The sequence below is a fragment of the Tenebrio molitor genome, chromosome 5, assembly GCF_963966145.1.
Source record: "Tenebrio molitor chromosome 5, icTenMoli1.1, whole genome shotgun sequence".
In the NCBI taxonomy this organism is placed as follows: Eukaryota; Metazoa; Arthropoda; class Insecta; order Coleoptera; family Tenebrionidae; genus Tenebrio; species Tenebrio molitor.
Window position 1 is genome coordinate 17,523,150 of NC_091050.1, and position 62,686 is coordinate 17,585,835.

Consider the following 62,686-nt stretch of genomic DNA (forward strand, 5'->3'; position numbering starts at 1 on the left):
CCAAGTATAACAGAGTAAAGTAAATTAACTAGCTGAGGCCATTGCAAAAACAAACAACAATATTAATACAGCAACATTTAAAACAAACAGAACGGGTAAATAACAACACAAATGACAAGTTAAAGGTTGCAAAAAAAAAAACAAGTAACAAATTTATAATGCAGTTATCACAGTCAGGGACGGATAAAATCCCTCTCCAAAACCGTATACCAGGTATTACTCATATTCACAACTCGAGTTATAACAATTCCAATTTTAATTAGTAACTACGCGGTCAAGGTACGCCAATAGGAGCTTAGAGCTGGAGGTAACAAACTCTCGATCGCGAGGGGACTCAGAAGAGTAACCTGAATCGGCTTGAGAGCAGCGACGTTTCTAGACACTCGGATTAATGAACGTCGGACTATTTTACCGACCAAGAAAGAGTGATAGAAGTGTTCGGGGCTGTAAGATGAGCATCCCAGAGCCGCATCGAGCAGGGCTTAGGTCCGCCTTCCCCAACCAACCGTTTACCGACAAACCACGAGTTCCCTAGAACCGCGACGGAGGTTCGCGTCAACATCCCAGAGCCGCATCGAGCAGGGCTTAGGTCCGCCTCCGCTAACGGCCCTAACTAACCGTGGCCTCCACAGAAATTTACTAGACAACCCCACGACTTCCTGAATGTCACCTAACTCCCATAGCGCCATACTTACAACATTTTTACTTTAACTCATCCGAAATCTAGCAGTACTTAGTAACAACACGAAGAAAACCTGAATTTAATTCAATAGAACAAAGCCTGACATTAAACGATGATAAAATTAACAAAACAAAGCGCAACATTAAAAAATGATCAAATAAAAGAGAACAAAACGCAAAGTTAAACAACGATAAAATAAAAACGCTTTAAATGACACAAATATCAGTAAGCAACATACATAACGAATACGATAATCGCTGACAATGCTAAACGAAAAATGGCGGATCAAGTGCCGTTAGAAATGATAGCGAAAGAAAAACAAAATGGACGCACGTGATTCGGACGACGGCTACTAATTTTCGAAATTAACGGATTGCCTGAAAATTACCTCTTCCGGGAGAAACTTAAGGGATAACACTTAAAATTAACAAATGGGCGCTTCTCAAAGAAACAGCATGCAACAAAATGAAATCTACAACATACCCTTACCACGTGGTCCTGGTCCCCAAAAAGAAAACAACGAACGTGGGATAAATTACCCGGGGTGGATTAAAACGTCGGATTCCTTACGGGGACATAAAATATCTACCCGGGACGGTAGTGTAATTGATTCACGGTTTAACTTACAAATGTTGAAGTATGGGTCGCTCTTCGCACGGTGTGTTCTTTTTAAAAAACCAAAGAGAAGTGAACTACTCTTTTGACCATCGCGCGCGAACCGCTTCACCCCCGCTCCCTCAGAGTTGCTAACTCTCATTTTAGTTCCTAGTTCAACCGCTAGTACTTTCGTTTTGGCGCGCTTTCGTGGCGGTACCGGCAATTAAAATTTTAAATTTTAAACTGGGTCACAACAGTATTAAGGCGATTCTTGACTAAAATAGAATAAATAGTTATTTAAATCTATTTCCAATCTTTCAAAATCTTAACACCAGTCATCAATTTCATTCCAGTGATATTCTTGACAACTTTTGAACCATAATTGGTTTCCGCAGAATCGTGTTGTTATAGTTAGTTATCATTGTTTTTTACATAATCTGAAAGTTGAACTTACACTCTTAATGCTGTAAATAAATAAAGACACCGACACCTACTGCGGTAATTCATTAATGACATTAATGTCTTCAAAATACTTCTGTCAAAAATATTACTTCAAAATGTATAGGCAATTGTGCGAAAAACGTTATGGGGTATATGGTTGTTAAGTGCCATAACAGAATCTCTCTCTTCTTCTTTCTCGATTCTGTTATAATGCACTTTCTAACTTATATCCTAATTTACTAGACTGGACATCGATATTGTAACGGTCCAGATAGGTTCGATAAATTAAGAATTTTAATTTTTAAAATAATTTTACCCAAATGTTTTAAATACTGTTCATTTGCGACGGTAATACTGGTCAGTAAATTTTTTTGATGCCTTTGTCGGCAAGAGTGGTAGCACATTCTTCAAGTGAAATCTGCCAATCTTTATTTGAAAATGCAGGTACGCGTCCGGTCCGAACACAACACAAAGATAACAGCTTTCCTGGGAAAAGAAACATTGCAAAATTTACTCGTTCGACAATTTGGGGAGTCCAGTTAAAATCAGGGGATAACTGAATTATTGAATTTGATGTTAGCAGGTTTCAAATTGAGAGAACCACCAAATCAATGTTCATTAGGTTAATTTACTTTTTTAGCATTCTCAAATTTGTGGCATATTTGTAATTAAAGGGCGAGAATTGCAAATTAGAAACACAGCGCTTTATCGTAGAAAATAACTAGAATCATTTGCACTTGTAAGTAACAAAGCAAAGTAGAAAGGGAGTCGGTAGAAAACACGGACAACACGGTAACGGTAAAACCAGGTAGTCATAGAAATCAGAGGTGTGAGTCGGAGAGAGAGCGATTGAAAATTACGAATTAATTAGAACAGTTTTGGGGAATCAAACCAATGTAGAACAATTTTTAGAAGTAGCAGATCAACGGAATTTAGTTGCATGACATGGCACTTGCGTAACAGCGTTTCTAACCCAATTTAGGTTTCACAATAATGTTAATTTGTTTCATTTTAAGTCTGTTTGTTTCATTTTAATTCTGTTTGTTTCATTCTAATTCTGTTTGTTTCATTTTAATTCTGTTTGTTTCATTTTAATTCTGTTTGTTTAATTTTAATTCTGTTTAATTCTTGGTGCTGATTTTTATTATTGTATAGAGTCAGTAATTCAGTGTGCCTGTTTAATTCTGTTTGTTCCATTTTTAATTATTGTGTTTGTTTTTTGATGTTGAGATTTATTATTGTATAGAGTCAGTTATTTGGTGTTCTTTTTCAGAGTTCTAATTCAACAACAAATTATGTACGTTCGGTCTGGTCCTAACAAAAGTCTAAATTTAAACATTTAAAATAATGGTGGAAAACGGTAACTGTAATTTCAAAAGGTCTAGAGAAATCGAAAAGGTGTCGCGATCGGCGTAAAGTAAAACCGAGCTGATTGGTTAAGTAGGGGTTGCGAAAGTGGGGTGCGTCAAAAATGATAAAACCGAATGCGGGACGGAAAAGGAGGCTTTTTTGATTCGCTCGGGGTTTGATCTCCAAACTAGCCGGAGGTACGTTCGGTATGGAAGAAATTAGAAATATCAAGGCTAGTGGGACCGCCATATGATGGTGGACTGTGGACTACTGCTAACCAAAAACACAGTACCTAGACGATCGCATAAAAAACGTTTTTCTTAATTTATTTTCGTTAATTTTTTTTATACGGTTAATTCTATTTAAATTATTATTTATAACGCGCTGCCGTTGGAAAATTAAAGTCTTAAAACATATCCAATATTTTTATTTTAATCTATGTTCATCATAAGAGGGTTGCCTTTATCTCAAAAACTAGAGTCAATTCGGCAGATATGATAGACTTTTCGTATGCACAAGATTAAAATTACCCAATATCTATTTTCAAACTCCACGCCGCAGAATCAGTGTTCTCCTGTATTATTTTTTATGTCTTGGAGTCTCGAATTCGGTAAGCAACCGCCAGTGTCTGTCGCACTCAATTAGCTGTGGTCCGGCGTAAGAGCACAAAATTAGGCTCGTCATCCCCAAAGGGGGCCAGCGACCAAACTAGGCCAGCTGACACGTGAAGAGAGGTACCCTTTGGCCCTGTTACAACCTTTTTCCCTTTTATTTTCGACCACCGGAGTAGACCAGGGTGATCTATGAGATTCCAGGGCATCGCGTCGGGGTCAATTTAATTGGGGAAACAAGTCAAATCTAAATCGGATCACATGGTTCGCATCTCAAACTCGTATAATGCTGTTCGCGTTAGAAAATTCTGAATTTGCCCAGCTTAGTCATTTATTTATGAGTCAAATCTCAATTCGCGAGTCGCAAATCAAATCTATCTGAGTCAAATGTCCACCAACTTCTGTGATTAAATTCATTTATTTATTTCGATCATTTGTTGGGACCAAACACCACCATACACGATTATTTGTTAAATAAAATTTAAGTGAAGTGTGCTCAATCGTTTTCATTTCATTTTTTGAAAAACCTTCCGAAGGTGCGGTCTCTCGTTAGAAACTAATTTTAAACAAACTGAAAAATAGCACATAACGTAGGATCCATAAATATTTCTTTTCTCATTATTTCTGTTTCGTATTTTTCCGCAAAAATTTCATTCGAGGGAATGCGGCAACCAACAATACACCAAATGAGGGAGGAAAGTTTCATCGAGGAAAAGTAAAGGAAGTCGAAACGTTTCAATATGATTGTTACAATAAAACTATTAACTTCGGGATTGACAGCTTGTAATAACCCAATATCACCAGTCTTCCGCCAAAATTCAAACATTTGAATTATCGAAAGAAACCCTCGAAATTGAACAAATTGACCAAGTCGTGATCGTCATCGAAACGGTAAAATCCCTACGTTGTGTGTTTTATACAAAATGGCGGAAAACTCACTCGAGATGCAAATGGTGGACCTGCAGGGTGGATAAACTTCGAAATAAAAATGCATAAGTCGGTGGGAGGATGCCTGTATTTATGTATTTTATGAATAGGTACACGAATAAATACATTCTCGTTTTCATTTAAAGTGTTGGTTGATCACTTAATAAATTGAACAATTCAGCGGTGCGACTTAGCATAACAAAAACAAGAAATACATAACAACACAATTTAGGGAGTCTCCCTATAGCAGAGGTGGCTCGTAGACCTGAATTAAAACAAAGCGGCAGCGTGAAACAAATGATGTGAAATTAAGAATAGGCACTGTAATTGGGATTAGTAAAACCCCAAAAATCATCCATAAACGATGGGGCACCGTAATCTGTTCAGTCGCTAAAGTTACACAACATGTGACATAAATTTGCACAACAATACTTAAGATTACAATAACTAACGGCTTAACTGAATATTACTTTCCTCTAACTCTTAGCTCTTTCAGGTAGCATGCGGTTTCCGATCGCGGATTTAACCTAGCTTTCGCTCCCCTGTCTATTAGTCTCTACCTTTGTCTCCGTGCTCGTCCAAGTTCCTGCGACACCTAACACGTTATGGGTGCAGTGCCCCTGGCTTGTGTTGTCCGAAACGCCATCGTGGAGACCACAGTTGATGAAGCAGAGGCCGTCCAACCGGGCCGATGAGAAGCTACACGGTCAGGGTCATACGTCATGGTAAAGCCCCGCGGAGACCACGACGGCAATTCCATGTCGGCCCCCTTGGTGTGCTCTCGTCTTTCATTTCCACGTGGTAAATCTGCCCCCGGTCGACAAATTATCTTCGGCCAAGCATATTCTCACGGTTTTCCTTGGGCAAATGGATGGCCGTTCCCTAAATGGACTCCCGTTTCCCGTTTACGCCGTTGACACAATATGGCCGGTTAACAGTTCATCCTTTCCTAACCATAACTTTGAAAAATGGATTCGACTAACGGATTCCGTCTACCGGACAATTTTACTGGGACGCCGTTCTTCCCGCGTCTTGTCGCTACCCAGAATTTCCCCACACTCCCAATTCTTACTTCGCCCGTGTTTTATCGGAATAGCAAAAGCGAAACATACCTGCTAGACACGTGTTGTTGATAAGATTATACTTCCTGGATTCAAACGCGCAAACCGTCAGCGACACACGAGGTCCACACCTGCAAGCGACAAACACGTGTCTCATCCGCGATTGTTTAAGCACCCTGGTTCTAATCCGATTGAGACAATACACTAAAAATGCACGACTTGAAATTCGTCACAGCAAAACACTCAATTTTCAACTAAGGCAATTAAAGTGACCGTTAGCAAAAACGACAGGATTATGAATACAGTGCATGCAAAAAAATTGGCCGCTTTAAATTTGGTCCCGTAGTACAGGGTTATTATAAATTATTGTATTCCAAGTAGGCGTAAAAACTGAATGTAAAATTTATGGTTACCGCTCCACATACAAAACATCAAAATAATGTGAACAAGCGAGCACACACCGTTCACACACAGGAGTTAAATTGGGTGCAAAACAACTCAATATTTTTGGATTCAATCGTTAATTTAAAAAAAGTGTCAGTTCACGTGTAAGTGGCAAAAGCATGGCCTGCTTCGACTACAATAATTTATAATAACCAAGTACTCTACAGTACTGGGTGGCTAAGTTAAATATGGCCAAGAGTGCTTTGTTACGCATGGAGCTTATAAGACCTTGAGCTCCCACTATTGTCAAATTTAACCTCCAATTTGTTATTATGTGTAATAATACGTTTTTATCATAAAGCTTTATCATAATACTTTTATCTGGCCAACGCCTGTCAATAGTACGATCGTACGATCATAATTATTTGTTTATTTATAATTTATGAAAACTTTTTAAATTACATTATATTTGTAGTTTTATTGTTATTTTTGCAGATTCATTGTAATATAATTTTGCATACTCGTAACATGTAGTTACGTCCTAGAGTTGCTTGTAAACCAATTTCTCCTTTCGGGAAATTTACTACCTTCATTCTACGGGGAATAAAATAAAATTTACGTTAACAACAACGACAACGAACAACAAAAAAATATCTTGGGGTTTCTTTGCTGAATAGAAAAATTTTAAACTGAAGAATACCTCTAAAATTAGAAATTAGTTAAAAATCTGAAACATACAAATTTACTGAAAAAGAAATTAAACTAAACATTGTTCTTGGATTGTGATGAAAAAATAAATTTCAGAATTGTGAGGCTTCTAATTATAGCAGTACATTTTGAATAATATAAAAATTAAGATATTGTTATGGTTTACTTAATTACACCATAGAATGGCAAGAAGTATCTTAAGTTAGCCATGTAAATGTTCTCAGTGTTGATAATTATTATCAGAACATTTTGCATTCCTAACCACTTAATCAGATTAACGATAACGACAATAACATACTTAAACTGCTTTAATATAGGTGGATATAACTGATTTTTTTTTAAATAGCATCACTGTCAGAAAATTACGAAAACTGTTACATTCGTATTGTGCACCTTTTTGATTTGGGCTCAAGCAATTCAAATCAAATCAAGAGAAATCGGTAAAGAGTAAACTACAACTTCACAACAAATAATAAAAAGAAAAATTGTAGGAGGACAAATCATCGGTGGACAAGTAGCAAACGAAGGTCAATTCCCTGTTGCTGCAGCCATTTACAAGAGTACTTCCGAAGGCACATATTTCTGTGGTGGTGCCCTCATAGACGATCAATGGATCTTAACAGCTGGTCAATGTGTTGATGGGTACCAATGTTTTAGTAAATTCGAATTGCTATATTTTTTGTACCTTCTACGACAGTCCTGTGTTGTTTACAATTCGTCTTGGATCGGCCAATTTGAATTCTAATAATAATCCAAATATGTTACTATTGTCCACGGAGACTTATTTTTTGCATCCTGACTACGATCCAACCATTCTGACCAACGATATCGGTCTCATTACTTCGAATGCAAATCATCATTCACAGGTATTGTAACATTTCGACATCCTTGACTTTTCCTCGATGATTTTTTTCCCTCATTTTGGTGTATTGTTGGTTGGCGCATTCCCCCGGATGAAATTTTTGCGGAAAAATACGAAACAAAAATAATGAGAAAAGAAATATTTATGGGTCCTACGTTCTGTTTTATTTTTTATTTTATTTAAGTAGGAGACGCCGTACCTTCGGAAGGTTTTTCAAAATAGAATTAAAACGATTGAGCACACTTCACTTAAATTTTATTTAACAAATAATCGAGTGTGTTTCAAACATCCATAAATTATTCGGTCAGAAGACCAATTATTATCAAATAAAAGCCTTCGACTTCGTCTCGTGCTCTTATTTGTTAATAATTGGTCTTCTGACCTCATTTATGGATGTTTACGTTCATTAGCAAAAAAATTGCCGATATTAAAATTTTGCAAGAAGGGTATACGGCTGATTATTTCCTGAATAGAATGAATTCAAAATATGTAATAATAAAAAAAAATCAGGTACCGACATTTTTTATCAGATTATTGCACATGTGCATTTTACAGAAATTTTATCGGGTTATTTTTTGTTTTCTCGTTTTGATTGGTCAATATCTGTCACGCAATTGGTTGCTAAACACATGAAGGAAATAATCAAAGGAATAAAGCATTTTTCTTACGATCTCACCCACAGGACAGTGTCGATTTTGATTATACAAAAGTTGGTATTTAAATCAGGATAATAACTGAATAAATCGACATTTAACATCTACGAACAAAGTAGTAGCATATTTATGGTAGTGTAGCGACCCAGAGATGTAGTGCGCTGAGCGGCCACCAGACTAGCGCCGTTGTCGCCTCCCCCAACCTTGATCATTTCCGCGATTTCCCTTCTACCCATCTCTCCCATCGTCAGACCCTATAAATTGCAGAACATCAAGCAGAAGAGCTAACACTATTCTTCTGCTCCGACCGGACAGCGCCCTAGGGACATCCACGCGGACAGTGAATAGCTCTGCCCCAGAAGCTCCCCTGGCGGACACGTCGGACGGACGATGACTCTTGGCTCCACCTAGACAGCGCCCTCGGGACATCTACCCGGACCTTGAGTAGCTACGCTCCGGAACGCTCCCCAGGTGGACGAGTCGGACGAAAGTCGTCCCCTCACCCCCCTTGTTGTTTGTTGTTTATTTATTTACTGAATAAAGCCTGTGTTTTCTCCACCGTGTTGCATCGGAATCGAACCCGTCCCAACAATCCCAACACGTATCATCGCAAGTGCCATCCAATTTGGGGCGGCGATACGAAGAAGTGTTATAGTAGTATTTTAAAATGACGGAAATCATCAAACGGTGATAAAGTCTCCAATACCATACAAAACCAGGACCGTACCGCCAGTTATGATTTACAGCTGGTTGTTTGGGGTAAACGACCATTGTCAATCAGGAATTATTACCCATCGAGGGTCGTCGTCATAAATTACTCACATTTTGGTACCAAAAATTATTATGTCCATTAATTTGGAATCGATGACTCCTTGATAATTTTTAATATCAGAAACGAGTTCTCTGTGGTATTTTCAATCGAGAGAGTCGATAAAAAAAATTAAGTATGTAATTATAATTTTGTAATTTTTTAGTGTCTTAACGCCATTTGGAGCGTCTGTTTGAAAAAATAAAAATTCATGTTGTAGTACTTTCAATCAAATTATTGACCGCAAAATTCAAATTTCTAGGATGATTAGAAATATGGTTTATTCAGAATATACTATACGATGGTCCAACCTGTATAATAGAAGTTAAATAACTCACTACGGAGTACACCAAGTGTTGCTTCTTGATACTCTGTCCACAACTTAACGCTAAGATTTATTTAAATAAGAAAAAATAAAAACTACCTACTACTCTGCGTACAAATATATTCATTGACTTGAACAAAATCTTCAAACAAACATAATTCAGACCAATAAAATTTTAAAAATATTTGAAAAAAGTTACCTTATCTTTGCCATGTAAACCATGTCAGTGTCGAATTTTATCAGAAGATTTCGCATTCTTAAGAACTTAACTTATTAATGATAACGACAATAAAAAGCTCAAGGTGCCTTACAAATGATGGATATAACTGAAAATCTTCCGAATAAACCAGTTAGTAACAACAAACGATGAAAGCTGTTATACTCGTGTTGTGCGCCTCTTTGATTTGGGTCCAAGCTGCTCAACTCAAATCAAGAATAAGTGGTAAAACGCGAATATAATTTGGAAACATATAATAGACATAAAAATTACAGAAGGACGAATCGTAGGTGGAGAGGTAGCAAACGCAGGACAATTCCCTTTTGCTGCAGCCATTTACATAGCTACTGCCGATAGCACATATTTCTGTGGAGGTACTCTTATAAACATGCAATGGGTCCTAACTGCTGGTCAGTGTGTTGATGGGTAATTATTTCTTAAAGATTGAATTAATTTATTTGATTTGTTTTTTCTGCGACAGAGCTTTGTTGTTTACCATTCGCCTTGGAAATAATAAGTTGAGTACTGACGATCCAAATATGTTACTATTGGCAACGGAAACTTATTTCTTGCATCCTGACTACGATCCGGTCACTTTGAGCCACGATATTGGTCTTATCAAATTGCGGATGAGCATACAATCCACTGGTATAATATTACAACATCTAAAAATAAGACAAACAATCAAAAATAATTTTAGTATACATCTATGCCGCGAGCATTACAAAAGGTGGTCACATCCCAGACGGTTCCAGCGTTATTACCCTTGGTTGGGGACAAACATCTGATGGTTAACAATTTAAAACATTTGATTTTTCAAATTTAATTTGTGTTTTGTGTTTAGAGGTCGCTGGATTATCTGATGACCTCCACTACGCCAATGTAGTCACTCTTACTCATGAAGAATGCTTGGCAGCTTTTGGCAGTCAAATTATCGAAGAAATGCTTTGTGTCGCGGGAAATTATAACGAGGGCACTTGTAGAGTATGTTTCTAGACTGAATCTATTCAACTTTTAATGCCAAAATTTCAGGGGGATCTGGGCAGTCCTTTGGTTGAATATTTAGGTCCCATGGTTTTTGTCGTCGGAGTTTCGAGTTTTATAAGCTCAAACGGTTGTGAAAGCGCAGATCCGTCAGGATTTACAAGGACACGTCCATATTATGATTGGTTAATCAACACTACACGTAACAATTAAAAAAAGAAAATTGCATGACACTTAAATTTGACATGGTTAAACTGCTAAATACATGGATTTTCAACAAAAGTATTTCTTTTTATTACTCGCTTTAAAATCATTAATACCACTCCTTAATTTCAATAAATTTGATTTAACCTTTAGATTGTCATTTTGAATTAATTTTATTCGATGGTCCTAATGTAGAGTAAATCGACGAGGCTATTAATTTGCTGAGCTAAAACAAATCTATAATACCGTGAGATCATTTAAAATTATAATTAATTTTGGCTATGACTTTAAAATTAGTTTGGCAACACCGTTGACATGTTGATTTGGTTTGTCAAAGTGGCGCTTTAAAATTCAATGCAGGATATGATACTGCCAGTTAACAGTTGCATCAAACACCTGGCTTGGATATAACTGTTACTCGCCGTTTCAAATTTTGTATTGAATTTTAAAGCGTCATTTTGACAATTCAAATCAAGATATCAACGGTGTTGCCAATATAATTTTAATAAAGTACCTATGTCATAGCCTCCATTAATTATATATTTAAATGATCTCACGGTAGGACAAAAAATTATTCGTTAATTAATTTTATTCAGAAATTTCTAAGTACCTCAACGTCTTTAAAAAACCTTTTGATTTGTGCTTGAAAGATTTGTATGACATCTTTGGTGATAATTCAAGAAGTAAAAAACCTGTGTAGGATATATCGCGTAAACGAGAAAATTTGTAATCAAGTTAGTTTAGCTAGGCTCATGTATGTAAACTTCCATCTTTTAACAAAAAGTTGTGCTTTGTACACATGTCGCATAAATAACTATTGTTGTATTATTCAGCGTAATTTATTACATTTTGGATAATATAACACGAACTTTAATTATTTAATAGCTTCAGAATTGTTGACAACATTGAACGACAAATGGTACAGTGGCGGCCATTAATTTGGAAACACCGGCCTAATCTAGTTTACTGGATATTTCTAATATTTGATAGTGTAAGCGTTATGTCATGAACTCATGTCACCCATGTCATCGTTGAGCGTATTCAACAGACTGTCACAGCCGAAATTGATATGTCAATAACATTGTCAAAGTGACAAAGAATTTACAATAGAAAAATCTTAGTGTTTCCAAATTAATGGCCGCCACTGTACCTTATCTTTTCTACACATCTCACCTCACTATATATTCTTATTATCAGATAATTTCGCATTTTTCATAACTTAAACAGATTATCGATAACGACAATACCATACACAAACTGGCTAAAAATGGATTGACATAGCTGAAAAATTACCGAACATACCAGTCAATAACAGATAGTCATGAAAGGTGTCACCGTAGTGTTGTGTGTCTCTGTAATTTGGGCTCAGGCAGCTCAAATTGCATCGAGACAAATCGGTAATAAATAAATTTTAAATTCGAAACATTTAATACAAAGATAAATTCAGGAGGGCGAATCATCGGTGGAGTAGAAGCAAATGCAGGTCAGTTCCCTTATGCTGCAGCTATTTACGTAAATACTGCTGATGGAACCTACTTCTGTAGCGGTGCTCTTCTGAACCGTCAATGGATCCTAACTGCTGGTCAATGTGTTGACGGGTAACGAATGATTTTTTGAAAACTAAAATATGCATCTATGTTATTATGTTTTTCATCTGAACAGTGCTTTGCTGTTCTCTATTCGTCTGGGATCGAATAGTTTGAAATCTAATGACCCTAATGCCTTAACAGTAGCTACCGACAACTACTTTTTGCATCCTGACTACGATCCGCTCACTTTGAATAATGATGTGGGTCTCATCAAACTGCGAATGGCCATTACACTTACCGGTATGACGATACTAAAATTATTTTAAACTAAAATCACAAAAAATAAACATTTTAGACTACATCAAGTCCATCACCATTTTGTCAAGCAATACAATTCCTCCTGCCGCTAATGTTATCACTATAGGTTGGGGACAAACATCTGATGGCAAGTACTGCACAAGCAATTTTACAGTTGGTCTTAATGAAATATATTTTGTGTTCAGAAGTCGCTGGACTAGTCGACGACCTCAACTACGTCTACCTGGTCACTCTTAGTAACGAGGAATGCAGACTTGCTTTTGGAAATCAAGTCAACGACAACATGGTCTGTGTTGATGGAAATTACAACGAAGGCACTTGCAGAGTAAGATGCTGAATCGCTTCTATCTATTCAGTTTCTACCATATAGATTTTAGGGTGACCTCGGCAGTCCTCTGATCCAATATGGTGGTTCCGTGACGTATCATGTCGGTATTTCGAGCTTCATAAGCTCAAATGGATGTGAAAGTACCGATCCCTCAGGATTTACAAGAACTGCTCCATATGTTGAATGGATAAACAACATTACCAGAAACAACTAAACGATGATGCTAACAAGAAATGTGAAGACGCCGTGATTGTAGTTGTAGAGTGAATAAACATTGAACGAAACATTTAGAATCTATTTTTTGCCACTGAAATGGTAGATGAATTCGCAAATGAAATCTAAGTGGTATATTAGTTTATGTAAACCACAAATCTATGTTTAGCTAAATGGTGCACGTATGAAAAAAATTATACCACATGAACCGTTGAATATCGCTTAAAAGCTTTCTAATGTATACAACATATAGGGACAAGAAGTATTTTTCCGCACAAACCATCTCAATGTCGATTTTATCTTCAGATAATTTCACATTCTTCAGAATTTAAACAGATTAATGATAACGATGATACAGCACTTAAATTACCTGTAATAGGTGGGCATAACTGAAAAATTGCCAAATAAACCAGTTAGCAACAGATAACGATGAAAACCGTGACACTTGTGTTGTGCGTCTCTTTGATTTGGGCTCAAGCAGCTGAAATTAAATCGAAACAAATCGGTAGAAGATAAATTATAAATCGGACTATTAATAGAAAACTACATTGCAGGGGGCCGACTCATTGGTGGAGTAGAAGCAAGCGTAGGTCAGTTTCCTTTTGCTGCAGCTATTTACAAAAGTACTGCTGATGGAACATTTTTCTGCACGGGTTCTCTCATAAACAACCAGTGGGTCATAACTGCTGGTCAGTGTGTAGATAGGTAATAGATATTTTCTTAAAGGTTGGTGTCTCTATTCATTTTTTCTCTGTGACAGTGCCTTGTTGTTTACCATTCGTGTTGGATCGAATAGTTTGAATTCTAATGATCCGAATGCCTTAAGATTGTCCACTGACACTTATTTCTTGCATCCTGACTACGACCCAACCACTTTGAGCAATGATCTAGGTCTTATTAAACTGCGTATGAAAATTACCCTCACCGGTATAACTACTCTTGAAAGTGATTTAAAACTAAAAACCAATAATCAAAAATTTTAGACTACATCAAGCCTATCAATTACGTGTTAGAGCACACGCTTCCTGATTCCGTTTCCGTTGTCACTATTGGCTGGGGACAAATATCTGACGGTAAGCAAATTAAAATCAGGTTTGCAATTACTTTTTATAACATATGGTTGTGTTCAGAGACCGCTGGACTAGTCGACGACCTCAACTACGTTTATTTGGTTACTCTTAGTAACGAGGAATGCAGACTTGCCTTTGGAAATCAAGTCAACGACAACATGGTCTGTGTTGATGGAAATTACAACGAAGGCACCTGTAAAGTACGTTGCAGATTACATTTATACAAATTTTCTATTACTGAAATTTTTTTAGGGGGATCTTGGCAGTCCTTTGATTCAATATGGTAGTATCAAGACGTACCTTGTAGGTGTTTCCAGTTTCATAAGCTCAAACGGATGTGAAAGTACTGATCCATCAGGATTTACAAGAACTGGTCCATATTCTGAATGGGTAACGAATGTTACTAGGAACAACTAAATGACGATTCCAACAAAAAATGTGAAGTTGACGTGGTTGTAATTGTACAATAAGTAAACTTTAAGTAAAAATGTTTAGTATTTATTGGGTATTTTATACATTTTATCGTATAAGAGAAACATATTTGAAACTAGCTTTAGTCTGCAGATTTGCTGACAAGATCAATATCAAGCTGACATTCGCTTTTAATTAGAGATTAAGAAATTAGAAAAATTCAAGTAAATAATCATGTCTTAGATCGTAAAGAAAAGTAAATAGCAATTAAAAATTAACTGTTGAGGTTTATGATTGGCCAGCGGGAGAATAAAAATAAGCGCGGAAAGCTCACTACATACAGATTTATTTTTATTCGTCTGCTTCTTGACGTCATATCGGGATTAAACATAATGGAGAACACAATCCGTAAGTTACTCTTTCTAACAAAATTTATTTGACGAAAATCAATTCATTGGTTAGAGATTTAGGCAGATTCAAACAGAGAACCAGACAGACAAATTGCTATTGTCATTGTCATAATATTTTTGAGGATTCTAAATATTCAAAATGCGAGATAGTAAAGTCTCAAAAAAGTGAAATCAGTGATTTATTGTTAATTGCCATTCTGATGTTTTGTAAACAACATGATGAACGATGGGAAAATAATAACTATCATGAAGATTTATTCACTCTGAAAAGTTAATTATGTTACGTTTTATTAGCCTCGTCCCTTATAGATAAATTAATTAATCTATACAGGATGTTTCAACTTTCCGACCCTGACGAACTTTAAATACAACCAGTAATACTTCTTTCATTTATAACTAGAACTAGCATTCTGTGACTACTGAATATTGAGTTGCATAAATTCGGCGAAGATCTCGGTTAGTTACGTGAAACACCTTATATAAATAAAAATGAAATGCTGTTCGTTGGTAAACGCATCACTTGAGAACGGCTGGACCGATTTGACAAATTTTTTTTTTTGAAATGTTCGTAATAGTCCGAATAAGGTTTTTAGGGAAAGAAAAATTGTAAAAGTTGCTCGAAAAATTGGAAAATTTGGGAAAAACTGAACGTGTTTTTTTCTATGGGATTTTTGTATGAACTCAAGACCATAACTCAGGATTCGAACGATGGATATGCGTAATTCTTGTTTTGTTCGTTATGGCCTTGGAAAAGTTTTCAGGAAAAATTACAAAGAAAAGCCGGAAAATTCGAACAAAGTGCAAAAATTAAATTTTTTTTATCCACTCTCGATATTGGATAAGTCTTAAGAGCTGCTCAAGACAAGTAACAAGTATTAATTGATAAAAAATGTTCAATTTATTATGTTATTTAACAGATATACCCAACTTATTACATTTTTAATACATAATACGATCTTTAAGTATTTAAGAGCTTTACAGTTATTTACAATACAGAGGTGCGTTATCTTCCCCGTGGACTTCATCTCAGTGTCAATTTTTATTATCGAAAGATTCCGCATTGTGCTTAAACAGATTAACGATAACGACGGTTAAACTCTAAAACCGCCTAAAACTGAGTGGATATGACGAAAAAAATGGAAAACAACAGTCACTAAGAGAAAATGATGAAAGCCGTTACACTTGTGTTTTGCGCCTCTCTGATTTGGGCCCAAGCAGCTCAAATTAAATCAAGACAAACCGGTAAAGAATAAATTGTTCAATTGAAACAGATAGTACAAACAAAAATTACAGGTGGACGAATCATCGGTGGAGAAGTAGCAAACGTAGCTCAATTTCCTTTTGCTGCAGCGATTTACAAAACTACCACCGACGGTACATATTTCTGCAGCGGTGCTCTTCTAAATACTCAATGGATCCTCACAGCTGGTCAATGTGTATATAGGTAATAATTCCTAAGACTTGGATTTTATCTATTTTGATTTGCTTCGTCTACTTTAGAGGTTTGTCGTTTACTATTCGACTTGGAGCGACTAATTTGAATTCTAATGATCCGAATGTAATAAGATTGTCTACGGACAATTATTTTTTGCATCCTGACTATGATCCAACCACTTTGATTAATGATGTTGGCCTTATTAAACTGCGTATAGCCATTACATACAACGGTAAAATATTTAAAGAAATATTCAACAATCAAAGCAAACAACACAATTTTTTAGATTACATCAAGCCTGTCAACATTTTGGCAAGTTCTACACTTCCGGATTCTGCCTCCGTTGTCACTGTTGGCTGGGGACAAACATCTGACGGTAGTCACTTTAAAAACAATACATTTTTATAACATTTAATTTATATTTTGTGTTTAGAGATTGCTGGACTAGTAGATGACCTCAATTACGTCTTTTTGGTCACTCTCAGTAATGAAGAATGTAGACTAGCCTTTGGAAATCAAGTCGACGATAATATGGTCTGTGTTGAAGGAAATTACAATGAAGGCACTTGCAGAGTAAGTTTGAAAGTTACGTCTATTCAATTCTTACCACTAGGCTTTCAGGGCGATCTTGGCAGTCCATTGATTCAATATGGAATTAGTTCCATAACCTACCATGTTGGTATTTCGAGTTTCATTAGCTCAAATGGTTGCGAGAGCACTGATCCCTCAGGATTTACCAGGACTGCTCCATATGTTGAATGGATAACCAACGTTACAACGAACAATTAGATCAAAACGAAGAAAGAGTGTAAAGTTATCGTAATAAAATAAATACATTGTACATATATTAGTTATTTATGCAACAAGTGAGTAAAGTAATACATTTTTTTACGAGAAGGAAAATTTGCCGCACGAGCGCAGCGAGTGCGCAAATCCGCCGAGTAAAAAAAAAGATACTTTGCTAACGAGTTGTATAAAAAAAAATGTTTGGCGCCCGTAAATTTAGATAACAATTTTTTCGACACTCAAAATTTGAAAATTTTCTCCTGTGTGAACCCGTGGACCTTTAAAACGGTCGTTTTACTCGCGTTTTAAATTGGCCCACTCAAGCCAAAAAAATCCCAATTTACATATGAACTAGTTAAAAAAACTACTAGTTAATTATGAATGAAAAATTTTATAATTGTGTTAAAAAATGACACGCTACGGCATTTTTTTAACGCAAAATGTGTGCAAAAATGAACCGCTATGGCACTTTTTTTAACGCTTCTTGACCGATTCAAAAATCACGTATTTTATGAATGTAAACGAATGAAAAAGCTTGCACTTTTTTAAAGGACGTTAATAGCTATTAAGACAACAAGTGTTTTATACAATACACAAAATGCGGAGGTTGCCGTGGGTACTATGGTAATAATATCAACAAATTTGGAAAAAAACAATTTTCATCGTTGAAATGTGCCAAAATGTTCCAGAAGAAATAAGAAAAAAGGGGCAATTTGTTACAAATGAAGTCTAAAAGTGCATACGAAAAGGTGTATGATTCGTTTCAAGGCCGGAACAATAAAAAAAAGCATCACGGAGGTAACGGAAGATGTCATTTTGGCTTTTCTTGATATGGGGTAAGCGTGTAGAACTTCATTAAAAGTTAATTCACACTACGGCAAGAATCATTTGAAGAAAATGTAAAGATTGCCATTTTCGATGGCCGGGCACTTGCATTGGATGAAACAGCAGAAGTTAAAGATTAAAGAAGAAGATGTTAGGAACAAGAGCACGAAGCTAATATGGCAATTCCAATTCAATAATTGTACTTTTCACTTTTGTGATAATTACTGTAAAAATGATGAATAAAATGTTACTTGAATGATGTGTGTGAGCGTATTTTATGACTCTATAAGATACGTTGCCATTGACGACGTGTCTTATAGAGACAAGCGTATTTTATGGGAAACATAAGGTGTGAGCTCAAATGCACCATGGAAACAGTATAAGATATTAGTGTTAGAAAAAACATAAAAAAGGGTCCGACCTTGCAAAAGGTCATGTAGTTCTGATTTTTTAATATGTTGTTTGGATCTCAGCCAAGAGTAAAACACCAAATTTGCAACTTCGAAAGACTTGTGCGCGGTAGCCAAAGAACAGCAAAATGTTTGCACTATTTTCAGTTTTTGCTCAATATATCCTAAGATATGAGTCTCACAGAAAAAGTTGTAGTTACCTTTTTTAAACTAGATTAAATTCGCTACAGTTTGAAGCCCAAGCGAACTTTGTGCATGCAGCAGTTTCCGAGATAGAGCTCTTCAAAAATTGGGTATTTTTTCCAAGAAGTGAAAATTTTTTGTTTACGTCTCTTATTTTATTAAATATCGTCAAAAATACTCGCCCCATGAGAAAAGTCATGGGCAATGAACTTGAAGTGTATTTATTTAGCTTTAAATTGCGATCTGACGGGCAGCTGCAGGTCCAATGCTTCTCTCAAAAGTGGCATATAACCGAAAACCTCGAAAGATGGAATTTGGGAAAAATAAATGAAAACAAGTTTTCAGCGCATCAAACATCACGTATAGGGCCTAAACCGGTCAAATAAGTTATTTTAACGTAATCTAGTATGTGTGGTTAACAATTTGAAGAGAGTCTGTGAAGTTGGTGGAGAAATACTGCCCTCAGCGCCAGACTTGTTCTGGTTCTGATTGTATGGAAAATCATCGAACACCCCAAGTATACTCGTTTGGAACGGGTTCATGGAGCAGTTGACAAGTGGTTTTGATTTTGATCGACCAAGAATTATTTTCCTCTCATTCATTGGCGCGCTTTAATTTGAGCTCCGGCGGGTACATGTCCTGGCATATACAAGTTTATCATGAACCCCATTTTTACGCACATGTGCCAATCCACCGTAGTTTTTCATAAACCACATCAGCAATCAAATCTGACCATAGGCCGGGCCAAAATTTATCGGATCGGCTAATTGTAAAATTTTGTTCTATGAATATCGTAAACTCAGTTGGATCCATCCGCTGTTCTAGAGCCATCATATATTGCAAATATAAGTGGGCACTCTTTGTGAAGAAATAGTGACCAACTGAATGAAAACAAGGTAGCATTTTATCGATAGTATACAGGTGAAGGTTCTTAATCACCCTGACGCTCTGCCTGGATGAATAGTTTTACGGGAGTAGACGTGTGAAAATATTGGTCCCACAGCTTTGATTACCTTCCAAATTATGCAATGCACTTTTGAACTTGGCTCTTAGGCTTTGGTAAGTCCTATTTTTCTTTACAAACAAGATGAGAGACCTCTCACTCTCACGTAGCTTATTCTCAGTTTCGGCTCTTTCTTTCCCAGTCAAGTCTACCTCATCCAAAATAATGCCAGCCAATATCAGATTAGTCAAAATGTGTGCTCGTATAGCTCGTGAATAGGCATGACCATTCAGCATCTTGTCCAGGCCTGTGATCTGTATAAATAAATAAATAATAAATAGCGCCTTCAAGCAACTCCCTGCCATTATTGCACCGATACAACCCATGAATGACATGAGGAGATGGAACTCTCCAAGCCTCACGACCACGCAGCTTAACTCAGAATGTTGGCCACCCTCAACAGTATCTCTGGCCTTAAAGAACAGTGGTTGATCAAGAGTAACGAAGCAGGTTTTTTGAAAATGACCTTTACTTCTCTCACTGGCTTCAAAAGGTGATATGAACACTGTATTGTAATCAGTAGGTGGGGTGCGGATAAATGAGAGGATAATAATTTTTGAGCCATAAAAATCAAGACCACTTGTCACCTGCTTAATGAACCGGTTCCAAAGGAGCATACTTGGGGTAGTTGATGATTTTCCATACAATCAGAACAAGTCTGGCGCTGAGGGCAGTATTTCTCCACCGACTTCACAGACTCCCCCCTTCAAGTTGTTAACCACACATACTAAATTACGTTAAAATAACTTATTTGATCGGTTTAGGCCCTATACGTGATGTTTGATCCGCTGAAAACTTGTTTTCATTTATTTTTCCCAAATTCCCTTTTTAGAGGTTTTCGGTTATATGCCACTTTTGAGAGAAGCATTGGACCTGCAGCTGCCCGTCAGATATCAATTTAAAGCTAAATAAATACACTTCAAGTTCATTGCCCTTGACTTTTCTCATGGGGCGAGTATTTTTGACGATATTTAATAAAAAAAGAGAAATAAACAAAAAATTTTCACTTCTTGGAAAAAATACCCAATTTTTGAAGAGCTCTATCTCGGAGACTGCTGGACGCACAAAGTTTTCTTAGGCCTAAAACTGAAGTGAATTTGATCTAGTTTAAAAAAGATAACTTCAACTTTTTCTGTTAGACTCATATCTTAAGAGATATTGAGCAAAAACTGAAAAAAGTGCGAAAATTTTGCTGTTCTTCGGCTACCACGCAGCGCGCACAAGTCTTTTGAAGTTGCAAATTTGGTTTTTTACTCTCGGCTGAGGTCCAAAGAACATATTAAAAAATCAGAACTACATGACCTTTTGCAAGGTCGAATGTTTATATTGACTAAAGCGGTTCTTTATAAATATTATAAAACACCAGTATTTCTGTTGAAATTTTAATAGAAATTGTATCACTTTTTCCTTTTTAGCAATTGCAACGATACTATTTTAGAAGTTTTCCAACAGATAACAATTATTTTAATCTATAAGTTCACAGGTCATTTTTGAGAGGGAAGTGTCTTTTTCGAACTAAACACTTAAATGTCTATATTATTTGATAAAATTGATGGATCACTATAAATATTGCCCAGTGTAGTGTTCCATCAATTTGAAACGAAAGTATAAATGTAGATATGAAAAAACTTGTCCTTCTTGCAACTTGTGCACTGTTAGTTCGTGGTTCACCCACTCTAACTCACTCCGGAAACCTCTTCAATGAAATAGGTAAAATGCAATTTTCCGCTTGTTCTTCTACCACGAATGATTTTCTAGGAGGACGTATTATTGGAGGAAACGTCGCTAGAGCAGGCCAGTTTCCATTTATAGCAGCCATTTACATCAATACTGCTAATGGTAACTACTTCTGCAGCGGGGCCTTGATCAACTCTGAATGGATTTTAACAGCTGGACAATGTGTAGATGGGTACCTTCTCCATCTTGTTTCAGTTCGTTCTACTAATTCTTAATTCTTAGTGCACTCTTGTTTACCATTCATCTTGGCATAACCAATCTAAAGGCAAATGATGGTACCGGCCTCAAATTATCTACAGATTTATTCTACCTACATCCAGATTACAACCCTGTAACTCTGGAAAACGACATCGGACTCATTAAACTACGCATGTCTATTACTTTTACAAGTGAAAACTCCACCAACATCACTTTACAAAAACAATAATTATAAAACTTTCTAGCCTATATAAAACCTGTAGACTTTTTGCCTGACAACGATCTTCCTGCTGCCTCTTCTGTTCTAACTCTCGGATGGGGACAAACCAGCGACGGTACTACCCCACACAGAATTTTAATACAAAACTAAATTAATCTCAATTGGATGTAGCCGGACTGGTGGATGATCTCAATTACGTTTACGTGGCTTCACTAAGCAACGAAGAGTGTAGATTGGCTTTTGGATCCCAAGTTACGGATAACGTTGTTTGTGTTGATGGTAACTACAATGAAGGTACTTGTAAAGTAAGTGAAGTAAAATTGTGGTACTCTATGGATTTAAACCATTTGGATCTGTATTAGGGTGACCTAGGTAGTCCCTTAATTCAATATGGAAGCCGTTCAGCTACGTACCATGTTGGTACTTCTAGTTTCATCAGTTCTAATGGTTGCGAAAGTACCGATCCCTCTGGATTTACAAGAACCAGCGTATACAAGGGTTGGATTAGAAACGTCACGACAAACAATTAAACATACCGAAGAAGGTGTTAAAAATGAATCACTATGGTCAAATCTGTTGTTAGGATTTTTTAATATAATTAAACATTTTAAAATCAGAAAATGTTTTACTTTTCTGTATTATGGTATTTTAATTTCCCTTTATTATTATTTACAGCTGACTGAAAAATAAAATAAAAGGAAAGGAAAGAGAAAAGAATAATAAAAGACTTTTAGAATACCTACCATAAACTTATTAAAGGATTATTTTTGAGTTTGCACTTTGTCAATGGACCATTATTTTTGGAATATTCTTATTTTGCATGATCCTGCCAATTTTTTTTATCTTTACAACTGCACTTATTTTCTTATGCATTTATGACCTACCTACATTATCACCTATCTAAATCGAAACGATAATTACGTCCAAAGGGTCTCTAATTAGCTCTCTTCAAAATTCTGTCGTAAATTTTTTAACTGGATAATGAATGTGGTGCCACCTACGAATTATTTTAATCTCTTAAAGTCACAAGGTCAAATGAGATTAGTGAAATGTGAAGTGAATTTATCTCAAGTGTGCTTGCCGAACAATAGAAATTTTATTTATTAAGTTATTTTTTATCCAGAACATAACTGTTGGTGTTATCCATAACAAGAGCTCGGATTCTATGCAAATTGCATATTTGTTTCTATGGCGTATATAGACAAAATTTTGGATTTTCTGGGCATATTAACAAATTTTGAATGAAATTACGTCATTTCAAAAATGCATATTTTGCATATTTGAAGCACCTAGAGCATATTTTGGCGAAAAATGCATACTAGTGCATATTTCTGCAATTTTCCAGATTTTTTTTTGTTTATTTATTGAATCCTTGCAAGTCTACATGGTGCAGATAGAGGGACATCAGAAAATATCCGCTTGCTTTAAAAACATAGGACTTCTTGGTAGAGCGTAGTTCCAGAGAAATAAGACCGTAAATTTAACAATGGAATGAATAAATTTTACATTCAGTTTTCACGCCTACTTCGACTACAATCATTTAGAATAACCCTGTATAATTTAAAATATATATTTTCAGTTTTGTTTTTATATTAATAAATTTTGAATAAATAGATTAATTCTGCGAAATTTGTCTTTTTTGTAAAAGTGATAAAGCGTATTGTAGTGTATTTATGCATATTTTGAGCATATTTGTGCATATTTCAGTGCATTTTTTAGTTAGAAAGCGTGCATATATATGCGCATATTTTCTTCATTTTTCAGTGCATATAATCCGAGCTTTATCCATAACATACTATTCTTGTGACATATTTTTGTAAAAATTAAGATAGCAAATAAAGGAATGATGTTTATAAAACAAAACAAGCAGGATATGCTTACTCAGTTTAAAAGTAGCAACAGATTTTGGAAAATAATGATAAGTCACTTCCTTCACCAGATCCTAAATCTAATCTAACTTTATAATGTTAGGATGAGTTTGTATTTCTGTACTTAGAATGATTTTGCATTAAAATCACATCCTCCTGACAAAATCGAAGTGGATAAATCCCAGATAAAAGCGATAAATGAAGACATTTTTCCCACATATGTATATATAAAGACAACGCAGGAACCAAATCACTTAACTCACAGTAACATTGTCAAAATGTTAAAATTGAATTTGTTTATTTTGTTTTTGCTATCATTTTTGATAACATCTGGTCATGGGAAGCCTCGACAACTTTTACAAAAACCAAGTACTGCAATGGTATGACCTAATATATTATTTGTTTTAATACTAACCATCTTTGAGGTGGACGAATCATCGGCGGAGAAATTGCAAGAGCTGCACAATTTCCGTTTTCTGCTTCCATCTACATCAGTACCGATGATGGTACCTACTTCTGTAGCGGGGCACTAATTGACAACGAATGGGTACTGACCTCTGGACAATGTGTCGATGGGTAATAAAAAAAAAACTTTATTTCAAATTTCATTTACTTACACTTTTTTTATTCTAGTGGTAAACTGTTTACTCTTCGTCTCGGATCGAACAGTTTAACAGCTAATGACGCCAGTCTCACCAGAGTATCTTCTGACAGTTATTTTCTCCATCCAGACTTCAACCCTGAAACTCTAGAGAATGACGTAGGTCTAATCAAATTACGCATGCCCATCACCTACTCAGGTAACACCACGTATTAACATTTTTGATTAACAGTACTTTTCTTTTCCTTTCACTTTTAGACTACATTCAGCCAATCAACTACATATCAGAAATATCACTTCCAGATGGTGCTCAAGTTACTACAACTGGATGGGGTCAAATTAGCGATGGTAAGATTTTGTGTCTGAGCAAAGCTTTTAAAACATTTTTTCAAAAATTTAGAGGCAGCTGGGTTGGTTGACGAACTGAATTACGTTCACTTAGTTACTCTCAGCAATGAAGAATGTAAATTAGCTTATGGGTCGCAAGTCACTGAAAATATGCTTTGCGTTGAAGGTAATTACAATGAAGGTACTTGTAAGGTAAATTAAGGAAATAGGTATATTTGGTATTTGAATTCATTTCTATTTTTAACAGGGAGATCTTGGTAGTCCATTGATTCTGTACGGAAGTAGAGGATACACTTATCATGTTGGTATCTCTAGTTTCATCAGTACCAATGGGTGCGAGAGTACTGACCCGTCAGGATTTACAAGGACTGCCCCCTACAGAGAGTGGATAAGAAATATCACCAGCAATAACTGAAAATAGTGTTGGTATAGATATAGAGGGAGTTATAATTTGAAACATATTTTCTATATTTTGTAATTTTCAGAATGTAAAATATTCTTGTCTATAATAATATTAATTCTTGCGAAATTGAAGTTACTCCACTAATGTTAAAACTTGTTGTAGCATATTATTTCTTTTTGAAGCTTTTGATTTTCAAAATAAATTTCTAGATAAGAAAATAGAAAAATTATTCAATGCTTTTAGACTTTTCTATCAGTTTCTCTTTTTTATTTCTGTTGCCATATATTTAATTGTTGAATACAGAATTTATAATATGTACATAAATGGTCAACAGACAGTGATGGGCTCAGTCCAACAGAAAATTTGGGAGAAATCATTAAATACATTTCATTAAGCTGATCAAGTATCAGATACCTGAGAAAAAAATGACGGGGAAAAGGGTTTTGCAAATGATTAATAAGGGGGCTCCATTTTTTTTTTCTTTTATGCACATATGTACATTTTGTTTAATTTCGGATATTACATTTACGTATATCGGGAGATTAAAATTATGTAATGGGTAAATTTTATCAGGGTCGGCAATGTTTGTAAAAATATATTGTCACCTGTATTACTAACCTATATATCCAAATTAAGCTTTATGGCTCAAGATGGTATAATGAAAAACACGATACGATAAATCCATTAACGTAAATCTTAATCCTTAGATTTATTGGAGTACAAAAATAATCATCATCAAACACTCAAAACATATGCGATAAACAGTAATAAAATTTAAAAATTCCATTGGTAGACTAAAACTTGCTTTAAACTTAAATTCATTTTACTAGTTTAATTTCATTTAAATAAAAATAACAAGCACCCATATCTCTTATTTAATCAGATCAGCGCTTAATCAAAATCAACACAATCAAGGGTAAATTTAATCATTTTTCTTTGTGATATTGCATAAATATCTGGCTGAAATCGATAAATAAATTGACAATTTCGTTTGATTATATACTTCTTATCAATTAAAATTATTTCTGAGAAAACATGTGTCGTAAACCAATAAAAATTACAACATCTGGATAACAAAGATAAATGCAATGAAAATCTCCTCCGAATCGCATATAAATCGAAGACAAACTCCAAGTCGTTACCACACTACGTCAAGATGAAAGTTCTAGTGTTGATTGCAGTGCTCGCTTCTTCGGTTTGTGCTCACCATTTGGGCAGGCTCAGAGCAGCTCCAGGTTGTGCTCAAATCCAAGATATCAAAATATGAAGGTGATGTTTTTCAGGAGGACGCATTATAGGAGGAGGCGATGCAAACGCCGTTGAGTTTCCTTTCGCCGCAGCTATCCAAACCCAAACCAGTACAGGACAATACTTCTGTGGGGGAGCTCTTGTCAACACCCTGTTCATTGTAACAAGCGGAAGTTGCGTTGATGGGTAACATTTTTTCTTAGTAGTAATTCAGCTTTCCAATAAGAGAATTGTAGAGCTACGCTGTTCTCTATTCGCTTGGGCATAACATCACTAGCTGAGGCTGGTCAAAGACTTGCTACTGATAAGTACGTGCTGCATCCATTGTACAATATTGACACTTTGGAAAATGACATAGGTGTTATCGAACTTCGTCTTCCTGTCAGCTTTACAGGTAATGGCATCTAAATTGTAACTATTACTATTTGAAAAAAATTCAAAACACGCAGACTATATTCAACCGATTGGTTTGCCGGGAAGAGATGTTCAAGACAATGCTGTAGCTATCGCCATAGGATGGGGTCAAATCAGTGACGGTAAGTTCCAAAACCAAACTCTTTTACAATTCTTTAATAACTCCTCTAAATAGCTGATGCCGGACTCACCAATCAACTGCAGACTGTTGAACTTGTTGCTTTGTCCAACGAGGAATGCAGACTTACCTTCGGCAACCAAATCGCAGACACTATGGTTTGTGTGGATGGTAATTACAACGAAGGAGCTTGCTTGGTAATATTTAGACTTTTTTATGCTTGTGAAAATTAATAGTGATTAATTGTAGGGAGATGTCGGAGGTCCCTTGATTCAGTATGTGAACGGTCATCAAGCGACAATCGTCGGAATTTCTAGTTTCATCAGTGGACATGGTTGTGAGAGCACTGACCCATCTGGGTACACAAGGGCTTTCCCATTCGTCGAATGGATCCAGAACAACACCAAAGTTCCTTCATAGTTTTAAAGAGATTGTAGAAAAGAAAACAATAAATTAAATTCTATTAAAATTTATATTTGGTTTATTTACCTTAAACCTCAACTGATTTTAAAACAAGATCCTAAAAGTAAAACCTGAACCTTATAAAAGTTGTAGAAAATTTGCCTTTTCGAAAAGTGTATTTTTATTTTTATGAACCAGTAAAAATTTGTAATTTAAAAAAGCTATACAGTACAAACAACCACAGCAATGTCTACTTAACTGAATACATTAATTTAAAATCCTTCGTACAATTAATTGTATGCTTGTATAAAATAATCTAATCAAGTACCATTTGAGCTGAATTATTGACGATTAATTTACTCAAATTTCCTGCACAGCAACTCAAATCGTGCAAATATGACATTCTTTTTGTCACTATTCAACACATTATCGTAAATTAATTGATAAATTCGAAGCTCTTATGATATCACTATCACTACTAAAAAATTTGATCTAAATGTGCAAAATATTCTAATATTTTATAGTTCCAAATTTGACGTTTTAAGTGTACTTATTTTATTTTTGCCTAAAATTTTTGGCAAATATTTATAGATCAGTTTTGAGTTGAAACCTCATAATTCTATACCGCTGGAATAATCTCCAAATTAATACTACAATAAATAGGATTATAAACAATAAAAATTATCAGTTACTGCTGTTCAATATTTCCAACGACTCTTAATTAGAAAATATCTATCTTTTTTAAAAATCATTCACTTTAATTTATTACAACTTACAACTAAAATTTTAATATATGACCGTGCCATATATCATATTTATCCCACTTATTTCAGAGGTGATGACTTACTTTACCGCCCGGCTGCGGTAAACGGAAATACTACACACCCATGTGATTACTCAAACTCGGCCTTGGCCTCGTTGTGTCAATTTTACATACGTGGATAATAATGTCTATGTTCCATTTGTGGTGTAAACCACTATTACAACACAAGAATGTTTTCTTCCTTGTGATCAAACATCTTTAAACGTTATTACTGTGGATGTTTAAGAATTTTGAACGAAGCACTTCTATAAAAAAAAATTAACATCTCTTTTGTATTTTATTATTTCTATTTAAGTACATACAGACAAAATTCGGACAAACAATTAATTGACAACAAATTTACACTTGTTAGGATATGATTTGCTTTAATATTTATTTGTAATTTTGTGTTTACTTGAATCCAGTCAAATTCTTGATCCAGGGAACATAATCGAACGTCCTTGTGTATCCTTTAGGATCAGGGCTCTCACAACCATTCTGACTGATAAAACTACCAATTCCGACATGCGCCACTTCTACACGGTTTATGTATTGAATCAATGGACCACCAGTATCTCCCTTAAAATACAAATTGCTCATAACAAATATTCACAAAGTGTAAAATTACAGTAAAAGTAGAACTTACGAAGCAAATTCCTTGATTGTAATTGCCCGTTGCACATAACATAGTGTCTACGATTTGATTCCCAAAAGTTATCCTGCATTCTTCATTAGATAGAGATGTGACTGACACATATTTGACGGCATTTTGAAGATCAGGATCCTCTAAATAAAAAAAATGTTCCTTAACAATTCAGTAAAAACCGAACCGAACTAGTCACCATCATTTATTTGTCCCCATCCCATCGTTACAAGATTTACGTTTACAGAAAGCGGGCTTCCTGGCAGCGCATGTACCGGCTTCACATAATCTTCAATCAGAAAAGTCTAAAATCGAATTTTTCTAAACAAATAATATTTACCAGTGAATGTTATGGGCATTCGAAATTCAATAAGACCAATGTCATTTTCCAAAGTGTCTGGATTATAATCTGGATGCAGGACGAAGCTGTCAGTGGTCAGTTTTAAAGTACCACTGTCGCTACCGTCCAGTTTGTGTGAACCAAGTTGAACTGTAAACAAGATGCCTCTAAGGAGGAAAAAGATTCAATGGAATTTTAATATTAATTGTGACAAATACCCATCGACACAGTGTCCAGCTGTGAGGACCCATTGGTTGGTCAAAAGCGCACCACTGCAGAAATAGGCTCCATCATTAGTGTGGATGTTGATGGATGCCAGGAAAGGAAATTGACCGGCGTATGCCACTTGACCCCCAATTATTCGCCCCCCTAAATATTTGTTGGATTTTTTTTTACTCCTGAACATTAAGATAAACTTACCGATTTCCTTCTTAGCTTTGACAGATTCATTCTAAAACGTTAGATAAAATTCCTTAGATTTTATTCTCTGTAGAAAGATTTTTGATATTACCTGTTGTAATGAGGCGGCACAAATTACAGTTACGCACCAGCACAAAACAATGGATGATAACATTTTGAATCAAAATATCCTAGTGTTTTGTCAGTTTTATATGGCTGCGAAGGCTGTAACTGGTCTTGTTATCTGATTATCATGATAGTTGCTAACGGAGATTCACATATGGCAACCTAGTGACCTAATGAGAAAGTACGAAAGAAGAGAATATTGTTAACTCAAAATGACTAATCAAAAAAATGTGTGACAGTAATGAAAGTAAAAAATATGTTAAAGACGAGTCGACTCTTTGAATATGAATAGGCAAAGAGAAAATAATTTTTGAGAATCATAATGATGATAAATAAACTATTCGACAAGAGATTATAAATGAAGACGTAATGAAGAGAAGGTTGGATTTATAAAATGATGAAATCAGGAAATAATGCAAAAATGATGAAACGATGGAACAATTGAAACACAAATAAAAAAGAAATTTCATCACTAGAAGTAGAACTTAGAAAACAATTTCTTTCATAATGATTGAGACTCTGTTAAAATATTTTTGCCGGGGGTAATTTTTCGAATAAAGTATGAGCTAAAGAATTTGCAAAAATAAAACAACTGAACTGGTATCAATCGAACATCAATTATTCGCCATCAGATATCCGATAGTCATACTTTTGTGTATCGAGTGGCAACAGTTTAAAAGATAAAACAAATAGTCTTTGTTTGCTGGAGAATTTTCTAGATCGCAGCATTTGGACAAGAAAATTGGGGAACAGTTTTAGAAATATTATTTTAAAAAACTTCATATTTTTTTCAATTTTTCCCAGTTAAAACGTAATTGTAAAACTTGACCCATCAATAATTTAGTGAACATGAATAAGATAATTGCATTTTACCCTAATGTGATGAAACTTTCAAATGCAACTCTCCTAGACCAGACCGTAGACTCAGCGACAGTACATGAAGCAAGTCAGTGACAGTAAGTTTTAGAATGGACTTGAAAAAATATTTTTACTTATTCATTTTATAATTACAAATTTTCGGTTGCACACAAAATGTTGTGTACACCGTGGCTGCGAAATCCTTTGACGACCTTGAGATTGTCTTGCCTCGGCCTAAACGGCCTCGGCGACAATTTTGCTCTCGGTACGTCAAAGAACAATTTCGCATCCTTGATATGCAAATAACTATTTTGTTCGACACTGTCAGAATTTGAGAATTCTCTCCTGCGTGAACGGATTTTGATAAATGTCACAACTTGTCAAAACGAAACGTCAAGCTAATTTTAAAGATTCTAAGCGATTTGAAGCCTTTAACTCGTCGAACAAAAAAATATGGTATTTTATTGAAAATAAAAATCCTAACTGTAACAAAAAATTCACAGCCAATTTGGTGAAACATTTATTTTAAATATTACAGTTAATGAAATTTAGTCAAATTCTTAATCCAGGCAACATAGTCGAACGTCCTGGTGTATCCTTTAGGATCAGTGCTCTCACAACCATTCTGACTGATAAAACTTGCAACTCCAACATGCATCACTTGTCCTCGACTGACATATTGTATCAATGGACCACCAGTATCTCCCTTGAATGAATAAATTATAAGCATCAATAAGAAAATGATAGTTGTTTAAGAACTTACAAAGCAAATTCCTTCATTGTAATTGCCTGCTGCACATGCCATAGTATCTAGGATTTGATTACCATAAAACAGTCTGCATTCAGCATTAGAGATCGTCGTGACTGACACATAATTGACCATATCTTGAAGACCAGGATCCTCTAAATTAAAACAAACATTTAGTAAAACATATGTCAATCTAGAAGACTAGTCACCATCGCCCACTTGTCCCCAACCCATAGTTACAAGAGGTGAATTGTCAGAAAGCGCAGCTGATGGTAACAAATTTACTGGTTTCACATAATCTACAATTAAAAAAAATCAGAATTATATTTTCCCCAAACTAATTAGATATACCAGTGAAAGTAACAGGCATGCGAAACTCGATAAGACCAATATCATTTTCCAAAGTATCTGGATTATAATCTGGATGTAGTACGAAGCTGTCAGTTGTCAGTTTCAGAGTACCACTGTCGCTACCGTCCAGTTGGTTTGAACCAAGCTGAATTGTAAACAAGATGCCCCTAAGGAGGAAAAAGATTCAATAGAATTTTAATATTAATTCTATCAAGTACCCATCGACACAGTGTCCAGCTGTGAGGACCCATTGGTTGGTCAAAAGCGCACCACTACAGAAATAGACTCCATCGTTAGTGTGGATGTTAATGGATGCCAGAAAAGGAAATTGACCGGCAAATGCCACTTGACCCCCAATTATGCGCCCTCCTGCAATCTCATTCAATTTTTTCTGTTATTCACTTGCGCCATCTACTTACCTATTTCTCTTTTAATTTTGACAGGGCCGTTCTAAAAAAAATAAATTATTACAATCCTCTAACTTATTGTTTATTAGTTATTACCTCCTGCAACGAAGCGGCCAAAACTGCAGAAATGCACCAACAAAAAACAATGGATAATAGCATTTTGAATCAAAATTAATATGTTACTGTTGGATCGATTTTATAAAGGTGTGGTGGTTGTAACTCGTCTCGTTATCTGTTATCATCATGATAGATGAAAGTTAAGCTTCACATATTTCAAATAATTACTGACAAAGGAAAAATACGAAAAGAAGAATGTTCTTAACTGAAGATTAAAGAAAAAAAATTGTCACAATCGTAAAGTTATAAACGTGATAATGATAAGTTAACTATCTGAAAACGAGTCAAATAAATAAATGAAGTAGGGATAGTGATAAGCTTCAGGCAACAAAATTCTGAAATGAAAAATAATGTATGATAATAGCATGACAGTGGTATACTTAATAAAACATTGAAATACAAATCAGAATAAGTTTGGTAAATAGGACCAGAAATAAGAAAATTATTTGTGTTATAGTAATGATGATTGGCATTTTGCTGACATATTATCTCTGGTTAAAATGTCTAGGTGGGAGATTTGCAAAGAGATCTACTGATTTAATATGGATATAGTGCAGTTCCAAGTTTGTTACAATATTTTTCTAAAGAGAAATAAGTAATGACAAGCACTGAATGAAATTTTTTGAGTCTACTTAGTGTAGCGATTTTCTTTTCCTAGGTTATAAATTTTAGTGGATGACGTTCATAATAACAATTATTTTATTAATGGTCATACAAGAACACATTTAATTGCGTTTTTCAAAAATTTCCAATTTTGTGCGTTAAGATTCTAGATATCGTAGACACAACACAAATAAAGACTTCTTTGCTATATTTGCATTAAAAAAAATAAAAATCTCGAGTAATTCTAAGATACAACAGCCATGACAAAAAAGATAAATCATTCCCTATGTAAATAATTTTGCAAAAAATTCCTTTTAGTAGTTTTCTTAATGAATCAAATAAAAATTTAGATTAAAAAAAAGATGTACATGTTTGTTATTAGTTATTTACGAACCGAGTACGAGAAGATATCTTTCGCGCACGAGCGACGAAGTAGCGAGTGTTTCAAAAACTTCAAACATGGGCCAAAAAAATAAGCCGGTTGATATTTTAAAAAATAAAGCCTTGTACTATTTGAAGGTCACCTGGTCTTATTATATGCTTTTATCACAACACCTGTTGCTAAAAAAAATTAATAATATGAATCGTTCAAAAAGTTATTTTTGACAAATGCATCAAAGTACTGCAAATGACATGACAAACATAAACATTATGTTATAAAATGTCTAGATAATCAACGAAATGATATGAAAGTATTCTGTAATTTAATAAATTCAGAAATAGAACACACTAGCAGAAAACTGGATGACTAGATCATAGAACAAAATATTTCTTGTTATTTCGTTATTTGTTTGTGATCAGCTAAAATTATATTTCCGGCAGCAAAGTCTGGTGTTAGTGATAAGATAAAACTTTAGTAAAGAGAAAGGTTTAGAAATCAGTTAAGTTAGTAACAATCAAACATCGATAGATCGCAATGAAACTTCTGCTATTCATAGTTTTGTGTTTTTCCACCATTTGGGGGGCAACAATCCAAAAGGTAAATTCTCGGTCTAAAATAATCTATCACCGTCATTGTCTGTATCACATTCTAGAGAAGACCATATCGATTGGACAAGAAAATTGGTAAACAAGTTTAGAATGACATTGTGGCACTTTTAAAATAAATTTTGATAGATGGACGCATAATTGGAGGCATCCCTGCTAAAGATACAGAATTTCCCCATGTGGTCTCCATCTGGACAACCACTCCTCTTGGCAGATACTTCTGTGGAGGAGCCGTCATTGACAGACAATGGATTTTGACTGCTGGCCATTGCGTCCAAGAGTAAAACCATCAAACACTATCATCTCAACTTGACCTTTGATTTTCAGTGCTGTATCATTTTCCATTCAATTGGGGTCAATTAACTTGTCAGGAACTGACCCACAGAGGGTGACAGTCACTGCCACGTCCTCGATAGTGCATCCAGATTTTGACGAAGAGACTTTAGTCAACAACATCGGGCTTATCAATCTTCCGGAAGCCTTGAAATATACTGGTAACACTTCAATACGCTTATGGTCCAGTGGAAATTAATAAAAAAGTTGCAGATTATATCAATGTGATCGCACTACCAACTGAGGCACTTCCGGACAATACTGTCTCAACGGCAATAGGCTGGGGCCAAGTCAATGATGGTAGGTTTAACACAACATTTAAAAAATATATTCTTGTGTCATTTGTACATTGAAGATGAGTCTGGTCCTGTCAACACTCTTCAAAAAGTGGAAGTAGTGACTCTATCCAACGAACACTGCAAATACACTTATGGTAGCCAAATTACTGACAATATGGTGTGCGCTTTAGGAGCTTACAATGAAGGAATCTGTATAGTAAGTACCCCAATGGTGCATTTTCCATTGCTGTAATTTCAATTGTTACAGGGCGATATTGGTACCCCCTTGATACAAGGCCAAGGTGAAGACTCGGTACATATTGGTATTGCCAGCTTCTTGAGCTCCAATGGATGTGAAAGCATAGACCCATCTGGGTTTACAAGAACTTTCGAGTATCTCGACTGGATAAAAAATGCTACTAATATAGCATAATAGGAATCTGCTGATTTGAATGTAATAAAGGGATTTATCAAATGAAACTTTTAAATATTTTTCTGACATTAAAAAATAACATTGTACAAAGGTAAAGCTGTAGTGACGCATAATAGTGCCGTTTAAAAGACATAACGTATATTTTTAGATCATTTGCTCATATATTACTTATTTTAAAAGCTGCAGTGTATTGTTTGTTGCAAGAGAATCACAAACAAGACAGAAATTTTAACTTTTTATTGTGCTAATAAAATAGATCTTGAAATGTGTTGCTGAGCTACTGTGATAAATTTAAGTACTCGATCATCCGCATAAAATTATATCATATAGATGGATCACGATAGCACATACATTTGTAATCTGAAGTCATAAATTAAAATTTATTATTTTCTTTTAATAATCAATTGACGTCTGTGGGATTAGCTAACAGGTTGAACAGCTGACAACATGACATTCGATAAGAAATATTTTTATCTTTAATTTTCTTGGCTAGATTTTACTCGCTACTAGTCAGCGCTTCGACGAGTTTCTTAACCTTTTGAAGGGAATAAACAAAAGTTTGGTTTTAAATGTAGATACATATTGACTTTCCATTGCTGAATGAAATGAAATAAAACAAAAGAAAGAAAGCTTCAGTTTCATATTTTTGAAATTGACATTCTGATTGAGCTTTTAGAGAATCTAATTTTTTGCTGTTTTTAAATTTTTCTTTGATTCCTCTGTTTTGAAGATTCACAAATTCTAAGAAAAATCTGAATTCTGAATGCTACGAACATATCAAAAACATTCAATATTTTTTTCTACAGCAGAAAAATGTTTTTTTTTTTTAATTTTCCACTAATAGGTAATATTGAAAGGAGTTTTGATAGTTGAAAAAATGCATTTCCGTGATGAACAGCCATTTTCACTACAAGTGAGCAAAGTAGTGCATTTAATCATGAGTAGGGAAGTTGGGCGTCTGAGCCGAAGGCGAGGACTCCAAGCGTACAACTGATTAAATGCACATTTGCTCATGCGTGTTGAATCTGATTTTTCCATGATCATCATAAAAAAGAGTCGCGGAATCAAAATTTCGAGCAGCATTTTTTTGTCACTTTTTTAATTTTGAGTTAATTGCAGTGAGTGTAATTAAATCATCGGTTTCACCTGCTGCCTACTCCTTATTATGCCGCAAATTACTATTTTTTAATGTAAATAAATCAAAATGACAAAAACATGATAAGAGTAAAAAATTAGGTTATATTAACGTAAACTGTGCATACCTATTATTATCTAGCTGCATCACTATTTTTCATAATTGTTAAAATCACTGAAACAATAACAGTTTTTCACAACAAAACGTGGATCAACAAAATTCGAAACAAAAGAGGTTATGTTGTTAGGCGTTGCGTGTTTGTGATTGGTTTACTGATTTTAGTTTAATCAGTGATCCCAACACACAGTGCATTTAGCATGAATTTTCCCAGAAGTTTACCCCAAGCAATTTCACGTTTTCTCGTCAATTGAAATCTAAATAACAGGTTTCAAATTTAAATAAATCAAAAATAAGACAAGCTTTAGTTACTAATATTCAGAAAGTATTTTAAGAACAGATTTAAGAAACTTTCAGTACAACATATTTGGTTCACAAATTCTCAAAACATTTACTTTGCTCACTAGTGAGAAAATATTATTTCATCAATTGCCATCTTTGCTTACTATTTTCAGTGAGCAAAAACCACTAAAATCCAATGATTATGGAAAAAAACAGTTTTTTTAAATTCTGTTTGTCCGTAACTATTATTCTCTAATTGTTGTACTTTTGACCATAAACTTGCTTAAGGAATAACGAATTTCTTTTTGAATGATATCCTCGCTTAACGTGAAAACGTCAACCAAATTTCAAGATGTCTGCAAAATTTATTTCAGGAAGCAAGTAGTTTATCCAGTTTTATCAATGGTGTTAAGTCAAAAGGAACCAACTCTCCGATAAGATAAATTTTCTAATTCCCAAAAATGTTCATTGCTCTAATAAGTCACAGTTCGTCAAAAATTCGTTCAACCAAGATGCGTTTTCTTCAATTCGTTCGTTATCTTGCATGTATTGTTTTGTCGGTGAATGCTGCAAAAAAACTTAACGGGAGTATCTTGGACGACATTCAGCAGAGAATAATCGGAGGCATTGGAGCTACATCTGCACGATTCCCATACTCAGCTGCAATTTATCAAACTACTCCTAGTGGAACATTCTTTTGTGGAGGAGCTCTAATAAACAACCAATGGGTTTTGACTGCCGGTCACTGCGTCGCAGAGTAAGTACAATATTCTTTTGTAACAATTAATTTGTTTTATCTTCTCCAGTGCTACAGAGTTTATTGTTCAAATCGGATCTGCCAAACTGAAAGACGCAGATCCTAATCGTGAACTCTTATCTACCAGTACATACGTCCTACATCCTGAATTTAATCCAGATACTTTAGAAAATGACATTGGACTTATCAAATTCCACATGCCTGTCACGTTTACAGGTAATGGTATCAGTTGTCTGAAGAACTCTTCTTGAAATATTTCCTACAGATTATATCAAACCGATTCCATTTGCATCTTCTGATATGTCAGTCGGTGAACCTGGAATCACCATGGGTTGGGGTCAAACGAGCGATGGTACTTCCTCTTCTTTCTCAAATCATCTTAACCAAAATTTTAATTTTCTTCTAGCAAATCCAGGTCTTACAGAAAACCTTCTTTATGTCTACGTTGTAAGTATAACTAATGAGGAATGTAGTTATTATTTCGGAGCTCAGATTAAAGACAGCATGCTTTGTGTCGATGGGAACTACAATCAAGGATTTTGCTGGGTAATGATAATATACAGAGTGGCGTTTTTATTTAGTTTTTTTTAACTCCAGGGTGATAGCGGTGGTCCTCTAGTACGACATGTATCAACTGGTGGTGAAGAACATGTCGGTATTGCAAGTTTCATCAGTCAGAATGGTTGTGAAAGCACAGATCCTTCGGGATACACAAGAACCTACTTTTATCACGACTGGATACAAAATGTTATTGATACAAACTAGTAATATTAGTAAATATTTTAAAAATTTGTCTTAAATTAATCAACTTGAAGAGTTGTTTTGTTTGCATCACAAAGGGATTATGAACCCACTCGCAAATTATATCAGAGATGTCAAAATTCAACTTCTCAAATTTTATCAAATTCATCAATACATTTTTAAGTGAGTCACCTGGAAATATAAGGAGCTGAACCTATCTCAACGTGCCATTATCACCGTTAAATTAATCTCTAGTATAATACAATTGTTTATATCACCTGACCTACTCAGCGGTACTTAATAAAAACACATCAATATCACTTGAGACCTGTATTGCACGTGGTGAATATTTGATTTGTAAAATATTCAGTTCATAGACAAGAATCTCTTAAACATGTGTGGTTTGTCAACTTTGGCTTTTATAGTACCTCCATTTAAAAAAAGGAAAGAAGAATCTTTATAAATAAACAATATAATAATATTGACGATTATTATCCCAAATGATTATTATAAAAATGCTACTATCATTTTATGGTGGAAATGGATAGTGGATAATAAATCGAATTCTTCCTTTGAAGAACTGCGTAGTATAAAGTTCAGTAATAACTGAGTTGTTAGAATTTTACTAATTATAATTGGAATATGGTGAGTAACACCAGGAAAAGTTTGATCCAAGGAATTAACTGGTTTTAAACAAGAAAAGCTCTAATTAAAGAAACTAACGAAACCTTACAAAGAACAATTTTTTAGAAGAAAGTTATAGGATAACAGAAGTAACAGCAAACCAGCTCGTCCTACAGAATAAAAACCTTCTATTGATTCGGTGAACAGAATAAGTGATGTAATGGTAAATTATGCGACAAGTGCGTAAACCACTACATTTTTATGAAGGAGAAGTTTGACACACGAGCCTTAGCCGAGTGCGGTAATCCCACGAGTTTGTAGAGTTTCATATTTTTCTAAGACTGTTGGCAGTAAAACACAAATTTTAAATTTGACGGCTCGTTTTTTAACATTTATTAAGTAATTTCTCTAAATAATATTTCATTTAATATTACGAATCCAAAATGGAGATAAGCAAGAAAATTGGACAAATAATAATCAGTTTCTGAGAAGCAACAAGCAACAAGTCGACATTGTCAACATTGTCAACGACAACGACAACATTAATTAACGCCACGCCACAAGGGCATCACGATGGATACAGAAATTTTCATGATTTTTTTAATACCTTGAAAAATTTATTAAAAATGGTTAATTGCACGTTCAAGAATAATTCAAAAGATTACGCTTTTCTAAAATATCCCTGATTTAAATTTAAATAAGAATTGTTTCACATTTTTTCAGTATAGTTTATTTTATGTTGGAATAAATCTACAACAAATTTAAATTATATGAATTGAACATTGCAACATACATTAAGAAGAAGAAAATGTGCGTAAGCAATTTTAAAAGTTCAAGAAAAAACATTTTTTCATAATTTTTCAAATTAAATATAAAAATTGTTTGGTTTATTATCATGCATGACGTTCAACAAAAATTGTCAAATTTCCATGGCATTCTTGATATTGCATTTTATTACTTAGTAAGTTAATTTTATCACCTTTGTTTTTTTTTAAATCTTATTCTTTTTCCCCATAATGGCAAAACTGTATTTGTGAATACAGAAAGATACGCTTGTTTGAAAATCACACAAAAAATGTATGGGTGCTATTTAAAAAACCAAAGTTGGTTGCCATAGCAGCGAAACAAAAAAAGATAGGAACAAACTAGAAAGACCAGATGATGCAGGATAATACACCAATCAACTTTTATATTAAACATTTTTTCATAAATTGTCAAATTAAAAAGTTACAGCCAATATTTGATACTTTTGTTCCACCCTGTATATTAGAAATGGATACAATACGAAACAAATCCAAAGTAATAGAGTTGACATTTAAATCTTTCCAAGAAAAGGATCATTTTTATCTCGAACATTATATTATATCTTCACTAAAACAATTCTGAACTGATCCTAACCGATTACAATAAAAATTACTACATCAGAGCGTGGACTTTGATTCAAGAATTCTGTGTTGCGTGCTTTATCACTCACATTCTTTAATAAGTTTTCAAGTGACTCACTTTGAAAAATAAGAAACAGAACCTATCAGAGTGAACCATTTATCATTGTAAAATTGATTTGTATCACCAAACAATAGATTTTATTACATGACCTACTCAGTAGACACATCAAAATCACTTAAGATCTGTCCTGCCTTGCACGTGGTCAGTATTTGATTTGAAAAGTGCTCACTTCCTGAGTAATAAGTTTAATAAATGTATTTCATTTTGATCTCCTCTAGTGTTATCTAACAAAAATTCCTCTTTTTTGAGTTCCACTTTTACCTGAAATGAAATTATCTCTTCTAGATCTTCATAAACAAACTATAAAATAACATTGACGATAATTATAGCAAACGATTATTATCATTAAAAAGCTACTGTCATTTTATAATGGGAAAGAATAATAATATTAATCCTTTCTCTGAAGTACCTCTCAAATAAAACATTCAAATCAAGATGTTAGCCGTATTAAGATGATAAGATAAGAACGTAAAGTTTTGGGTTAAGATGTATATAAGAAGAAACTCAAATTAAGTAAATTGTCTTAGATCAAAATGAAGTTTTCGCTGATAATCTCGGTGGGTCTGCTCCTGGTGGTATAAACATCAAAAGAAAATAATTCATTTGTGGTAATTATGCTTTGTTCTAGGCCAGCCATCCATCTACTCAAAAGCATATTGGTACGACTGCCATCCACTAAAATAAGTCTTGTTACAACTTTGCTTCCAGGGGGTCGGATTATCGGCGGAGAAGAAGCCAGAGCTGGGCAGTTTCCCTTCGCAGCAGCACTCTACGTGAGAACAGCAGACGCTACAACTTTCTGCAGCGGAGCTCTTATCAGTAACCTGTGGATTTTGACCGCCGGCCACTGCATCGATGGGTAAGCTAGATTCTGTTTAAAGTGAGAGAAAAACTGTTGTTATCTTTTCAGAGCTCTTTTGATTACTGCCCAGTTGGGCTCAAACTTGTTGCAAGGAACTGACCCCAACCGGCTCACTATTGCTACAGACAACTTAGTGATTCATCCATTGTTTGACCCACTAACTCTTGAGAATGACGTCGGGCTGGTCATGTTCCGAATGGCTATAACTTTGTCAGGTACAGTTTCATAACACCTTTTAGAAGAGTTCCTCTACAGTACTCTCCATTTTAGATTACATTCAACCAACCAGTTTCTTCCCAATTGTGGATCTTCCAGGATCTGCTCCTGTCACGACATTCGGATGGGGGCAAACTAGTGACGGTAATAAATATAATATTCACTGCATAACACTTTTTGATTCACAATCTCTTGTTTTCTTGCAGAAGTTGCCGGTCTTACCAATGAGCTACAATATGTTCAGCTCACCACTTTGAGTAACGAAGAATGCACATTGGTGTTTGGATCCCAAATTGTTGACACCATGGTTTGCATCGATGGAAATTACAACGAAGGAACATGCAGGGTAAACTATAGAGTATTATTGTAGTAATTTCTATGTGTTGTTTTGATTTAAGGGTGACAGTGGAAGTCCTCTTATACAAAATATAGGTGGAGGCCACACACTCATCGTGGGTATTGCCAGTTTTATCAGTACCAATGGGTGCGAAAGTACTGACCCGTCAGGGTACACCAGAGTATTCCCTTACAAAGAATGGATCAGCAATGTTACAGGCATTAAATAATTATGACAAATAAAACAACTACCTTATATAATGTTTATTCGTTTTATTGATTAATTTAGTTTAGTCTAAATTTAGGAGTAACCAAATTTAGAAGAAGAAATTAAACTTTTGGCGAAGAGACTGGAAAAATAAAAATTACTAGCCGTTGAATATGTCTAAGTAGATAATTATTACCTTTCTTCGGTACACTAATAATAGTTATTTACGCTACGCGTATTACGCGCGTGTGGTTTGCACAACGAGGCTCTAGGCCCACATTGTGTAATCATAAGTGCAACAATAACACAGTATCCCACGTGTTGTGTACGAAATTTTATCTGCGATATCAAAATATTTTTAAATCTACCTAAATATTTTTATTTGAATCAAAATTCAATTCAAAGGGTAAAGTACAATTAAATGCCGATTGATTTTAAAATCTATGCAACTATGAAAGTAGTAAAATTTAGATTTTCGTTTTAGATAAGAAAAAATACATTATTTAGACGAAAATCTGTCGTTACACATGGAAGCAGAAGAGTTCTTTCTTTAGTTCTCTTTAATTAATTATTGCACGGTGTGCGGTGAAACATTTATTACCGCACTGTGTGTGGTGAAGTAAGTCATTACCTGTACGAAATTATTGGGATAAATAGTTAGGATATACCGCATTGTCGTTGATAAAATGTTTTATACCGTAATTTAAAAACATATATTTACATAAACAAATTATATCTATCGGTATGTGTATTATGTTGATTGGAACATTTAAAGGAGATTAATAAAATCCTGTGTACCACATGGGACCAAAGTACAGGAAAAGTATTAAAATCTCGTAATTTACTTTTTGTGTTAAGTGCGCAAAATGATTGTTTTTTGTTGGGGCATGAGAATGAGTTTTTGGTCGAGACCGTTAGGTCGAGAGTTCGAATGCGCCAACAAAACAATCATCTTTCGCGCGAAATACAAACACTATTTTTTCTACAACAGCATTTTAAAATTTTTGAATTTTTTAATTTTTGTAAAATTTTCCTTGGATGTTAAAATATTCGTCAAAAAGTTTCCTTGGGTGCTAAAATATAACTATTTTAGCATCTAAGGAAACTTTTTGACAAATATTTTTTCACTATCAAAAATGACATACTTTGCGACTTGATAACGATGCATAAATGTCACGTTTTTTTGACGGTTGTAGAAAAATAGCTATTTATTGTTGTTATCAGATTACTTTACATATTGTAATAATAATGATTTGATTTTAAATTAATTTAAATTAAAATATTGTAGAAAACCAAAAAGGATACACCTAAATAGCCTTTCGGGACAAACCTTGCATTATTTTCTTGAAATGTATACTGGAATACCGTGTTGTTTCTTATACAAAGTGTCTATAAAAGAACGTATATCATGAGTCCCTTGATATACTCGTACCTACGTTCTTTGTATTTTTTAATAAGATGAATTAAAAGCGGCGTTTAAAAACGATAAGATAACTATTATAAAATTTAATAGCTGCCATATAACCATTTCCACATTGTAGTACTGTTATAAAATAAAAAGCTACCGTAGCTAACTAAGGAAACTTACTAAGATAAGTAATTAATAACCATAAAGCGTCTAGAAGCAATATTAGTAGAACACTAAATAGATATAATTTTAATTGATTTATATGTGGAATAAAACTAAGAATTAATTAAAGTCTTACACGATCGTTGATTATTTCCTTAATAGACAGTATTTTACTTCCAATTGAAAAAATAGAGCCATGGTGGAAACATTGATTGATTTAACAAACAATTTCATACTTAAATGTTCGCTGCTAGTCTAAAAACTAAACATGTGACTCACAAAATTATCATACTTTTATATAGCTTACACGTCAAATTTGACACTCTAAAACAAAATGTCCAAATGGGATTTGTATTGAATATTTGTTAAAAACTGATAGGAAGAAGATTTTATGCTTATGTGTAAATCTTCCGAACAAAATATAAAAAATCACTTATTTTAATTTTTTCGGAATTCTGTTGATTATAAAATACAAGATCACGACGATGTCGAGTATATGACTCAAAAAATAATTGAAGAGTACCGTATATGGGGTTTGGAAGTCAACATCGACAAAACTCGATATATGTGCATAGGAGGTGCACAACAAGACCTGACGCTAAAGACAGGACAGATTATAAGACGATGCGAAGAATATAAGTACCTAGGAATTAACATAAAAAGAGACGGAACGATAGATAAAACCATCAAAGAAAGATGTACACAAGGCAGAAAAGCGATTGTGGGACTAAGGCATCTCAAAAGATAACAAAAAGAGAATATATAATACCATCATAAAGAGCATAGTGACATACAAGAGTGAGATATGGCCGCCAAAGAAAAGATTAGAGAACATGCTCCTTACAACAGAAATGGATTTCTGGAGAAGATCAGCAGGAAGAGAACGAATAAGAAATGAGACAATTAGAGAAAACATGAAGGTTAACACCACAATAGTGGAAGACATTCAAATTAACAAACTGAGATGGTATGGGCATGTTGTACGAATGGAAAGGGAGAGACTTCCAAAACAAGTATTATTATGGACACCACAAGGTAGAAGAAGAAAAGGAATGCCAAGAGGAAGCTGAACAGAAAGCGTACGAGAAGAGATGAGACAAAGGCGACTCAACGAAGAAAAATGTAATGACAAAAGACAATGGAAAATGGATATCGGAAGACGCCGTAGAACGTTGTAAACCGGAAATATCAACAAATTATAAAATACAAACTAAAGAAAGCTTATATGGTGGAAAAATGTAATTAATTATTTACTTCTTTACACCATTACGCTTTTCTATCAAAACGAACAAAACAGAAATTTGTAGGAGATAAACGTAATCTCCTTCACATCCACAATTAGTTTTATACGACAATTAAACGAGAACATCTTTATTTGTTTATTTACTTTGCCAAAATATACAAAGCGTTCATGTTAGCTAGTATACCAGAAAAATGAAGACATTTGTTTCTCTCATTTTATACATCTTTGCTCAGTGTTCCTCATCTACTCAACTCTCACTCGGTAAACGAATTTTCAAAAATAAATAATCACGATTTACCAATCTAGATTGTACAGGTGGGCGTATATTCGAGGGACAAGAAGCAATAACTCCCTACCGATGGCCCTTTATGGCAGCAGTTTATGTCCAAACAAGTACCGCTAGATTCTTTTGTGGTGGTGCCCTCTGGGGCCGTGAGTGGATCATAACAGCTGGACAGTGTGTTGATGGGTAATTATTTTCCTTAATTGTTATTCATTTAGTGTAAACTCTTGCAATCCTAGTGCCACCTTGTTTACGATTCAGATCGGTTCAATCACTTTAGAAGACGAAGATCCAAATCGTGTAACACTCACCTCTTCTGACTACATCATACATCCAGATTACAATCCAGACACTCTAGAAAATGATTTGGGACTCATAAAACTCAACGAAACTTTTGCTATAACCCGTGAGACATTTTTCATATTATAATACAATTCATGAAAAAATCATTTTAGCCACCAGCCAGCCCATAGCATGGTTGCCAACTACCCCACTCGACAACGAAACAATAGTTTCAGTATTCGGATGGGGGCAAACTAGTGATGGTGTGTACATTTAATCTCTCAAGCCAAACAAGCAGTTTCTTTGTTAATCCATTTGCAGATGGGCCACTACCTGTGAATCTTCTTCACTGGAATACTGTCACTGCTTTGAACAATGAAGATTGTCGACTAATTTACGGAAATCAGCTCAAAGACAACATGGTCTGTGTGGCTGGCGACTATAACAATAAAACTAGAACCTGCAGTGTAAGCTGAAGCTGAGTTGGTAATATTTTATCTAATGGTGGTCATTAAAGGGTGACAGTGGCGGTCCTCTAGTGCAATACTATGGCTCAGGTTTATCAGTCATTGTTGGTATATCAAGCTTTGTTAGTGGAAATGGGTGCGAAAGCAGTGATCCATCAGGGTTTACAAGAACTTATCCTTATAATGACTGGATTAAAAATATAACAAATCATATATAAATATAAGGAAAATAATAAACATTCAGGTTTTTCTTTTATTTCATTTCTCTCAATTTTTATTTTACGATTTACCTTGATTCCTATATTCCTTGGTAGGTTTTGTGGTAAACCAGTTTAATATTAGCCACAAATTCGACTTTTAAATGTTCTTAAAATTTAATACAAGAAATTATGCAGTAGTCTGATTTTGACTATTTTATTGATGCGAGAATTTATTGTGAAAATACCGTATGTTTCAAAAAATGTCTGGTCAAGTAGAATATAAAAAACAAAAGCATTAAAAACCTACGGCTTAACTTGAATAATTCCGGCGTAAATGTGATTACCTCTATAATTATTTTGAACGAACTGTCAATGAAAATTTCGGGAAATGCTTGAGAACGATTCTTTTCCTACGATTCTACGCGAATTTACGTTGGCGCCAACATTTGCTCTGCCGTCGCGGACAGGTCGCGCCCGTCAGAGGTACCGTTCGTCTTCGTCATATACGTAACGAATTAAAGTTAGGTCATTTGTCCAGGGCAACAATTAAATCCGCGCAAAATGTGTAAACAAGAATGTAATAACAATAAATACAATTTCACTCTATAATCCAAAAACCCTTAATTTACCCTAAACTACATTACGAGTATTTTCTTTTCTTGTCTACTTACTACAGAGGAACTAAATTACCTACTTATATTAAAAGTTAATCATCCAGCTTGTATAACGTTCCAAGAAAATTTTTAACATTAAAAAATAATGCAGTGTTGTAATTTTGAGATTTTTTTATTAATTAGTTAAGTCACATGTCTAACTGTTATTATCAATTGTGTTCCGAATCCAGTCTTTGTAAAAGTATGTTCTCGTGAATCCAGAAGGATCAGTAGATTCACATCCATTTGAGCTCAAAAAACTTGCTATCCCAACATGTTCTGCGGTCCCACGTGGATGTAAGAGTACCAGTGGACTCCCTATATCACCCTAAATAACACACAAAATTGGAAATTGATAAATAATAAATTGAATCGGTTAAATTACGTGACAAGTTCCTTCATTGTAATTTCCACCAACGCATGCCATACCATCTTTTATTTGGCTTCCATAGTATATTTTGCATTCATCGTTAGACAACGAGGACAAATACGCAACTTGAAGGGTTTCCGATACAGCAGAACTCTCTAACAAAGCAAATATTTATTTTGGATCTTAGTAAGTTTAAGTGATAATACCATCACTGGTTTGTCCCCATCCTAGAGCACAAACATCTGTACCGGACCCGAGGTCGCCCATTGCCAGAAAGTCGATAGGTTTGACGTAATCTTGGCGGGTTCACCAAAATTTCAATTGAGGATAATAATTAGTATGATAATTAATATAAAAGATTTAGAGATGCTTACCTGTGTAGGTTATGGGCATATGCAATTTTATAAGAGCAATATCGTGTTCAAGAGTTTCTGGACTGTATTCTGGATGCATAAAGTAAGTAGAAGTAGAAAGTGTAACACGATTTGGGTCTGTACCACTTAAGTTTGCTGATCCTAGACGAATTGTAAATTGTGTAGCTCTGGAAATAATCTAATTAATTATTGAATATTTCCAAATAAAGTCTCCTGCAAATGTGGAAATTCCATACATTTTACTTCGAAAGATGAACAGTAAAGCGGTAATGCACCCTGATTTTAATATTTAATAAGAACATACCCATCAACACACTGAGCAGCTGTTATGAGCCACTGATTCCCGTACAAGCACCCTCCACAAAACCATGTCATACCAGGAGCCTCAACATTGATGGCAGCAATGCATGGGAACTGATTGATATGTGCGGGAAATCCACCAATTATTCGAGAATTTGTATTGTTTTTCACCGGAATTTCCTAAAAGGAAAGTATATTTTCCTGAATAATTTTGAATTTACATATTTGTTACATTCTGCTTCGATGCTGATACGAGCAAAAGAATTGTCAACAAGAACAACATTGTGATGTAAGGACTGCCCACTACTACTACCTACTAGGTACTACTACTACTACTACCATAAATTGAAAATCTTTATTTGTTGGTTTTATGATGACTGATATGTTAGCAGTAAACATTCTTATTTTTTATATAATTTTTTATCTTCGGAGAAGTTTATAGTTGAAAGGATCAAGTATTCAAAACTGATACTCGTATATTGTTTTTGTAGAATTTGTAATAATATACAGTGAAAATTGTAATCCAAGATTGTAAAACTTTATTGTAGCTATAATGGCATTATCTTCTTTTCTAAAGTTCAATATAGAAAAGTATTCACAATTAATCCGGTTATTTTCTATGGACAGTCTTCTTTTAATATTTTTTACATAGTTCTTTATTATTAATCTCTGCTCCACATTTTTTAGTGTTAAATAGTTTCATTTTTATTAAAGTTGGCCGCCTCACCAGGACTGCACCGTCGACTGTAGATTTCCACTAATGAACATCCAATACGCAGTAACTACTGAATAGCAGTAGCAAATGACCATTTATTGAAAGCAGCATTATCCCCATTAAAAATGTTAGTTGACACATTTAAAACTGAGTCTGAAGAATAATTGTTTATAGAAGTTGAAGTTTACTCAATGTCATTTTATAAGAGTGGTTGAGTTATACTCTGGGTGCAAATAATAGGTTGGAGTGGCTAAAGTCACTTGGTTGGAATCGTCTCCTTGCAACTGATCCTAACTGGATTGTAAATAGTGAAGGTCTAGTTCACAAAAAATTTTTCTTTCAGAATTTAATCCTTCCACAGATTGGTCAGCGTTGATGATCCATTATGTCCGATATAGAGCACGCTAGCAGAAGAAGGTACTCTCTGGTGTTCGCACTTTTACGCCAACAGCAGAAATGCATTTTAAACTAAATTATGACCAAGTATTCAACGACAACGATATTTGATAAATGTCATAAAATAATGTTTTTCTATTGTTACTAAAGTAACATTAACAACAAGCCAGCTTGTACTAACTTCATTTTAACACTGAATCATTGTATTATTAAATGTCGATGGGAGAATGAAAAGTTTAATACATTACACGCTGCGAAAGCTCTTTCACGTGCTTAGAGTTTTTAAATAACCTCGGCTACGCTTTCGCTTTCGCAGCTTGTAATGTAAATAACTACACTCACCGGCAAAAAAAACGGAACACTAATTAGTCAACAACAAATTATTCCCATAATGCCTATTTTGATGTATTTTGACCAGGAGGCAATGATAGCAAACATAACCTTGAGCATCAGCATAGGTTATTTTATTAGCAATTTCGCATAAAAACAAATTTTTTGCTTAAAAACCTTCTTTTCTTAAATTTACCATTTTTATAATAATCAAGCAACCTGGTTAGATTTTTATAACTTTTGTAATTTTTTATTCTTGTTAACTTCGAATTTAAGTGCAGAACGTAAAAAAATGCCTCTAGCTGGTGTAAATATTGCCAGAGCAGTAGCTTTGGTTGAAGACTGTTGTTGTTTCCGATATGCAGCTAATGCTATTGAGGCTCCTCTTGCTAGTCGTCACAGAGCTGTTAGAAGGTTTCAAGAGACTAATTGAAAAAGAGCAACCACATACCGCGACCACAGATTTTTAAATAATAATGGTGTTCCGCTTTTTCTGCAGGTGAGTGTACTTTTACTAGATCATCTTTAAAGAATCATCACTTGCTCAGAAGCTGCTAATACCGCAGCAAAACATATTAGAAAAAAATTCATTCCGGTCCTCCTCGAACGTTGTCATATTGGATTTTCGGACGTTGGTGGCCGCTGCAAAGTTGTATTTTGCAATAGGGGCAGGTTGTCTACCTATAATTCGCGCATGAAGCTCAAGCTGAACCTAGAAATAAAATTGTTTGGACTTTTATTTGAATCAGTAAGTTTCAATTTTTTACGGTGGAAATAAATGTCAAGATTACACTGTTTTCCTTTGGTTTTCCTCTTTTGTCAATTGTATTTTACTATTTCTCAAAACTATTTTTTTCTATAATTGATTCAAAAAATTGAAATTCACGCATAGTTATCCGTGCATGAAGTGGGTCATTTTTTTACGTGTATTTTTTTTTACATTGTTAGTAAGATCGAAACCATAGAAACCATACAAAACAGTGTGTGAAATGCGATTTCAGGCACACGACTATTTCTGTGTTTCACTTCACGCACTGTTTTTTATTAGTCACCTAGCAACATGGTCACTGCATTGAAACTTCAGAGTTCCTTCAAAAATTTGAATTTTTAATTTCAATTTTTTGAATCAATTATAGAAAAAATATTGTTTATATTTCGTGCGTGAAGATGTTTTTGTGCATTCAAAGGCTTATACTGCCTCGACCTTCGTCTCGGCGTAAAAGACCTTTTCATGCACAAAAAACACTCTCTTCACGCACTTAATATAAAAATAACTATTTATCTCTATTGAATGTCAAAGTGACGTAAATATGAAATAGTTACGCACATGTCAATTAAATTTTTTAAACGGTCAGATATTCACGAATTTAAAGGGTTTTGGTGATACAATGTAAAACTGGAGTTGGATATCTTTGTTTTTCCTTAATCTGAAAAAAAATATTTAGTTTCTTTAAAACCTATCTACATTCTGATGGTAAAATTAAAAATCTAATGTCTGACTTATTGTTTATTTAAAGAAAATAATTTTAAAACAGTTAATTCATATTGAAACATTTTAATGCAACATTATTTATTTAATTTGTTGTAATGTTATGAATCCAGTTAACGTACGGATAAGTTCTTGTGAACCCAGATGGATCAGTGCTTCCACATCCATTAGAACTAAGAAAACTGACTATACCAACATGAACTGCCACATATTTGCTGTAAGCATCCAGTAGTGGACTTCCGACATCACCCTAAGAAAAACTCAATCAAAGAATGGAAAAATATTTGCAAGACTTACAAAGCAAGGTCCTTCGTTATATTGTCCAACAGCACAGACCATTTTATCTTTGATCTGGTTTCCATAAGTGATCCTGCATTCGTCGTTAGTTAAAGAAACGACTTCCACAACTTGGAGTTCATTAGAATATGCAGGATCCTCTATACGACATTGTAGAATTAAAATGTTAATAAATTAGAAATAGTTGATAATTATTTTACCAATAGAACTTTCCCCCCATCCGATCACTCGAAGATTGGGTTTCGCTGGTAGTTCGTGCATTGCTAGTGGAGCGATCGGTCTTATGTAATCTACAAATACAACATGAACACTAACCTTAGCACAAGAATAAACTTCACCTGTAAATGTTACAGGCATCCGCAACTTGATTAAACCAAGGTCATTTTCAAGAGTGTCTGGATTGTAATCTGGATGCAAAAAATACTCAGAAGTAGCCACAGTGATGCGATTTGGATCATGGTCTTTTAAAGTGGCTGAGCCCAAGGTAATGACAAACAAAACTGCACTAGAATTGCAAAGATAGAGAAAAAGTAAGGTTTTTGGAAACTTACTCGTCGACACATTGTCCAGCGGTAATTATCCATTGATTTTCAAAAAGGGCACCTCCACAGAATGTTACCATGTTTGATTTTTGAACGTTGATGGCCGCCGCAAATTTGTAATTTGCGATGGGGGCAGGTTGTCCACCTATTATTCGTGAATGGGGCTCAGGTTTAACCTAGAAATCAGTTTGTATGGAAATTTATTTAATTTAGTAAAGTTCAGTTTTTTACAGTGGCAGCAAATGTCAAGATAAAAGAAACAAAAATTGAAAAATTCTTCATTTTGAAGTATCTGTTGATTTTTTTGGTTTCTATCGGTATACTAATCTAGAATAAACATCTTACAAGGCTAATAAACATTTATAAATGGATTATTTCAGTGATCTTATCACAAGTTGCTCTATATGTTTTGAAAATTTTTTTAATACCTATGTTTATTAAGATTGTGTACATTTTGAAAATAAGAGCAAAAATAAAAAACCATCCATTTATGATGCATCACTGGTCAATAACATAATTATTATGCGTTTCGTTAGTAAAAGTCACCTGTTTCTTATTTATAAAATGACGTTATTTATTAGAAATTGTTTATGGAAACATTTTCCACAGAGATATTATTTATTTTTCATCTTTGAATCTTTCCCTACACCTTTTTAATCGCTTATATTGTTTTATATAATTTGGTATCACATAAACTACCACATTAATGTATGACATGTTGAGCACGTATCAATTAAAATTTTTAGAGGAAAATGATACAAGAATTTAAGAAGCTTAACGAGTTTAGTGATATCACTTAAAGGTAGAGTTAAATAACTTCCTGGTTTCCCATAAAATTCTTCATTTGAAATGTTTCTAAGTTTATGAATTATTTTGTTGTTTTGAAAACAAGCACGAGTTGCAGACGATTTTTAATAAATGGTTTAAAGGATGGTATGGTAACAAACCACAGAAAAAAATAACAATTAGTCTGTAAACTGCCAATAAGATTGCAACATTTATTTAATTAATTTCATTTAAGTTCCTGTTATATTCTTGATCCAGCTCACGTATGGATATGTCCTTGTAAATCCTGAAGGATCGGTACTTTCACAACCATTCCCGCTTACAAAACTTGCCACACCAACATGGACCAATTCATATTTACCATAAGCTTCAACCAGAGCACTGCCAGTATCACCCTTTAAGACCAATTTATCAACATTGAAATATTTTCTTACAAATATTAGCTTACATGGCAAATCCCTTCATTATAGTTTCCTTCAATGCAAACCATATTGTCTGTGATTTGATTACCGTACACTACCCTACACTCTTGGTTAGATAAAGACGTTACATAAACATATTTTAATTCACTTGACAGAGAAGAATCTCCTGTAAAAACATAATGATAATATTTTACTAAATAATTAAGATCTGTCCCTACTATCACTAGTTTGGCCCCATCCAATAGCTCGAAGGTATGAATAGTCTGGCAACGAGTTCATCGCCAGTGCAGTAATTGGTTTGATAAAATCTGCAAACCAGAAATATGAAAAAATCAAATTGATAGATAAATATTTCTCACCAGTAAACTCGACCTTCATCCGCAACTTAATTAATCCAATATCATTATCAAGAGTTGCAGCGTTATAGTTTGGGTGAAGAACGTACTCAGAACTCGCCACTGTCAAACGAGATGCATCTTCTTTATCCAAGCTAGCCGACCCTAAACTAATAGTGAAAAGAATCGCACTACAATTATTGGAAAATTAGTTTTATAAAAATAGGGACCTTCTAGGCCTTTACCGATCAACGCATTGTCCTGCTGTAATTATCCATTGGTTCCCATAGAGCGTCCCACCGCAAAAATGTTTGCTGTTAGAAGTTTCAACCTCTATGGCGGCTGAAAAGGGAAACTGGTAACTGTATGCTACATGTCCTCCAATAATACGAGCCGAATTGCTAAAAATTTTGTTTTTGTCTGTGAGGACTTCCTAAAAAGAAATTTTACGTCAATGTAGTTTTTAATCTTTGTTTACCTCAGATGTGGTGAAAAATAGGAGACAGGAAATAATCGAAAAAATTAAAAGTTCCATTTCTGCTGATCTGCTTAATACGAGGCTCTCCTCTTGATAAAGATTTTATGAGTTAAAGCTTTATTTATACATCCTCGTCCAAATTTGTTTATTGTTTTATTATTTCTCATTTCTTTCCACGTTGCGTATATGTATTTTATTTTTAAAATTTTATGTTATCATAATGTACTAAAGTAAAAAATTGTTTAGTGACTGATACATGTGATAACATTTTTGAAAGAACTGCTTGCACTCTTTGGAATTTACCGTGGGGTTATAGAATGTCAAGTCATCTCGTTATTTGTACTATGACAGGATTAGAAGGTATTAACAGTTCAATTAGCTTTTAAGTCTTGGACTGGATAACACCTTTCCTAAGATACTTGGCTGGATTAAAATTTATATAATAAAGATATGAAGTGCAGTTAATACTTATAAAGATATCATAAAAAAAATAGTGGAAACTTAACACATATTTTTTAAATGACATATTTATGTCAATATTTGTAAACAATCTTCTCGTGAAAACATAATTACATAACATTTTTGATTTACAATGCAAAAATTTCCGATAATAATGCGGAATCTGGAAAAGTGCCCCGAATGCTTGCAGCGTTTCCACGTTGAATGGCAAGGGAAATCCTCTCAAAAAGGAATTTCTTTGATTTTGAATCGCCTGATTCCGTGAAGACATATAATTAAATAAATAATTGCTTAATTTCCAACGTAATGTTCAGTCTTTTCAAAACTATTTTTTTTTTATTTTATCAAAAAGTTTTGTTTGTATTTTTTTAAGATTTTCTCAAAAATAGTTGATTCTTACTTAAATAAATTATTATTTTCGTTCCTTAATTTGAATTAATGTTGAAATAAAAATGCCATTCATACGACTTATCTAATGTATTTTCAATAAAAGCCTTAAGGTTTTATATTTCTTATACATAACATAAAATTAATATAAAATTAGCTTAATAACTAGTATATTCAACAAAAAATAAATATGTCAGTTTTATGTAAATATAGGGAAAAGAAAAACTGACATATCTATTTAACAATATAATATACATAATAATAAAATAAACAGACGAATAATAAAAACAAAAAATCAATTGTCCTTGATGAAGGATAATAGTGGTAGTACCAGTTAGAGTTCTTCTACTAAATTGCTCATAAAGGTTTTCTTCTAGATCTGGTACTACTCTGGCAAATTAACAATGTAAAATGTTGATCAATTATTACCAAAGGAATTTCAACTTCGCGTGACTTTGAATTAGTTAACAACTATCGTTAATATAGTTAATGAATGAAACAAGAAATAGCAATAAATGATAACAAACTGGAATTATGCAGAAGACGTTATATTCTGAATCCAGTCAACGTAAGGATAGGTCCTTGTGTATCCTGATGGATCAGTACTTTCGCATCCATTTCCGCTAACAAAACTAGAAACCCCAACGTGGACTGTGTGGTACCGAGCATACGTGTCAATCAAAGGACCACCAGTATCACCCTTAAGAAAAAAAATATTGGCAAGAATTTTTTTTTTTTAACTTAAACTTACATAACAAGCTCCTTCATTATAATTTCCTTCTACGCAAACCATGGTGTCGACAATTTGGTCGCCATAAGTTAGCTTACAGTCATTAGTCGACAGAGCAGTCACATATACATAGTTCAGCTCGTCAGAAAAAGCGGAACTGTCTAATTTTCACAATACTGTCAATAAAAAAATTGCGTCAAGAAATGAAGACTTACCATCAGTAGTTTGTCCCCAACCGATGGCTCTAATCGTGTGGGCTTGTGGTAAGGGATCAATTGCCAAATAGTTAATCGAGTTTATGGTATCTAACAATTTGCAAGAACACAAGGTGGAAAAATTCAAGTCGATTGTTTTTTGTTACCTGTGAACTCGATGGGCATTCGGAACTTGATTAAACCAATATCGTTGGCCAAAGTCATAGGATCATAATCCGGATGCAAGAAGTAATCACTAGTGGATAGAGTGACAGTGCTATCTTTCAAACTAGACGCTCCTAAACGGATTGTAAAGAGTACCGCTCTGAAAATACTATTTGTAGAAACAGGAAATGGACGAATTTGGTACTAACCCATCGACACATTGTCCCGCAGTAATGACAAATTGTCTTGTGTAAATGGTACCACCACAGAAGAATTTGCTACCGGAGGTTTGCACATCGATTGCTGCGGCGAAAGGGTACTGATGAATGGGTGCAGGGAATCCACCTATTATGCGAGAATCTGAAATTTTCTTTAAAATTAATACATACATTTCTCTTTGGGTTCAAGTCTTACTAGGAGCCGGTGTCACCTAAAAAACAGATCATCAATTTAATTCTAGTTTTAGTTTTACTTAAATTACCGTTTGGATGTAAATTGCAATCAAACTGAGTACCAAGAGTCTCATGATGGTCTAGGAACTATTCTTTGAAAAAATTGAATTGATGGGAAATTTGAAAAGTCCCATACTTATACTATTTTGGATTAAAAATTTATCTTTTTATCTAAGGATTTGTGTTAGAAACGTTGTCATAAAATATACCACAAAATATTTTTGCTGATCATTTCCTTTATATAACCTCATGTATTGCGTTTTATATGTTTAGTATCTTTAAATTAAAAACTTTATGTCAAGTTGCTATCTACTCCGCTATTATAAATAACTGTTTTACTTTGTCTTATAAAGAGGAAAATTCTTTATATCTGTGATATATGAGGCTATTTTAACTACTCTGAAGTTAATAAATCGAATAGGAAAAAGATTAGAAAATTTAGATATACTCCTAAGTAACTAGAATTATACATGAAAACTTGAAGCAATAAACGAGATCTGGTCTATAAAAGGGTATGTTGTTGGAGAAACTTCTCATTAAAAATTACCATCGTATACCTAAATTTTCTTTATTCAAAATCAAATCTGGTAAACTTTTGTAAAATCTATAAAGAAAAAAAAGTAAAAATTGTATTGATAACATAATTACGTGATATTTTTGATTTACAATGCAAAAATTTCCGATAATAATGCGGAATCTGGAAAAGTGCCCCGAATGCTTGCAGCGTTTCCACATTGATTCTAATATTTAGGTGCCTAGATGTCTAATATTTGAAACAATCCAAAAAATCGAGAGTTTTACGAAAATAGTGTTCAGTATTTTAGTTTATTAGATGCACCGATGCGCTTGGAAAGCACCAAAAAACCTCTTCATTTTGTTGATTTTATTTCGCTGATTTGTTAGAGTGACGTGAATTTTATATATCTGGTGTTCATTTAAATTTATCCTCAAAGTAGGCGTTGAAAAGTCGATTGTGAACGCACCACGGGTTACAGATCACGGATCAGCTGTTTAAATCTAACCTCATTTTTTGCGTTGTTTGAGTTTTTACTCTGCAAACTGACGAGTGGTACCATGGACCTACCATTACCTCCATTACTTCCATGAGTGGTACGTTCACAATCGACTCTTCGACGCCAGCTTTGAGGATAAATTTAAATGAACACCCGACATGTAATTGTGAAGGGACTACACTTGCGACAGAAAATATAAGATGATCGTAACCAGGACAAATCGTTTATCTTTAAATGGATTACGTGGAAAATAAGTGCTCAAGAAGAATTATAACGTAGAAAATGAGACATAGCATAATAAGGTTCATAGACATAGCGAGAAACAAATAAAAAGTTTTGTAAAAAAATGTATATTTATCGTAATTAGCAATACATTTTTAGAGATCTGTTAGACCTGTCACATTTCTGATCCACGCATTGTAAGGGAATGTTCTTGTAAATCCTGAAGGATCAGTACTTTCGCAACCGTTCCCACTAACAAAACTGGATACGGCAACGGGAATGGCGTGTCCAGTACTATAGTACTGAATCAAAGAGCTACCAATGTCGCCCTAGTGCAAGAAAAAAATATAACCCCTGCAATTGACAACTAGAGCGGAACTTACATAACAAGTGCCTTCATTGTAGTTGCCTTCAACGCACACCATATTGTCGGTGATTTGGCTTCCATAAATAATTTTACATTCTACATTTGTGATGGTGACTACAATTACGTAGTTCAGTTGCGCCGCGAGCCCAGCATCGTCTAAAAGAATTAATTGATAACCACCGAGCAACAGCTTTTTCTAAGAACTTACCATCACTGGTTTGACCCCAACCAAAAGTTGAGGTACTCACAAAATCGGGAATTTCTGATAGTGGCAGTCTGCCGATAGGTTTGATGTAATCTGTGTTAAAAAATATTTTTGATTTGTCACACCAAGAGGGATGTCTTACCGGTGAAAGTTATTGGCATGCGAAGTTTAATCAATCCAAGATCATTCTCTAAAGTGAGGGGATTATAATCTGGGTGAAGAGTATAAGAAGATGTGGCCAATTCAAGTTGACTGGGGTCGTTGCCTTCTAGAGTAATCGAACCTAAGAAGATTTGGAAGAGTGTGGCTCTGAAATTTAATACTTGGAAATGGATTCATTTTAGAAAGGTTTTTAATACTCGTCGACGCATTGACCAGCTGTTAGAATCCATTCGTTTGAAAGAAGAGTGCCGGCACAGAAATGTCTGGTGGTAGGAGTTTGGACATAGATGGCTGCTGCGTAGGGAAACTGAAGAGGATGAGCAACCTGACCACCAATTATGCGTCCTCCTACAATGGAGAGAGTTGGTTGAGAAGACCATTATGTGATTGTAACATTTACCTGGATGCCTTTTACTTGTGAGAATCTGAAAAATCCATAATTTTAACAAAAATAATCTGAATTAGAGTTGCAGGTACTACCTTACTGAAGGGAACTGCATTGAGTGCAACTATGCACATGGAAATTAGCAATAGACACTTCATTTTGTTTGTTTTATTTGTCTGATTTGTCTGATGTAGATTTATATATACGTAATTCGGAACGTATTGCACTTGAGATAGAAAATCTAAAAAGATTATAACAAAGATAAATCTTTTATCTTTGAGTGAATTACGTGGAAAATAGGCTCAAGGAGAATGACAATGGACGGGAGAATAGAGCTGGATTAATATAATTTACATTCAGCCAAAAGGAGCGTGTTTACTTTATGATCTACCGAGTGATTGAAAATATGAATAGGTACAGTTATAAGTAGGTAGGCTTGAAACACTCTCAAAAAAAATTCCAACGTACGATTTGAAAATATTCGTGATTACTATCAACATAGAGATATTTTAGACCCATTACATTGCTTCTACAAAATTTTCTTCACAGAAAAATGGCAAAAACAATGATTTACCATAAAAATTGACTTTTTTTTAAATACTCCCAAAAAGAGTTCGTTTAAAATGTGATTACTAACAATGCAGATTTATTTTGGATTCGTTAGGTTCCTCGCAAAAAATTTTATTTCACGCAATAATGAAGAAAAAGGTGACAGTTTCAAGAATCACAGAATCTCCGATGATTTATTGCATATCGATTTATAAAAAAAGTAAAATTATTTGTATTTAAATGTATATAATCGTCATTAATAAAACAATAATAATAAATGTTTCTTTTTCCAAATTTTGTAATTTTGAAAATAAAAATTCAAAACACAATTTTATCTTCAAGCGGTTGAAAATCACGCCTTTGTGTATCTCCATAGAAACGGTTAAAGTGGCATTTTTTTAATGAGGGGAGTAGAAATACTTCAAGTTCTAGGAGTAGAAGTGTCCACAGGCGAATCAATTGAGTCAAATGTAGGGTCATTTAAAGCATTTGTCACGATTTATTTATTAATTATAATTATCAATTACATGAAATATTTGATAATTAAATTATCCTTATTCAAAAAAAGCCTTTAAAAAGCGAAATAGCAAAATTATTACCTAATATTTAACCGGTTCCGCTGTGGTGTAAGACGAGTCGCCCGTTGTGGGCGTGTCAATGGATGTTGGATCAGATGTAAAATGTCAAAAACAGCGCAAGATGACCCTTCAGTATTAAAAAGTAAACAGTTGTAAGTTGTAATTGTTTGCTATTCACGTTTTGATCATTTTTGTTAAGTTTAGCGATTATCTGAAGTATGTCCGATGCCATTGCACGGCTCCAGAATTGACGTAGATCGCGGCAAACTGTATGCAGATCTAATTCCGCCACAGTCCCGGGCGAAAAGTGTATAATTGCTCCTGATGAAAAGTATCTGTCTACATAGGTCAAATTTCTGAGTTCCCTAGAGGAATAATTATAAATTATGATTGTAGGTTAGGTATATGGATACTAGGTGTGACCGATGCTTGTAGATGCAATGAAATCACGAATTTGACAATGGGAGATCTCGAAGATTTGGAATCTGCTATCTTAGTAAAAGTTCAGGACACCTACTAAAAATTACAAATCGCAATCATTCACCATTTTGGGAAAGTTTTGTCTGGAAACTTACAGAAAGTAAGTTTTAGATATATTGTTGCAGACTTTACTAATATTATGGAAACTTCAAGTACCAATAATATTACAAGGGAAGTAGGAATTACTCGTGCCTGAAAATTTGAAAATTGTAATATTAATGTACCTGCAGGAAAAAAATAAATGAGTTCATGTCTGATGTTTTTTGTGATCCGCCTGAAGATTAAATAGTATATAGCATTCGAGGTAGAAGGTTCTCCCAGTTGCCGACCTCAACTTCGTCTCGGTCTTCAATCTCTGGGCTTAGCACAAAAAGGCTCGCTTCTAATTCTTTATGATATAATCTACAATCTACTGTTTTCACCTTATGAAAAATGACTGTAAGGTGATTTAAAAAAATTGCATTAAATTTTTTTTGAAAAAATTTTTCTAATTATTAATAGAAAAGTTCTTAAACTCGGTACAGGTTGCAAAGACACACTTGTCATTTGCAACAGCATTTTTTTCATATTTCTGAACCAAATAAAGGCACAAAGGGACCAGAAAATCATAGTTTGGGTTGAATATTTTCCATATAAGTATAGTTTTAAAGTAATTTCAAATGACTAATGCCATAAAAGCGCTGTTGCAAATGACAAGTGTGTCTTTGCAACCTGTACCGAGTTTAGATAGATTTTGAATTTACAGCAAAAAATAAAAGTGTTAAGTATTTTTCACTCTAAGGCCCGGTTTATTCACCTTCAAGTAACTTTATGTGAACGGTAATTACCATGGATCTACCAATAGAAGATTGAAATCATAGCAACTACTGGCCAGATAAATTTACTTGAAGATGAATAAACCGGGCCTTAATCTATCACAAGCCAACTTGTAACGGGTGACTATTAAAATTTTCACTTGGAGTTGGCTTTGAACGAGTTTTTATTTTTTCTGTTACTTTAGACACACGCAAGAACGAACGACAAATGTCAGTCAGTACAATTGAAACATAACCAAATTAAGAGAAAAAACATTTATTGACATGTCAAACTTGTCAGTATCTAAGGTGCAACAGAAAACAAAAAATGATCCATAGCCAACCCTAAGTAAAAATTTTAATAGTCACCCGTTATAAGTAATTGCAGCTTGTTTATGAGCAAATACTTTATTTTATTTTATATTATATAAATTTATAATCCTAGTCCTTGTTCAATATTTGTTTAAGATTATATTGGAAACAATCTGTATCTTCATCTAACTTAAACAAACATTTTTGTTGCTTATAAAAAATTTATATTTGACCCATTTTACTTAAATATCATTGGAGCTGTCAAAATAAAATGCGCTTATAATAATAAAGGTGTCTATAAATGGAGCTAACGATAAGATAAAAAGATTTCAAAAAACATCTATTTAAGCTACTGGTTTCTGGATAAGAAAAATAGCTGCAGAAAAATGAAGCTGCTACTGTCGACGATTTTTTTAGGTTTTTTGAATTTGTCTCCATCTTATATTGAGGTAAGATGCGACATATTTGTGTAATATTTAAAACCTTTCTAACAAAAATTTTTTAGGCCGATAGTCTTCCACCCAAGACACATAATGGTACAACAAAACTTTTACATATTTTCTATATCTATATTTTCTATATTTAACTACAAACCAAATTTCAGGTCGGATCATTGGTGGGTCACCTGCTTACGCTGGCCAGTATCCATTCATGGCAGCCATCAACGTCCAAACGTCCAACAGTAGATTATTTTGTGTTGGAACTGTAATCAGTAACGAATGGCTGGTAACTGCTGGACACTGCGTAGTTGGGTAAATTAAACTGTTGAAAAATTTCAAAAATCTTCTCATTGATATTTGAATGATGCAGAGCCATCTTATTTACAATCCAGTTGGGATCAAATAGTCTCTCTGAAGCCGACTCCAACCGACTAACCCTAGCCACAGCTAACTACGTCGTACATCCAGATTTCAATCCAGACACTCTCGAAAATGATATCGGATTGATACAATTCCGACTTCCCATACAATTCACAGGTAAAATTATACTCGTATTATGATATTTCAACAAATACTCCAATACTTTTAGATTTTATCGGAGCGACTGACAGTCTGCCAACCAGTCCAATTCTAGAATACCAAAACGTCATAGGGATCGGATGGGGCCAAACAAGTGACTGTAAAGATGTACATTAATCAAAACTCAGAGAAAAATGTAAAATTATTTGCTTCAGCTGATTCCTCTTTGTCTGACACCCTCAACTGGGTTCTTCTATCAGCAATACCAAACGCAGAATGTCGACTGATTTATGGAAACCAGATAACAGAAAATATGGTCTGTGCCAGTGGAAACTTTAATGAAGGGCCCTGTCTGGTAAACACTTTAGAATGGTTGTTTCAAATCCTAATAATTCACTTCAGGGCGACAGCGGAGGTCCTTTGATACATGTACTGAACGGAAGTCGTTACGTCCTTGTGGGAATTTCTAGTTTTATTAGTTCAAACGGCTGTGAGAGCACGAATCCTTCAGGATATACAAGAGCATATCCTTATGTGGACTGGATAAGAAACACTACTAGCATATGAGACTAGGAAAATGTCAACATTTGACAACTGATTCCATTCAATTCTTGTAAAAATCGGACCAAATAAAAGTGACTAGAATTAAACATTTATGATGCAATAAATTAGGTGATAAGATAATAAAATTAATCCTAAACTGATTCTTAATATAAAGATGTTCCCTTATCGACAATTTTAATTTAAAATAAATACCGACACATTAATTTTTTTGTGTTTAGCTATATTTCAATTCTTCTTCTTAGCTGAGGTAGTGTCAAAAAAAGGATACATTGCAACAATTTATTGTCATCTGTGATTGTAGTCTTCCACTTCACGGATTATTGGTGGTACAACTGCTTTCACTAGTCAGTTCCCATATGTAGCAGCCTTCAGTGTTACCACTACAGACAGTAGATTCTTCTGTGGTGGAACCCTTTTGAGCCAACAATGGATCTTAACAGCTGGTCAATGTGTAGATGGGTAATAACCGGTCAATATCTTCTTAGCGGCAAGACTAATCAGTTTTGTTACAGAGCAGTTGCTTAGCAACGGTCATAGGTGCTGCCATCATAATTTGGCTAAATCGTAAAATTCCCTGACAAGTAGTGGGCGGAGTTAATTTACTGTACACTAAGTAAGGAAGCGTTTACTAGAGGGGTTGTTGGTGCGATTTTCGCTATTTCCACCAGCGGTAGTA

At 34.4% G+C, this 62,686-nt stretch overlaps 18 protein-coding genes and 1 long non-coding RNA gene across 21 annotated transcripts; 12 read left to right on the top strand and 7 right to left on the bottom strand.

Moving 5' to 3' along the window:
- Positions 1-7,126: 7,126 nt before the first annotated feature.
- LOC138130237 (uncharacterized) lies at positions 7,127-7,533 on the top strand. Its single transcript, XR_011159530.1, has 2 exons — positions 7,127-7,201; positions 7,253-7,533. It is a non-coding gene; the product is annotated as an uncharacterized lncRNA (long non-coding RNA).
- A 2,165-nt stretch (positions 7,534-9,698) lies between these two features.
- Positions 9,699-10,892, top strand: LOC138131017 (brachyurin-like). Of its 2 annotated transcripts, none has more exons than XM_069047767.1 (6): positions 9,699-9,851; positions 9,902-10,052; positions 10,108-10,274; positions 10,327-10,416; positions 10,471-10,610; positions 10,659-10,892. In XM_069047767.1, the coding sequence occupies exons 1-6, from the start codon at positions 9,776-9,778 to the stop codon at positions 10,821-10,823; spliced, it is 789 nt and encodes a 262-aa protein (XP_068903868.1). In that variant the 5' UTR covers positions 9,699-9,775; the 3' UTR covers positions 10,824-10,892. The 2 variants fall into 2 exon arrangements, with proteins under 2 accessions (XP_068903868.1, XP_068903869.1); XM_069047768.1 differs by having other exon boundaries at positions 9,736-9,848.
- Positions 10,893-12,052: 1,160 nt separating this feature from the next.
- On the top strand, positions 12,053-13,273 carry LOC138131016 (brachyurin-like). Its single transcript, XM_069047766.1, has 6 exons — positions 12,053-12,211; positions 12,262-12,412; positions 12,477-12,643; positions 12,699-12,788; positions 12,847-12,986; positions 13,039-13,273. Exons 1-6 carry the CDS (start codon positions 12,136-12,138, stop codon positions 13,201-13,203), a joined length of 789 nt encoding a protein of 262 aa, XP_068903867.1. The 5' UTR covers positions 12,053-12,135; the 3' UTR covers positions 13,204-13,273.
- A 150-nt stretch (positions 13,274-13,423) lies between these two features.
- LOC138131018 (brachyurin-like) lies at positions 13,424-14,773 on the top strand. The gene is made up of 6 exons (XM_069047769.1): positions 13,424-13,707; positions 13,757-13,907; positions 13,963-14,129; positions 14,186-14,275; positions 14,333-14,472; positions 14,525-14,773. The coding sequence occupies exons 1-6, from the start codon at positions 13,632-13,634 to the stop codon at positions 14,687-14,689; spliced, it is 789 nt and encodes a 262-aa protein (XP_068903870.1). The 5' UTR covers positions 13,424-13,631; the 3' UTR covers positions 14,690-14,773.
- A 1,403-nt stretch (positions 14,774-16,176) lies between these two features.
- Positions 16,177-17,369, top strand: LOC138131014 (brachyurin-like). Its single transcript, XM_069047765.1, has 6 exons — positions 16,177-16,335; positions 16,387-16,537; positions 16,594-16,760; positions 16,815-16,904; positions 16,962-17,101; positions 17,150-17,369. The coding sequence occupies exons 1-6, from the start codon at positions 16,257-16,259 to the stop codon at positions 17,315-17,317; spliced, it is 795 nt and encodes a 264-aa protein (XP_068903866.1). The 5' UTR covers positions 16,177-16,256; the 3' UTR covers positions 17,318-17,369.
- A 3,918-nt stretch (positions 17,370-21,287) lies between these two features.
- On the top strand, positions 21,288-22,482 carry LOC138131285 (brachyurin-like). Its single transcript, XM_069048210.1, has 6 exons — positions 21,288-21,445; positions 21,494-21,644; positions 21,695-21,861; positions 21,916-22,004; positions 22,055-22,195; positions 22,253-22,482. The coding sequence occupies exons 1-6, from the start codon at positions 21,355-21,357 to the stop codon at positions 22,418-22,420; spliced, it is 807 nt and encodes a 268-aa protein (XP_068904311.1). The 5' UTR covers positions 21,288-21,354; the 3' UTR covers positions 22,421-22,482.
- A 1,488-nt stretch (positions 22,483-23,970) lies between these two features.
- Positions 23,971-25,339, top strand: LOC138131340 (brachyurin-like). Its single transcript, XM_069048305.1, has 6 exons — positions 23,971-24,127; positions 24,184-24,334; positions 24,392-24,558; positions 24,618-24,707; positions 24,760-24,899; positions 24,955-25,339. Exons 1-6 carry the CDS (start codon positions 24,037-24,039, stop codon positions 25,120-25,122), a joined length of 807 nt encoding a protein of 268 aa, XP_068904406.1. The 5' UTR covers positions 23,971-24,036; the 3' UTR covers positions 25,123-25,339.
- An 845-nt stretch (positions 25,340-26,184) lies between these two features.
- LOC138131341 (brachyurin-like) lies at positions 26,185-27,363 on the top strand. Its single transcript, XM_069048306.1, has 6 exons — positions 26,185-26,345; positions 26,394-26,544; positions 26,595-26,752; positions 26,808-26,894; positions 26,948-27,087; positions 27,140-27,363. Exons 1-6 carry the CDS (start codon positions 26,267-26,269, stop codon positions 27,308-27,310), a joined length of 786 nt encoding a protein of 261 aa, XP_068904407.1. The 5' UTR covers positions 26,185-26,266; the 3' UTR covers positions 27,311-27,363.
- Positions 27,364-28,379: 1,016 nt separating this feature from the next.
- On the bottom strand, positions 28,380-29,713 carry LOC138131473 (brachyurin-like). The gene is made up of 7 exons (XM_069048493.1): positions 29,589-29,713; positions 29,498-29,528; positions 29,296-29,446; positions 29,078-29,244; positions 28,937-29,026; positions 28,741-28,880; positions 28,380-28,673 (listed from the first exon to the last, which is right to left on the bottom strand). The coding sequence occupies exons 1-7, from the start codon at positions 29,649-29,651 to the stop codon at positions 28,506-28,508; spliced, it is 810 nt and encodes a 269-aa protein (XP_068904594.1). The 5' UTR covers positions 29,652-29,713; the 3' UTR covers positions 28,380-28,505.
- Positions 29,714-30,967: 1,254 nt separating this feature from the next.
- Positions 30,968-32,306, bottom strand: LOC138131472 (brachyurin-like). Its single transcript, XM_069048492.1, has 7 exons — positions 32,063-32,306; positions 31,979-32,009; positions 31,778-31,928; positions 31,560-31,726; positions 31,418-31,507; positions 31,224-31,363; positions 30,968-31,166 (listed from the first exon to the last, which is right to left on the bottom strand). Exons 1-7 carry the CDS (start codon positions 32,123-32,125, stop codon positions 30,999-31,001), a joined length of 810 nt encoding a protein of 269 aa, XP_068904593.1. The 5' UTR covers positions 32,126-32,306; the 3' UTR covers positions 30,968-30,998.
- Positions 32,307-33,512: 1,206 nt separating this feature from the next.
- Positions 33,513-34,764, top strand: LOC138131064 (brachyurin-like). Its single transcript, XM_069047821.1, has 7 exons — positions 33,513-33,665; positions 33,721-33,751; positions 33,803-33,953; positions 34,001-34,167; positions 34,220-34,306; positions 34,362-34,501; positions 34,553-34,764. The coding sequence occupies exons 1-7, from the start codon at positions 33,603-33,605 to the stop codon at positions 34,715-34,717; spliced, it is 804 nt and encodes a 267-aa protein (XP_068903922.1). The 5' UTR covers positions 33,513-33,602; the 3' UTR covers positions 34,718-34,764.
- Positions 34,765-36,499: 1,735 nt separating this feature from the next.
- LOC138130393 (transmembrane protease serine 9-like) lies at positions 36,500-45,595 on the top strand. The gene is made up of 11 exons (XM_069046837.1): positions 36,500-37,008; positions 37,058-37,224; positions 37,274-37,360; positions 37,415-37,554; positions 37,606-37,772; positions 40,042-40,055; positions 44,630-44,783; positions 44,837-45,003; positions 45,053-45,142; positions 45,201-45,346; positions 45,397-45,595. Exons 1-11 carry the CDS (start codon positions 36,713-36,715, stop codon positions 45,562-45,564), a joined length of 1,596 nt encoding a protein of 531 aa, XP_068902938.1. The 5' UTR covers positions 36,500-36,712; the 3' UTR covers positions 45,565-45,595.
- On the top strand, positions 40,325-41,556 carry LOC138131066 (brachyurin-like). The gene is made up of 7 exons (XM_069047822.1): positions 40,325-40,454; positions 40,508-40,538; positions 40,588-40,738; positions 40,790-40,956; positions 41,012-41,101; positions 41,164-41,303; positions 41,356-41,556. The coding sequence occupies exons 1-7, from the start codon at positions 40,413-40,415 to the stop codon at positions 41,521-41,523; spliced, it is 789 nt and encodes a 262-aa protein (XP_068903923.1). The 5' UTR covers positions 40,325-40,412; the 3' UTR covers positions 41,524-41,556.
- A 718-nt stretch (positions 45,596-46,313) lies between the features above and the next one.
- LOC138131042 (brachyurin-like) lies at positions 46,314-47,635 on the bottom strand. The gene is made up of 6 exons (XM_069047797.1): positions 47,476-47,635; positions 47,248-47,423; positions 46,944-47,110; positions 46,776-46,865; positions 46,585-46,724; positions 46,314-46,527 (listed from the first exon to the last, which is right to left on the bottom strand). The coding sequence occupies exons 1-6, from the start codon at positions 47,524-47,526 to the stop codon at positions 46,357-46,359; spliced, it is 795 nt and encodes a 264-aa protein (XP_068903898.1). The 5' UTR covers positions 47,527-47,635; the 3' UTR covers positions 46,314-46,356.
- A 2,543-nt stretch (positions 47,636-50,178) lies between these two features.
- On the bottom strand, positions 50,179-51,382 carry LOC138131264 (brachyurin-like). Its single transcript, XM_069048185.1, has 6 exons — positions 51,244-51,382; positions 51,022-51,188; positions 50,809-50,975; positions 50,671-50,760; positions 50,471-50,610; positions 50,179-50,423 (listed from the first exon to the last, which is right to left on the bottom strand). Exons 1-6 carry the CDS (start codon positions 51,292-51,294, stop codon positions 50,259-50,261), a joined length of 780 nt encoding a protein of 259 aa, XP_068904286.1. The 5' UTR covers positions 51,295-51,382; the 3' UTR covers positions 50,179-50,258.
- Positions 51,383-51,977: 595 nt separating this feature from the next.
- Positions 51,978-53,236, bottom strand: LOC138131058 (brachyurin-like). 2 transcript variants are annotated; one of them, XM_069047809.1, is made up of 6 exons: positions 53,034-53,193; positions 52,801-52,988; positions 52,580-52,746; positions 52,439-52,528; positions 52,247-52,386; positions 51,978-52,193 (listed from the first exon to the last, which is right to left on the bottom strand). In XM_069047809.1, exons 1-6 carry the CDS (start codon positions 53,088-53,090, stop codon positions 52,029-52,031), a joined length of 807 nt encoding a protein of 268 aa, XP_068903910.1. In that variant the 5' UTR covers positions 53,091-53,193; the 3' UTR covers positions 51,978-52,028. The 2 variants fall into 2 exon arrangements, with proteins under 2 accessions (XP_068903910.1, XP_068903909.1); XM_069047808.1 differs by having other exon boundaries at positions 52,439-52,746; positions 53,034-53,236.
- Positions 53,237-53,954: 718 nt separating this feature from the next.
- Positions 53,955-55,599, bottom strand: LOC138131182 (brachyurin-like). Its single transcript, XM_069048018.1, has 7 exons — positions 55,450-55,599; positions 55,383-55,398; positions 55,178-55,328; positions 54,971-55,128; positions 54,825-54,914; positions 54,631-54,770; positions 53,955-54,579 (listed from the first exon to the last, which is right to left on the bottom strand). The coding sequence occupies exons 1-7, from the start codon at positions 55,492-55,494 to the stop codon at positions 54,412-54,414; spliced, it is 768 nt and encodes a 255-aa protein (XP_068904119.1). The 5' UTR covers positions 55,495-55,599; the 3' UTR covers positions 53,955-54,411.
- A 1,168-nt stretch (positions 55,600-56,767) lies between these two features.
- Positions 56,768-58,025, bottom strand: LOC138131181 (brachyurin-like). Its single transcript, XM_069048017.1, has 7 exons — positions 57,870-58,025; positions 57,790-57,814; positions 57,587-57,737; positions 57,370-57,536; positions 57,231-57,320; positions 57,039-57,178; positions 56,768-56,984 (listed from the first exon to the last, which is right to left on the bottom strand). The coding sequence occupies exons 1-7, from the start codon at positions 57,930-57,932 to the stop codon at positions 56,811-56,813; spliced, it is 810 nt and encodes a 269-aa protein (XP_068904118.1). The 5' UTR covers positions 57,933-58,025; the 3' UTR covers positions 56,768-56,810.
- Positions 58,026-60,812: 2,787 nt separating this feature from the next.
- On the top strand, positions 60,813-62,175 carry LOC138131055 (brachyurin-like). Its single transcript, XM_069047806.1, has 7 exons — positions 60,813-60,936; positions 60,993-61,023; positions 61,092-61,239; positions 61,298-61,464; positions 61,517-61,606; positions 61,662-61,801; positions 61,849-62,175. Exons 1-7 carry the CDS (start codon positions 60,874-60,876, stop codon positions 62,011-62,013), a joined length of 804 nt encoding a protein of 267 aa, XP_068903907.1. The 5' UTR covers positions 60,813-60,873; the 3' UTR covers positions 62,014-62,175.
- The last annotated feature ends 511 nt before the right edge of the window (positions 62,176-62,686 follow it).

What these genes read in the sequence shown, in the direction of transcription:
- LOC138131285 (XM_069048210.1), top strand. Translation starts at nt 21,355, where the DNA reads ATGAAAAAACTTGTCCTTCTTGCAACTTGTGCACTGTTAGTTCGTGGT. An exon ending in GCTGGACAATGTGTAGATGG is followed by an intron (nt 21,645 to 21,694) that starts GTACCTTCTCCA and finishes CTTAATTCTTAG; the next exon opens with TGCACTCTTGTTTACCATTC. An exon ending in CATGTCTATTACTTTTACAA is followed by an intron (nt 21,862 to 21,915) that starts GTGAAAACTCCA and finishes AAAACTTTCTAG; the next exon opens with CCTATATAAAACCTGTAGAC.
- LOC138131341 (XM_069048306.1), top strand. Translation starts at nt 26,267, where the DNA reads ATGAAAGTTCTAGTGTTGATTGCAGTGCTCGCTTCTTCGGTTTGTGCT. An exon ending in CAGGCTCAGAGCAGCTCCAG is followed by an intron (nt 26,346 to 26,393) that starts GTTGTGCTCAAA and finishes GATGTTTTTCAG; the next exon opens with GAGGACGCATTATAGGAGGA. An exon ending in TCTTCCTGTCAGCTTTACAG is followed by an intron (nt 26,753 to 26,807) that starts GTAATGGCATCT and finishes CAAAACACGCAG; the next exon opens with ACTATATTCAACCGATTGGT.
- LOC138131472 (XM_069048492.1), bottom strand. Translation starts at nt 32,125, where the DNA reads ATGCTATTATCCATTGTTTTTTGTTGGTGCATTTCTGCAGTTTTGGCC. An exon ending in TGGCCGCTTCGTTGCAGGAG is followed by an intron (nt 32,010 to 32,062) that starts GTAATAACTAAT and finishes TATTTTTTTTAG; the next exon opens with AACGGCCCTGTCAAAATTAA. An exon ending in GCTGGACACTGTGTCGATGG is followed by an intron (nt 31,727 to 31,777) that starts GTACTTGATAGA and finishes TTTCCTCCTTAG; the next exon opens with GGGCATCTTGTTTACAATTC.
- LOC138131016 (XM_069047766.1), top strand. Translation starts at nt 12,136, where the DNA reads ATGAAAGGTGTCACCGTAGTGTTGTGTGTCTCTGTAATTTGGGCTCAG. An exon ending in AATGGCCATTACACTTACCG is followed by an intron (nt 12,644 to 12,698) that starts GTATGACGATAC and finishes TAAACATTTTAG; the next exon opens with ACTACATCAAGTCCATCACC. An exon ending in TTGGGGACAAACATCTGATG is followed by an intron (nt 12,789 to 12,846) that starts GCAAGTACTGCA and finishes TTTTGTGTTCAG; the next exon opens with AAGTCGCTGGACTAGTCGAC.
- LOC138131058 (XM_069047808.1), bottom strand. Translation starts at nt 53,090, where the DNA reads ATGGAACTTTTAATTTTTTCGATTATTTCCTGTCTCCTATTTTTCACC. An exon ending in GCAGGACAATGCGTTGATCG is followed by an intron (nt 52,747 to 52,800) that starts GTAAAGGCCTAG and finishes CAATAATTGTAG; the next exon opens with TGCGATTCTTTTCACTATTA. An exon ending in ATGGGGCCAAACTAGTGATA is followed by an intron (nt 52,387 to 52,438) that starts GTAGGGACAGAT and finishes ATGTTTTTACAG; the next exon opens with GAGATTCTTCTCTGTCAAGT.
- LOC138131064 (XM_069047821.1), top strand. Translation starts at nt 33,603, where the DNA reads ATGAAACTTCTGCTATTCATAGTTTTGTGTTTTTCCACCATTTGGGGG. An exon ending in TCGATTGGACAAGAAAATTG is followed by an intron (nt 33,752 to 33,802) that starts GTAAACAAGTTT and finishes AAATTTTGATAG; the next exon opens with ATGGACGCATAATTGGAGGC. An exon ending in CTGGGGCCAAGTCAATGATG is followed by an intron (nt 34,307 to 34,361) that starts GTAGGTTTAACA and finishes TGTACATTGAAG; the next exon opens with ATGAGTCTGGTCCTGTCAAC.
- LOC138131042 (XM_069047797.1), bottom strand. Translation starts at nt 47,526, where the DNA reads ATGTTGTTCTTGTTGACAATTCTTTTGCTCGTATCAGCATCGAAGCAG. An exon ending in TATGCCCATAACCTACACAG is followed by an intron (nt 46,866 to 46,943) that starts GTAAGCATCTCT and finishes GAACCCGCCAAG; the next exon opens with ATTACGTCAAACCTATCGAC. An exon ending in ACAATGAAGGAACTTGTCAC is followed by an intron (nt 46,528 to 46,584) that starts GTAATTTAACCG and finishes TGTGTTATTTAG; the next exon opens with GGTGATATAGGGAGTCCACT.
- LOC138131066 (XM_069047822.1), top strand. Translation starts at nt 40,413, where the DNA reads ATGAAGTTTTCGCTGATAATCTCGGTGGGTCTGCTCCTGGTG. An exon ending in AATGGCTATAACTTTGTCAG is followed by an intron (nt 40,957 to 41,011) that starts GTACAGTTTCAT and finishes TCTCCATTTTAG; the next exon opens with ATTACATTCAACCAACCAGT. An exon ending in ACAACGAAGGAACATGCAGG is followed by an intron (nt 41,304 to 41,355) that starts GTAAACTATAGA and finishes TTTTGATTTAAG; the next exon opens with GGTGACAGTGGAAGTCCTCT.
- LOC138131017 (XM_069047767.1), top strand. Translation starts at nt 9,776, where the DNA reads ATGAAAGCTGTTATACTCGTGTTGTGCGCCTCTTTGATTTGGGTCCAA. An exon ending in GATGAGCATACAATCCACTG is followed by an intron (nt 10,275 to 10,326) that starts GTATAATATTAC and finishes AAATAATTTTAG; the next exon opens with TATACATCTATGCCGCGAGC. An exon ending in ATAACGAGGGCACTTGTAGA is followed by an intron (nt 10,611 to 10,658) that starts GTATGTTTCTAG and finishes CCAAAATTTCAG; the next exon opens with GGGGATCTGGGCAGTCCTTT.
- LOC138131264 (XM_069048185.1), bottom strand. Translation starts at nt 51,294, where the DNA reads ATGAAGAATTTTTCAATTTTTGTTTCTTTTATCTTGACATTTGCTGCC. An exon ending in TCTTGACATTTGCTGCCACT is followed by an intron (nt 51,189 to 51,243) that starts GTAAAAAACTGA and finishes ACTGATTTCTAG; the next exon opens with GTTAAACCTGAGCCCCATTC. An exon ending in ATAACGAAGGACCTTGCTTT is followed by an intron (nt 50,424 to 50,470) that starts GTAAGTCTTGCA and finishes AGTTTTTCTTAG; the next exon opens with GGTGATGTCGGAAGTCCACT.
- LOC138131055 (XM_069047806.1), top strand. Translation starts at nt 60,874, where the DNA reads ATGAAGCTGCTACTGTCGACGATTTTTTTAGGTTTTTTGAATTTGTCT. An exon ending in TGTCTCCATCTTATATTGAG is followed by an intron (nt 60,937 to 60,992) that starts GTAAGATGCGAC and finishes AAAATTTTTTAG; the next exon opens with GCCGATAGTCTTCCACCCAA. An exon ending in ATGGGGCCAAACAAGTGACT is followed by an intron (nt 61,607 to 61,661) that starts GTAAAGATGTAC and finishes TATTTGCTTCAG; the next exon opens with CTGATTCCTCTTTGTCTGAC.
- LOC138131014 (XM_069047765.1), top strand. Translation starts at nt 16,257, where the DNA reads ATGATGAAAGCCGTTACACTTGTGTTTTGCGCCTCTCTGATTTGGGCC. An exon ending in CTGGGGACAAACATCTGACG is followed by an intron (nt 16,905 to 16,961) that starts GTAGTCACTTTA and finishes TTTTGTGTTTAG; the next exon opens with AGATTGCTGGACTAGTAGAT. An exon ending in ACAATGAAGGCACTTGCAGA is followed by an intron (nt 17,102 to 17,149) that starts GTAAGTTTGAAA and finishes CTAGGCTTTCAG; the next exon opens with GGCGATCTTGGCAGTCCATT.
- LOC138130393 (XM_069046837.1), top strand. Translation starts at nt 36,713, where the DNA reads ATGTTCATTGCTCTAATAAGTCACAGTTCGTCAAAAATTCGTTCAACC. An exon ending in GCCGGTCACTGCGTCGCAGA is followed by an intron (nt 37,009 to 37,057) that starts GTAAGTACAATA and finishes TATCTTCTCCAG; the next exon opens with TGCTACAGAGTTTATTGTTC. An exon ending in TTGGGGTCAAACGAGCGATG is followed by an intron (nt 37,361 to 37,414) that starts GTACTTCCTCTT and finishes ATTTTCTTCTAG; the next exon opens with CAAATCCAGGTCTTACAGAA.
- LOC138131340 (XM_069048305.1), top strand. Translation starts at nt 24,037, where the DNA reads ATGTTAAAATTGAATTTGTTTATTTTGTTTTTGCTATCATTTTTGATA. An exon ending in CATGCCCATCACCTACTCAG is followed by an intron (nt 24,559 to 24,617) that starts GTAACACCACGT and finishes TTTCACTTTTAG; the next exon opens with ACTACATTCAGCCAATCAAC. An exon ending in ATGGGGTCAAATTAGCGATG is followed by an intron (nt 24,708 to 24,759) that starts GTAAGATTTTGT and finishes TCAAAAATTTAG; the next exon opens with AGGCAGCTGGGTTGGTTGAC.
- LOC138131181 (XM_069048017.1), bottom strand. Translation starts at nt 57,932, where the DNA reads ATGAAGTGTCTATTGCTAATTTCCATGTGCATAGTTGCACTCAATGCA. An exon ending in GCTGGTCAATGCGTCGACGA is followed by an intron (nt 57,537 to 57,586) that starts GTATTAAAAACC and finishes ATTAAATTTCAG; the next exon opens with AGCCACACTCTTCCAAATCT. An exon ending in ACAATGAAGGCACTTGTTAT is followed by an intron (nt 56,985 to 57,038) that starts GTAAGTTCCGCT and finishes TTCTTGCACTAG; the next exon opens with GGCGACATTGGTAGCTCTTT.
- LOC138131018 (XM_069047769.1), top strand. Translation starts at nt 13,632, where the DNA reads ATGAAAACCGTGACACTTGTGTTGTGCGTCTCTTTGATTTGGGCTCAA. An exon ending in GCTGGTCAGTGTGTAGATAG is followed by an intron (nt 13,908 to 13,962) that starts GTAATAGATATT and finishes TCTCTGTGACAG; the next exon opens with TGCCTTGTTGTTTACCATTC. An exon ending in ACAACGAAGGCACCTGTAAA is followed by an intron (nt 14,473 to 14,524) that starts GTACGTTGCAGA and finishes AAATTTTTTTAG; the next exon opens with GGGGATCTTGGCAGTCCTTT.
- LOC138131182 (XM_069048018.1), bottom strand. Translation starts at nt 55,494, where the DNA reads ATGAGACTCTTGGTACTCAGTTTGATTGCAATTTACATCCAAACG. An exon ending in GCGGGACAATGTGTCGATGG is followed by an intron (nt 55,129 to 55,177) that starts GTTAGTACCAAA and finishes TAGTATTTTCAG; the next exon opens with AGCGGTACTCTTTACAATCC. An exon ending in ATAATGAAGGAGCTTGTTAT is followed by an intron (nt 54,580 to 54,630) that starts GTAAGTTTAAGT and finishes TTTTTTCTTAAG; the next exon opens with GGTGATACTGGTGGTCCTTT.
- LOC138131473 (XM_069048493.1), bottom strand. Translation starts at nt 29,651, where the DNA reads ATGTTATCATCCATTGTTTTGTGCTGGTGCGTAACTGTAATTTGTGCC. An exon ending in AATGCCCATAACATTCACTG is followed by an intron (nt 29,027 to 29,077) that starts GTAAATATTATT and finishes TTCTGATTGAAG; the next exon opens with ATTATGTGAAGCCGGTACAT. An exon ending in ATGGGGACAAATAAATGATG is followed by an intron (nt 28,881 to 28,936) that starts GTGACTAGTTCG and finishes TTTTTTATTTAG; the next exon opens with AGGATCCTGATCTTCAAAAT.